Below are 72,089 nucleotides of genomic sequence, written 5' to 3' on the forward strand. Positions count from 1 at the left end.
AAGCAAGAAAACCCAAGCAAAAGGCAATGATAAACCCAGGAAAGGAACAATTTCACTGTAATCTATGTAATAACTGATAACATCTTTGCTTCCCCAGGTAATTGAATTGCCACTTCTGAACCCAGAGCTGTTCCAACGTGTTGGTATCACCCCACCAAAAGGCTGTCTCCTGTATGGACCTCCGGGTACAGGAAAAACTCTACTCGCTCGAGCTGTAGCCAGTCAGTTAGACGCCAACTTTTTAAAGGTAAAAGTCAACAGTACTCAATAAGTATTCAGTTTCACAGTTATGTCTTTTTAATATCAATTCAATTAATTATCATTGACTATTGATTTACCCTGAAGCAATAAGTATCCAAAATCTCAGAATTATGAATACAATTAATGATTGATAATGCACACACAGCTTTTAGACAGGTTACCTGTTTTAGCCTGATGTGAAATTAAAAAAAAATTTACATATACAGTGTACAGTCTGTACAATTAAGTAAATATAAAAGGTTATAATTTTAATTATGTATGAACTATATTATTTTTTATTAATTTACAGGTTGTATCCAGTGCTATTGTTGACAAATATATTGGAGAGAGCGCTCGATTGATTCGAGAGATGTTTGCCTTCGCCAGAGATCACGAACCTTGCATCATATTTATGGACGAAATAGATGCTATTGGTAAAATTATTAAGTTTTTATTAGGTCACCTGAGACGAAGTCTCAAGTGACCTATTCTAATCGCCTTTTGTCCGTCGTCGTGCGTCGTCCGTCTTGCGTCGTCCGTCGTATGTCCGTAAACAATTTACATTTTCGACTTCTTCTCCAAAACTGAAAAATGAGATTTTGCACAAACCTTCTAAGGCATAAGGCCAATCAAAATTGTGAATTATATTGTCCCCACCCCCCAGGGGGCTGTGGGAGGGGCCAAAAGGGGTAAAATTGAGTAAAATTTCAAAAATCTTCTCCTCTACTCACAGATGTGGTAGAATTAAATACTCTTCATAGATAGAAAGGTCTTAAGGTCCTTTACAAAAATTGTGAATTATATGACCCTGGGGTCTCAAGTTTCCCCCTGGGGAGGGGGTTAAGTTTACTATACTTTATATTGAGAAAACACATTTTTGCGCATTATTTGGTCATTTGTAATAGGAAATGAGTCAAATATTGTCAGAATTATCAGTATGAGATGGCCATTTAATCCTATTAACAATTTTTCTATGACTGACCCCCATTGGCCTTAGGGGCGGGGTCAAAAGGGGTCAAAAAGGCTAAAACTTCAAAAATCTTCTTCTGAAATTCTGGAAATGGTAGAATCAAATACTTTTCATAAATAGAAAGGTCTAAAAGTCCTTTACAAAAATTGTGAATTATATGACCCTGGGTCTCAAGTTTCCCCCTGGGGAGGGGGTCAAGTTTACTATAGTTTATATAGGGAAAACACATTTATGAGCATTTTTTGCTCAATTTTCATTGGAAACGAGTCAAACTTGGTTAGAATTATTAGCCTGAGATAGCGAGTCAAACTTGGTTAGAATTATTAGCCTGAGATAGCATTTTAATATCATATCCACATTGGTTCTGGCCGACCCCCTGGGGGCAGAGGGGCGGGGCTAAAAAAGGGTCAAATAGGCTAAAACTTCAAAAATCTTCTTCTGAAATTCTGGAAATGGTAGAAACAAATACTTTTCATAAATAGAAAGGTCTTTAGGTCCTTTACAAAAATTGTGAATTATATGACCCTGGGGTCTCACGTTTCCCCCTGGGGAGGGGGTCAAGTTTACTATAGTTTATATAGGGAAAACATATTTATGAGCATTTTTTGCTCAATTTTCATTGGAAACGAGTCAAACTTAGTAAGAATTATTAGCCTGAGATAGCATTTTAATATCATATCCATATTGGTCCAGGCTGACCCCCTGGGGGCAGAGGGGCGGGGCCAAAAAAGGTCAAATAGGCTAAAACTTCAAAAATATTCTTTTAAAATTCTGGAAATGGTATAATCAAATACACTTTTTAGATGAAAAGGTCTTAAAGTTTGTTTATAAAAATTGTAAATTATATGACCCTGGGATCTCCTGTTTCCCCTTGGGGAGGGGGTCAAGTTTACTATAGTTTATATAGGAAAAACACATTAATGAGCATTTTTTGCTCAATTTTCATAGGAAATGAGTCAAACTTGGTTAGAATTATTAGCCTGAGATAGCATTTTAATATCATATCCACATTGGTCCTGGCCGACCCCCTGGGGGCAGAGGGGCGGGGCTAAAAAAGGGTCAAATAGGCTAAAACTTTAAAAATCTTCTAAAATTCTGGATATAGTAGAATCAAATAATTATAGATGGAAAGGTCTTCAGGGGTTTTATAAAAACTGTGAATTATATGACCTTGGGGTCTCACGTTACCCCCTGTGGAGGGGTCAAGTTTACTTTAGTTTATATAGGAAAAACATATTTGTGAACATTATTTGCCCAATTTTCGTAGGAAATTAGTCAAACTTGATTAGAATTATTAGCCTAAGATATAGCATTTTAACATCCATATCCGTCCTCGATGACCCCCTGGGGGACCAGAGGGGCAGGACCAAACAGGGTCAAATTGATTAAAATTTCAAAAAATACCTAAGTTCACAGGTTTGATGGAAGCAAATACTCTTCATAGTCTATAAAGGTCAAATTTATAAACCACTGACCAACTTCAAGGCCCAGCATAAAGTGTTTATATGTCTTTAATTTGTTTCATTATTTGTTTCATTATATATTCTAAGTCAGGTGACCGTTATGGCCCATGGGCCTCTTGTTAACTTCATTTTGTATAAGATCACTTTAATATTACACATGTATTTAAACCTCCAACATTATAAGGGCTATTGTACATGATGTTGATTGTAGATGAGGACAGACAAGTCTTTTAGTCAATTCATTTTATAATAATTTTGTGAAGGTATTTTATCTGCAAATAACAAAAGAAGATATCATATCTAAGTCTATTTAAATTTTCAAACAAGTGTATTTCAGATAGAGAAATATATTTCATTAATCAATATTAATGTCTTTTGCAAATTCACTACCAATTATTTTTTGAAATTTCTATTCTTTTAAAATCTTTGTACTTTAAATCATTTAAAGTCTTTGATGTTGTATTGATTTAAAAAATGAGTTGATAACATTGTAAATGGCACATTATTTGATACCTATTTCTTTGACAGGTGGGAGAAGATTTTCAGAGGGAACATCCGCAGACAGAGAAATTCAACGAACATTAATGGAGGTTTGTCTATTGGATCAAATTTTACTTTAAATCTAAATATTTACATAATTAGAACATTAAAGTTTAATCCACAGTACAAGGGGAGATAAATCAGGCTTACTCTTAGTTTAATCCACAGTACAAGGGGAGATAAATCAGGCTTACTCTCATGGTTAAACAGTTTAATCCACAGTACAAGGGGAGATAAATCAGGCTTTTATGTTTCTTAACATTAAATATCAAACCATATTTTTGCAGTTGTTGAACCAGATGGATGGGTTTGATGCACTGGGACAGGTGAAAATGATCATGGCAACAAATCGACCAGATACATTAGATCCAGCCTTGTTACGACCAGGACGTTTAGATAGAAAGATTGGTAAGTAGACAAACATATTGGTGTCAAAAGTATTGTACACATATATTGTTTTCCCAAAAAAATCTAGGTGTTTCGGAAGGTGATTTGAGTACAAGATTTTTTTGAGACTATGATATGAAGGTGGAACTAATCATACTCAAATAATATCATTTTACCATCTTAAAAATCTTGTACATGTATATGATTTTACAAAAAAAGGTGAAAACAGAATGTTCTTTTGTTGGTCATTGCCAGTCCGTACAGTATGTTTTGTCTTTTGATATTTATCTCCCTCTCCATTGAAAAAAAGGTTGAAGGATTATTTCCTCTAAAACTCAGTTTGTTTTTTTTTCTTCTGTAAAACCCACATTATATACTAAAATTTGCATAACCCCGTTGTTTTAAGAACTTAAGCAAAAACAAGAGCCTTTTATTATTGTGTTTGGTGTTGTATGCTGTGATGTTCAGCCGAGATCACAAAGTAAAATTACATATTAAATGGTATTTATAAGGAAAAAAAATCAATTAAATTTCAGCACTGTGCAAATATATATTTTGAATAATATGCAATGATGACCAATATTGGGCATTTGAATTAATCGCTAATGAAACACACAGAAAATTTAGCACAATCATATTGCAATACACACTGTACTTTTTTGTGTGAAACAACACAAATTAAGATTTCCTGTTAAAAACATTTGGGATTCACAGAATGTTCTTTTTGCTTATTTCAGAAATCTCATTGCCAAATGAACAGTCAAGATTAGAAATTATGAAAATTCATGCACAACCTATAGCAAAGCATGGAGAAATAGGTAAGTTAAATTTGACCATCATTTTCATCACTAAACATATTGACCATGATCAGAACTTAAAAGAAAATAGAGACATTAGGTGGGGGATGTTTTATTATGTAGACTTAAATTAGTTTTAGCAAGGTGTCAAGGATACGTATTGGTTAAATATTGATGAATCAGGAATAGAGAAGGAAAGGCAGGCGATATTTTTTACCAGTAGTACATTTTTGAAAGTCAGTGGTAAAATCTGATTTGGGGGAAAAAATCTTACTTTTTAATACTGCTCTGTAATTTTTCTCATGCTGGCACAAAACCATTAAGATTTCCAACTAATCAATTTTAACAAAACACAAGTCACATTTCTCAGTAAGATAGTTGGGAGAATGGGTAACGTAATTGTGACACAGTTGGTTTGAATCTATGGTGTTGTGTCCATCCAGGTTTCATGTGATGGCACTGGAATTTCTGGGTAGATATTTTCAGTATAATGTACTTTAATCACAAATAGAATAAACTATAATACCAGGCATTGGTGCAATAGTAAGACTGAGATGTGATTAAGTATGAATGGAAATATTTTCTTATATTTTTAATTTATTCAACTATTTTACACATTCTTTTTGATGCTTTATAGATTGGGAGGCTGTGGTCAAATTGTCTGACGATTTTAACGGAGCTGATTTGAGAAATGTTTGTACAGAAGCAGGTAAGGCCGTTTACCCCCTAAGGACTTTTCTATGTAACCAGCAGTGCTATTGTACTATTCTACATGTTTATGTCCTGTCTTGTCATTTATATCACTGATGTAGTCATTACTTCAGGGCTTTACTGACGTATCTTTGATGTAAAATGGTATTTTGTGCTCAAAGTCTAGATCATTTTGGAATGTCATCTCGAACAAATTTTTCATGGCTGACTGCACAAAATTGAATTAAAAAATCTAAAATGTACTTAATAAGTTCATTCTTGGTTTTTGTAATCGGTCACTACCTAACTTTGTCCATGTTTTATAGGAATGTTTGCCATCCGTTCATTCTTGGTTTTTGTAATCGGTCACTACCTAACTTTGTCCATGTTTTATAGGAATGTTTGCCATCCGTTCATTCTTGGTTTTTGTAATCGGTCACTACCTAACTTTGTCCATGTTTTACAGAAATGTTTGCCATCCGTTCATTCTTGGTTTTTGTAATCGGTCACTACCTAACTTTGTCCAAGTTTTACAGGAATGTTTGCCATCCGTTCATTCTTGGTTTTTGTAATTGGTCACTACCTAATTTTGTCCATGTTTTATAGGAATGTTTGCCATCCGTTCATTCTTGGTTTTTGTAATTGGTCACTACCTAACTTTGTCCATGTTTTATAGGAATGTTTGCCATCCGTTCATTCTTGGTTTTTGTAATTGGTCACTAACTAACTTTGTCCATGTTTTATAGGAATGTTTGCCATCCGTTCATTCTTGGTTTTTGTAATCGGTCACTACCTAACTTTGTCCATGTTTTATAGGAATGTTTGCCATCCGTTCATTCTTGGTTTTTGTAATCGGTCACTACCTAACTTTGTCCATGTTTTACAGGAATGTTTGCCATCCGTTCATTCTTGGTTTTTGTAATCGGTCACTACCTAACTTTGTCCATGTTTTACAGGAATGTTTGCCATCCGTTCATTCTTGGTTTTTGTAATTGGTCACTACCTAATTTTGTCCATGTTTTATAGGAATGTTTGCCATCCGTTCATTCTTGGTTTTTGTAATCGGTCACTACCTAACTTTGTCCATGTTTTATAGGAATGTTTGCCATCCGTTCATTCTTGGTTTTTGTAATTGGTCACTACCTAACTTTGTCCATGTTTTATAGGAATGTTTGCCATCCGTTCATTCTTGGTTTTTGTAATCGGTCATTACCTAACTTTGTCCATGTTTTATAGGAATGTTTGCCATCCGTTCATTCTTGGTTTTTGTAATTGGTCACTAACTAACTTTGTCCATGTTTTATAGGAATGTTTGCCATCCGTTCATTCTTGGTTTTTGTAATTGGTCACTACCTAACTTTGTCCAGGTTTTATAGGAATGTTTGCCATCCGTTCTTTCTTGGTTTTTGTAATCGGTCACTACCTAACTTTGTCCATGTTTTATAGGAATGTTTGCCATCCGTTCATTCTTGGTTTTTGTAATTGGTCACTACCTAACTTTGTCCATGTTTTATAGGAATGTTTGCCATCCGTTCATTCTTGGATTTTGTAATTGGTCACTAACTAACTTTGTCCATATTTTATAGGAATGTTTGCCATCAGAGCTGAGCGTGACTATGTCATAGAGGAGGATTTCATGAAAGCTGTTCGCAAAGTCGGTGACAACAAGAAATTGGAATCTAAATTGGACTACAAACCCATTTAAATTATTATGTGTGTATTAATGGCCTATGGGAGTATCATATATGTCATCTGTGGATGATAGTTATTGACAATATACGTGAAAACCTTCAATACAATGTCATATTGATTTGACACATCTCAGCGTAACACTGTGAAGTTTATGTGATTTACATTTCAAATGTTGCATTAAATTTATACATGTACAAATTTCTGTTTTCCCCAGTTTGTCAATATCTAATGGGTCAAGAAACCTAATATTCGACATGTACCATGCTTAGATAAAGAACTTTCATTTGTATTAAAAAACAACTGACCTCCATTGAAGGCTACAGAGGTCATATAAGGGTAAAATATTTAAACAACTTTAAGTTTACACCAGTCTTTGTCAAAGGTGGAAGAAATATTTACAAAAGATGTACTGTATTCGACCCAATCATTAGTATCCAGGGTGCTTAAAAATCGAACAGAATTTGGACAAGCTGTTCATAAAATTATTGCCTTGCCCAAACTAATCCATAAATCTGTTAATCAATTTGAAAAAGAAATGGGATAGAGAAACCTACCATACACAGATTTTCACATGTTCAGTCCACATTTAATTGGGTAGAATACAGTACTGTTCAGTCCACATTTAATTGGGTAGAATACAGTACTGTTCAGTCCACATTTAATTGGGTAGAATACAGTACTGTTCAGTCCACATTTAATTGGGTAGAATACAGTACTGTTCAGTCCACATTTAATTGGGTAGAATACAGTAATGTTCAGTCCACATTTAATTGGGTAGAATACAGTACTGTTCAGTCCACATTTAATTGGGTAGAATACAGTACTGTTCAGTCCACATTTAATTGGGTAGAATACAGTAATGTTCAGTCCACATTTAATTGGGTAGAATACAGTACTGTTCAGTCCACATTTAATTGGGTAGAATACAGTACTGTTCAGTCCACATTTAATTGGGTAGAATACAGTACTGTTCAGTCCACATTTAATTGGGTAGAATACAGTACTGTTCAGTCCACATTTAATTGGGTAGAATACAGTACTGTTCAGTGAACATTCATTCTTTACAGTGACCTAGTGCTTAAGGTGTTCTCCTACTTAACCCCCCACAGAGGATGACAAGCTTCCAACTACTTATCAAAAGTCTAGGGGTCTCTGGAAATGTAAACTTTGCTCCACGATAACATGTCTTAAAGTGGTCAGGCCTAGAGGAGGCTACTTAAAGCGGTCAGTCCTATAGGAGGCTACTTAAAGCGGTCAGGCCTAGAGGAGGCTACTTAAAGTGGTCAGGCCTAGAGGAGGCTACTTAAAGTGGTCAGGCCTAGAGGAGGCTACTTAAAGAGGTCAGGCCTAGAGGAGGCTACTTAAAGCGGTCAGGCCTAGAGGAGGCTACTTAAAGCGGTCGGGCCTAGAGGAGGCTACTTAAAGTGGTCAGGCCTAGAGGAGGCTACTTAAAGCGGTCAGGCCTAGAGGAGGCTACTTAAAGTGGTCAGGCCTATAGGAAGCTACTTTAAGTGGTCAGGCCTAGAGGAGGCTACTTAAAGCGGTCAGGCCTAGAGGAGGCTACTTAAAGCGGTCGGGCCTAGAGGAGGCTACTTAAAGTGGTCAGGCCTAGAGGAGGCTACTTAAAGTGGTCAGGCCTATAGGAAGCTACTTAAAGCGGTCAGGCATAGAGGAGGCTACTTAAAGCGGTCAGGCCTAGAGGAGGCTACTTAAAGCGGTCAGGTCTAGAGGAGGCTACTTAAAGTGGTCAGGCCTAGAGGAGGCTACTTAAAGTGGTCAGGCCTAGAGGAGGCTACTTAAAGTGGTCAGGCCTAGAGGAGGCTACTTAAAGTGGTCAGGCCTAGAGGAGGCTACTTAAAGCGGTCAGGCATAGAGGAGGCTACTTAAAGTGGTCAGGCCTAGAGGAGGCTACTTAAAGTGGTCAGGCCTAGAGGAGGCTACTTAAAGTGGTCAGGCCTAGAGGAGGCTACTTAAAGTGGTCAGGCCTAGAGGAGGCTACTTAAAGTGGTCAGGCCTAGAGGAGGCTACTTAAAGCGGTCAGGCATAGAGGAGGCTACTTAAAGTGGTCAGGCCTAGAGGAGGCTACTTAAAGTGGTCAGGCCTAGAGGAGGCTACTTAAAGCGGTCAGGCCTAGAGGAGGCTACTTAAAGAGGTCAGGCCTAGAGGAGGCTACTTAAAGCGGTCAGGCCTAGAGGAGGCTACTTAAAGCGGTCAGGCCTAGAGGAGGCTACTTAAAGCGGTCAGGCCTAGAGGAGGCTACTTAAAGCGGTCAGGCATAGAGGAGGCTACTTAAAGCGGTCAGGCCTAGAGGAGGCTACTTAAAGCGGTCAGGCATAGAGGAGGCTACTTAAAGAGGTCAGGCCTAGAGGAGGCTACTTAAAGCGGTCGGGCCTAGAGGAGGCTACTTAAAGTGGTCAGGCCTAGAGGAGGCTACTTAAAGCGGTCAGGCCTACAGGAGGCTACTTAAAGCGGTCAGGCCTAGAGGAGGCTACTTAAAGAGGTCAGGCCTAGAGGAGGCTACTTAAAGCGGTCAGGCCTAGAGGAGGCTACTTAAAGCGGTCAGGCCTAGAGGAGGCTACTTAAAGCGGTCAGGCCTAGAGGAGGCTACTTAAAGCGGTCAGGCCTAGAGGAGGCTACTTAAAGCGGTCAGGCCTATAGGAGGCTACTTAAAGCGGTCAGGCCTAGAGGAGGCTTCTTAAAGAGGTCAGGCCTAGAGGAGGCTACTTAAAGCGGTCAGGCCTAGAGGAGGCTACTTAAAGCGGTCAGGCCTACAGGAGGCTACTTAAAGCGGTCAGGCATAGAGGAGGCTACTTAAAGCGGTCAGGCCTAGAGGAGGCTACTTAAAGCGGTCAGGCCTAGAGGAGGCTACTTAAAGCGGTCAGGCCTAGAGGAGGCTACTTAAAGCGGTCAGGCCTAGAGGAGGCTACTTAAAGCGGTCAGGCATAGAGGAGGCTACTTAAAGCGGTCAGGCCTAGAGGAGGCTACTTAAAGCGGTCAGGCCTAGAGGAGGCTACTTAAAGCGGTCAGGCCTAGAGGAGGCTACTTAAAGCGGTCAGGCCTAGAGGAGGCTACTTAAAGCGGTCAGGCATAGAGGAGGCTACTTAAAGCGGTCAGGCCTAGAGGAGGCTACTTAAAGCGGTCAGGCCTAGAGGAGGCTACTTAAAGCGGTCAGGCCTAGAGGAGGCTACTTAAAGCGGTCAGGCATAGAGGAGGCTACTTAAAGCGGTCAAGCCTATAGGAGGCTACTTAAAGCGGTCAGGCCTAGAGGCTACTTAAAGCGGTCAGGCCTAGAGGAGGCTACTTAAAGCGGTCAGTCCTATAGGAGGCTACTTAAAGCGGTCAGGCCTAGAGGAGGCTACTTAAAGAGGTCGGGCCTAGAGGAGGCTACTTAAAGCGGTCAGGCCTAGAGGAGGCTACTTAAAGCGGTCAGGCCTAGAGGAGGCTACTTAAAGAGGTCAGGCCTAGAGGAGGCTACTTAAAGCGGTCAGGCCTAGAGGAGGCTACTTAAAGCGGTCAGGCCTAGAGGAGGCTACTTAAAGCGGTCAGGCCTAGAGGAGGCTACTTAAAGCGGTCAGGCCTAGAGGAGGCTACTTAAAGTGGTCTGGCCTAGAGGAGGCTACTTAAAGCGGTCAGGCCTAGAGGAGGCTACTTAAAGCGGTCAGGCCTAGAGGAGGCTACTTAAAGCGGTCAGGCCTAGAGGAGGCTACTTAAAGCGGTCAGGCCTAGAGGAGGCTACTTAAAGCGGTCAGGCATAGAGGAGGCTACTTAAAGCGGTCAGGCCTAGAGGAGGCTACTTAAAGCGGTCAGGCCTAGAGGAGGCTACTTAAAGCGGTCAGGCCTAGAGGAGGCTACTTAAAGCGGTCAGGCCTAGAGGAGGCTACTTAAAGCGGTCGGGCCTAGAGGAGGCTACTTAAAGCGGTCAGGCCTAGAGGAGGCCAACATAGTCAAAGGCAAACATCTTGTAATTCTGGCATAGATTTCTGACAGGATATTTTCCCAATATTTTTCATCATAAAATCAGGTTGGAGACATTAAAGATTAAGGAAGCATGAAAATTAATTTTAAACTTTTATTTTCATCTCATCATTATATATATATATGCTAATTTACAAATTTAATCTTTCATTGGATTATGGAATGAAATTTGAAACAAAGACAAAACCCCATACCAAATAAAAGTGTAAATTATATCAATTGTACTGAATTCAGCAAAATCTATTGTACCACCGTAAATGGGGAATGCAAATTTTATGCATATTTTAGTGCTATTTAGCATTGGTTTACACAGAAAGTTTTGCGAGTACAAAAATTCATCATTGTACTTATATATGTTAAAACTATTGAGCACTTAATGCAGTGAGTTTGCAGAATCCCCTTATTTCAATTCAGCATTAATAAAATCGTCCACATGAACCATCATTGGGAAGTTGAAATTTTGTTTACTTTTGAGTGACTAAGTCGTCCAATAGAATTGAGCACTTCATATAAGAAAATCACTGGGTTCTTTATAAAAGTTGAATTAACAAGAAATACAAATGTATACAAAATCTATTGTACAAAATGAAAATAAATAAAAAGATATTTACAATGTTGAGGCAAAACATATTGAAGCTATCGGTAGTTACCGCTCAGATGCATGAAATAAAACTTCTGTACAAATGAATGAAACATGATGTGATATAACAAAATTCATTGTAAATAAAACCTTGTATGACTACTCTACCAACAAAATATCAAAAGACATGCCTCAGGGAAATATCCCCTTATTGAAGACTATTACAGTAGTAAACTAGAAACAAAGATTTTCCTGTCAGGAAATTAGACTTGCTTGTAACAACTATTGATCTCTCTGTGGAAAACAGATTGTAGAAAACAAAGACTGTTCCAAATGAATGATGATGGTATTAAATTATAAATGAAGATTTGTGACCTGGTCAAAGATCAAAACAGATAACAATTTGTTTTTTTTCAGAGAAGATACATAGCATGTACATTGAAACTAAGGGTAGAACATTGCAATGTCTTTTAGAAAATAAATACATACTCAAATCTTTCAATCATACAAAGTACAAAGAATGAGTGTTCCCTAACAGGCTACATTAGCATGTCAAAGCAATAAAATATTGTGGAATACTAGGAGAAAGCTGCCACAACACGGTGTATCAAGCTGATGAGACTTACAGACATGAACTTCAAAGCTGTAAACTGGATATTTCTGCTTAATCAGCTTTATTCACAGAGTGATAGTTTTTGTGTCATGCATCTTAGTCTTATTATTTGCTTTTCAAGATTTGTACTTGCTGATATGTTAGCACCTGAATGTTTTTGTGAAATTTAATGAAAGCAAAAGATTCCATCCCCGAATAATTCCTGTTAATAGTACATGTACATGTATATTTGCTAGGACATATATATGCCATTACCCAGAAAATGCTTGGAAAGAATAAGCTGTGGTTTAAAAATCTTACAATACTAGTCTAGTCTACCAAAGCATACAATCTTCTGTTTAGTAATGGTTAAGGTCGATGTCTATAGGTAAATTATTGCACTTGAAAAAATTTAATAAAAGCAGTTAATGGAATGCTCCACAGATTCAACAACCAACTAACAGGATTGGAAAAGCTCTTAACTTAATATTCAGTTCTTTCTGGTAATATGGTCAATAAGTAATAAAGGATCTATACATGACGCTCGACATTATCTGAATTGTTGATCTCCAGACCGACTCTATATCATAAGAACACTGAGAGTTACTTCCTTAACACAATAAAAACATATAACCAAATTCATACAAGTTATGTTTAAAACAATATTCGTACTGAGCCAAACTCAATTGACTACCAATTGTATAATTGGACAGACTTTGTGATGCATAAATTATTTGTGATATTTCAATGTAAAATATCAAAAATAGATTTAAACATTAGATTGAACCCAATGGTTATTATTACACTGTCAACCGTAATCGTTATTTTACTCAGTGGTAAACAAGTATATAGTATGTATGTTCTCATGCATGGCTTCTATATTAGAAAACATTTACACATCACCTCAGGACTCACGGTATTAATATAAGCCCCCTCTCTTAGAGAGGTGAGCTAAAAAAAAAGAAAGTCAATCTAAGCTGGCATCAATTTCTTACAGAGTTTTCTGGTAAGGCAGATAATTTCTTTTATCTTTATAGTACTTATTGGCATGTTAGAGTTGTCTGCCCTTGCATTTAGGTATTGATCGTCCTGTGTATGTGATCACCATATCTTGTTTTTCAGAGAACATGTCTCCCAAAATAATGGACTCTTATCGATACCTACTAGCAAGGGCAGATAACTAACATGCAAACATGGAATAGGCACATGATATCTAGTACCATAATTTGATACAGTTGGAACTCAAAGACCTCATTTACTTAAAATAATTTGATGGTCTCGACTAAATGTTTACTGCCTGTCTGGTATTTCAAGTTTAGTTAACTTGAGTATTCCGAGTTGATACAAATGGAGCTGAGGAATAGTGATAAACAAATAACATGTTCTTATTGACACACACATAATATTGTTAGTCACACATTTTGCACCACCAAAACTATTCCAAAGGAATTTTAGAGAATATTTCATGTTCTAAATCATGCCTGGCATTGATATAACTTTATCTAATACAATAAAACTGTCTCAATAACAAGCTAAAGCATTCGAGATATTGGCGAAGAGTTTGCTCCGGTGTCACCAGCCCAGAAAACAATAGCATCCTTTAACATCATGAGGCACTGATTGACTTAGTTGTATTTGATGGAGAAGACGAGTTTGGACGGCCGGCGATCAGTGGGGGAGGTTGATGTAATATTGTTCTTTGTGGAGGAAGTAACCTGTAAAATCAAGGTATATAATCATGTCACAGAACAAAGGTATTATACACATGTCATAAAATCAAGGTATTATAAACATGTCATAAAATCAAGGTATATACACATGTCATAAAATCAAGGTATACATGTATACACGTCATAAAATCAAGGTATGTACACATAATACATTTATCATCTTTTACATTTTTTTTTAATATAAATACAACATCATTTATGGTAACAATACTTGAAAATATCAACTGACATATAACCTTTCAAATCTGTTTTCCCCTGACAATAATAATGCTATAACTGACTTTAATACCTTGAGTGTTGAGGTACAGAGGGTACCCGCAGACTAACAGATCCCTGAGCTTGTTTGAGGAGTGGAGGAGGGGCAGTCGACGTGGAGGATGTCCCGTTCTTGTCCTCTGCACTGATACCATTTACTTCTATATCGTTTGTATCTGTCTCCATCTGTAAAAGCAAGTATTTCAATTTGATGAAATCAGCAAACAGTTAACAAGTTTCAAAATTGTAATTTATAATTTTGAACTTTATTTGTACAGATTAACATATTCGACCATATTATGCATAACAAGATTTCTGATAATGATTTTCCTACAATATATTATTTTTGCAGGGATGTTCTTGCTTCAAAGCAAATATACAACACTACATCTTTGGATTGAAAATGTTTTGGCACTATTTATTTGTTTTGTGTAAAATTTTTCACTTTGGTATAGGTAATTCATTTACATAATGTCTTTGTTGTATGTCTGTTGTATGTACCTTTTCATCCTCCTTTGTCTCCTCTTCATCCCTGGTACTTTCTGTCGTTCCATGTTCAGCTTCGTACTCAGCAAGAACTTCATCTAAGTTATATCTTCGTCGGAAGTTTACAAAGAAACTCCTCACATGAGCTTCTGTTTTGTTTCCTATTACTTCAGCTATTGCCTGAAAGTCTTTTCCGTATTTTCTGACACCTGAAGGTCAAAGAAATGGTACAGTAAAAGTATCCTAAACTGCCAACAACCTGAGTTTAAAGATCATCTGCTTCGTGTTTAGAAAGACCAATGTTATGTGGGTGAAAATTGTAGATTTCAATGCAATTTGTGTATAAAGACCATTTTGCTGTCAAAAACATCCTAGACAAATTAGACTGTATTTTATGACTGTGTTCATAATCTTCTGTACCTTTCCTAGAGTAAGAATAAAGGCCTTTAAAGAGTCAATGGAACAGCTACTTTATTCCAATGTTTTGCTTACCTTGAACTCCCAATAATAACTCTTCATTTGTCCATTTAGCATTTATACGTTGATTACTCTGAAACATAAGAATTGCGAGTCTAGCTGTTTGTAATATACGACATTATAAATATATTTTGAAATAGCAGAAAACTGCATTGACCAATTCATAGTTAAATGCTGATGTTATTAGAACAGTTCTCTGTATTATGTTAAAATATCTCCTGTGGATAAAAATGAATACAGACTTTATCATTCGACTTAGTTTAAAACATTTATTATCAATTAAATTTCTTGGAACAAAAAGAGTTATTAGTGCATAATATTTCAATATATTTGAGAGTACAATATTCAACACTATTGAATGTTTACCTCTGGAGGTTTCAGTTCATCTATCCCACAGGTAAGCTTGTGTTTCTGCATGCTGATAATTTGTTTGTTATTCTGTACCTACAAATGAAAACATATGATTCAGAACTACTGTCAACAGTAGGCAAATTAATGTGTTTCAGAACCACTGCCAACAGCTGGCAAATTAATGTGTTTCAGAACTACTGTCAACACGAAACAAATTAAATTGTTTCAGAACCACTGTCAACAGCAGGCAAATTAAAGTGTTTCAGAACCACTGTCAACACGAGGAAAATTAATGTGTTTCAGAACTACTGTCAACACGAGGAAAATTAATGTGTTTCAGAACTACTGTCGACACAAAGCAAATTAATGTGTTTCAGAATTACTGTCAACAGTAGGCAAATTAATGTGTTTCAGAACCACTGCCAACAGCAGGCAAATTAATGTTCAGAACTACTGTCAACACAAAACAAATTAAATTGCTTCAGAACCACTGTCAACAGCAGGCAAATTAAAGTGTTTCAGAACCACTGTCAACACGAGGAAAATTAATGTGTTTCAGAACTACTGTCGACACAAAGCAAATTAATGTGTTTCAGAATTACTGTCAACAGGAGGCTAATTAACTGTTGCTAAACTTTGGTGCAAAAACATAACAGGTGACAGCACAGCCACATTCTCATGAACCACACTTTACACAGCCATATTCTCATGAACCATACTTTATACAGCTAAATCCAGGGTTCATATACATGTAGGGGTGTAACAATACATCAGACTATCGACAAAATTTGATAGCAATTGTCGATAGTATGCCTCGCTATTGATAGTTTCAATAGTGAAGGTATTTTTCTTAACTTTATCAAATAGTACTCACAGAAGTTTTATACCAACATTCATGATGAAATGTCACATTTTCCAAGCTTTTCAATCAAAAACTAACAGCAACATCTCCTACAGATGCTAGCAGGTAAAGGGAACTCAAAACCAACCCCGCACTAGATGTATGACTGGAATTTAATAGGATTCAGCAAGCAATACTATCGCAATACTATTGTAATTGTAGCCTTCAATAGTTGAACTATCGCAATCTATAGATTTTTTCCTGGTAGAAATAGTATTGCAATAGTTAAAATTGTAGGCGATAGTCATCCCTATATACATGTATTGTGATAAGCATCCAATCAAAATGTTACACTATTTAGGAACTTTTATGCGAATAATTTAATTAGAAGTATGACAGCTCAGTCCACATTTGATTTACCTGTCGTTTGATGGAGACAAGTTCTGCATCCAGGGACTTGAGCAAGGCTTCAGCCTGACCAGACAAACCATTTCCAACCAGCTGAAGATCCTCCGTGTTGATGTGCATTCCACGTGGAGGCTTCCGTTTGTGCTTCATAGGATTGTGTCGACTGTGACCATGATCATGTCGTTTTGATCTGATCACGCCTGTTCTCCTGTTAAACCATAACATGAAGACTTTATCATTTTATGTATCATTGACAGGCATCTTGTATTCGAGTTGTTCATTATTACCTCCATGTGAATTGTTAGATGATACGTTTCTTGTAAATTGAAATGATTTGGTTATCTAGGAAACCATATTAATCCCTTTGTATCTTACAATAAAATACTCTGAAATGAAAATAATACTCATGCCGATTTACTAATTTTCTGGTAAAAAAACCCATCAGAAACAGCTTTGCAAGTAAATTCAGTAACATCAAAATGTATATACATACCTTTCATGATAAAATTCTCTGTCTTCTTTCTAAAATTATAAAACATCAAATGTTTACTAAACAGCTCACTGCTCAATTGAATATCAAGTTGATTGTTTCTACTGGTAGATTCAAACCTAATATGACATTATCATAAGGATATATTTTTTCCATCAGTTATATAGAATGATATATTAAGTAAAATTCTCAAGATCTATTTTCCTTTGTGGTCATGTAATTTTTCTCTTCAACGCCACAATAAAATTGTGTGGTCTTCCAAGTTTTTGCTGTTGATGTTCATTGCATTTTTTTACATAAACTATTCTGTATTTGCTTATTACAGAGTTATCTGCCTTTGTGGGTAGGTATTGATTGTGACGTCATGTGTTTGCCAGCATAATGTCATACTTTTTGGAGCGACGACGCAAGTTGCGCTCACAAAATAATGGATACCTACCTGCAATGGAGCGAACTCTGTAATATGCAAAGACAGAATACCCTAATTCAGTGAAGGACGTATCTAGCCCCGCACAAGTATAACAATATGTGTATACATGCCTCTGCCTCTTTGGGCTCTTCTTTTCCATTTTCTGTTGGTTTTTTGGTTTCATCTCCAGATTCTTCATCACTTTAAACAAAGCGAATATGTTTCAAGAAAAGTTCTGTTAAATGTTCTTTTGAAATGGTGGTGTGATATGAACTTTTAAAACCTTTTTTTATAAATTATCATTTATTTTCATTGTGCAACATAGCACAGGAATAATACAGGTTTTGTTTTCAAGTTACAAAACAATTTTCAAATAACATATTTTAACCATCCTATATTTCAGTAGTCTCTAAAATCTGTAAAGAATGATTCACCTATCCAAATCTGGTGTTAATCTGATCCTATATATTATAGAAAATATCCCGTCTGACATTCAGTTGGAACATATGACGTAAGACCAAATTTATTTATTTACCTATCACCAGCTTTACTGAGTTTCTTGGCTTGTCGGTCCATTAGACTCGTTCGTGATCTAGTCTTTTTCCACGAGTAGTAGTACTTGACTAGACTGGCAATAGATTTGTCAGGCAACTGGAACACAACAATTATTATTACGGCTTACATAATGAAATTATTTTCCATCTCTATTCAGTCAATAGACAAGAGTAGATTATCACAATGATATTATTGTATCTCCTTCTCTTTCTTAATACAGTCAAACATCGATGATTCGAACTCCGATGAATCAAATTTCCCGCTGTATCGAACTTTTTGCTTGGTCCCTTATTTCATCACTATATAACATTACTAACAAACCCACGTATGAATCTAAGTTTTATGAATCAAAGTTCTCGATGTATAGAACTTTTTTCATGGGCCATTTTTTATAGAATCATAGGTAACTGACACTCGATGATTCGAATAAAAATTTACCTGTACCGATCAGGTGTTCGCCGATGCCCCGAGGTGTGCTGTCACACCCGGCCGTGTCTCGCGACAGCTCTTCGCCGGACAATAAGGATTATGACAGCTTTTGTTGCTTGCTTGATATCATCAAGATAATTAATATCACTGATCAGGCGGATACCTGGTGCTATGTTTTTATAAGCTACGTTATTAAATCATTAGTACGGCAAAGATTCTGTTAGTCGTTTCTGATGATCGCCGCCGCCATTGGTAGCAGTTTGTAGAATTTACGGAATAGTAAATAGCAAGCTACATAATATAGTAACTCATACTCATATTTGTAACATTCCAAAACTTCGGCATAAATGCTGGAGCAAAGCGATCATTCTAAATCGAAGTACTTTTGTAGGTGTTGTAGCGCTTTTGGTTCCTCCTTTTTAGTTTCGATTTTAAAACGTGTTTTCGTTTTTATTTTCATTCCGTAATATTAACCATCGCTTCAATAGTCACTACATGTATACATGTGCATGGGTTAGAGGCCTAGTACACGTAAGTCTTGTTTATAATATATTGCTAACGATAGCAATACACATGATTAATTGCATACTTCAGTTTTTTTGTTTTGTTTGTGATTAATTGCATACTTCAGTTTTTTTGTTTTGTTTGTGGTAAATACAATGATTATAAACTTTACGGAACGGAGATGACATGTACACAATTACCACAGTTGGTCATGGTAATAATCCAATGGTTTAATTCCAACCATGAATAATTCGAAGTCTCGATGTTTCAAAGTTTTTCTGTCGGTCCCTTGAACTTCCATACATTGAGGTTTGACTGTAATATGAAATTTCTTTGACAATATTTTGCTATTAACTTCTATGATTATATAGCAACTAGGGAAATTTCAGTATTAAGGTGAATTTCATTTAAATCATTAAATATATGTTTCTCAAAAACCTTAAGTAGCTGACACTAATTCCTATGGATATTTTTTTATTCTGAAATACATGCTTTTTCCTAGTAAGTTTTCGTAGGAAATCTTACCATTTGTCTGATGCGATGGAAACTTTTCCCATGAAAGCTGAATGCCTGTTCAAATAACACTTTATCCTCTACAGTCCATTCATCTGGAAATGGTGTAAAGTTGGGTAGGTCTGCCAAGGCCTTTTCTATGTTGTGCTTATGCCAAAATAGCATACCAAGGGCCTGTATGGGAAATATGTAAGAGTTACCTCCCTTATAAGATTTGACAATTCACAACTTCTAAAACTGCAAAATTTGAAATTAAATAAATATACTTTATTTTCAAATAAATCTGGAATATTTACCTGCTCTGTGTTGTAACCATGCTTTTCTTTTGCTATTGTGACATATTCATCCACTGAAAAATAAGAAAGACATTTACTAAATGTCCAGTCATTATAGTGAAAACATTTTTTACAACACCATGAACATTTCTTTCAAGAAAAATATCCAAGACAAGATAAATAGAATTATTTTGCACAATGAAAATAAAAATGAACTACTTACCATTGATATCTGACAGCTCACTTCCGGGAGCCCATACCAAGATAGCTTCATTTCTCTGATCTGGTCTCAGATCTAGGCAGGATATACGAGACAATTAAACTATATTCAGATTTAACAATGTGGTCAAGATTAAAACAAGGTCATTCACTTTTGCTTTTTAAAAAAAAAAGCATTTAATAACTGCATATTAAAACTCTGTACTCTCTAAGTGAAAATTAAAGTAGAATTCCCACTGACTTCCTGTTTTGATACCGAAAATCGATGTTGATACATCATAATCGATTAATCGAAATTGGTTGTCTTTTCGATTAAACATCGATATCAATCAATCAACAGGACAACATTAGTTGCTTTATAGAATTTTAAGGAAATAAATTTCTGTCAAAAGCGACAATTGTGTAAAAACTAGAAATGATATTTTTTCTACATATTTCTAACTTTTGTTTTATTTGGAATTTATGCCTATCACTAACAAGTGTCCATTTGATTTGATAGATTTTTTTCCCTCACTTTTTTTTTTAATAGTTTAATTGGTTTATGAGAAAAAAAGAAAAAAAGAAAGAAATTTATAAGGCTCTTCTCAATCAAAGACTAGTTCAGTTCAATTTGTACATTAAATCTATTCCTATCTTTAAAATTTTTTTTAACCATACAAAATAAATATGGTTTACAACACGTGCACCCAAATATTTTGTATTGGGTCTGTAGTACTTGATAGGGGCAAGAGTTAAAACAGGAAAGACATTATTTTTTTAACATGGCTTAACACTGCAATCATAGCAATCTTAATGTTGATGGATTCCAAAATCTAACATATTTAGTAATACTATCCTGGATCCAGAAAAGGTAAAGTAACCAAGTTGAATAGATTATTGTAAATTTGATTTTCTCCCTGTTCATGAATTATTAATTTCTAAATTATCTCCCCTTAATAATGTAACAACTACTGTATGTAATGATAAGATTTATATGGTAAACAAATTATCAATAAATTATTTAAGCAATGACAACAACACTATTTTTTAACTTCATCGAGGTATGAAAGAAATTTTTTAGCAAACTGTTTCTCACAAAAGTTTGAAAACAAAATTTATTCCATAACATGATGGATTGAAAAAATATTTACCATAATAACATTTCATTTTTAAGAAACTTATTTAAATATATGGTACATCTATGGTAACATGAAATTGATACCTAAGTCCTAATGTTTTAATCTATACAAAAGACCTGATATTCCGAATTTGCATATTACAGAGTTATCTGCCCTTGTGGGTAAGTATTGATTGTGACGTCATGTGTTTGCGAGTGTAACATCATACGTTTCGGAGAAAACGATGTGAATTGCGCTTACAAAATAATGATGTAACAATCGATACCTACCCGCAAGGGCGCTAACTCTGTAATATGCAAAGACGGAATATTGATACGCAATGATGGAATATGGCGATTGCGAATTATTCACAAATATATAAAAATCTAAATTTAGAAAACATGCATATAATATAAACTATCGAACAATATTCTTTTAAGCTACTGAACAATATTCTTTTAACAGTGTTTGATTTTCAAAATGAATAAGATACAAATAAAAATTATCATTAAAAACAGCTGTAAAAAAATACACTTTTCTAAAATATTCTAATAATGTTACATGTGACACCTAATTATTGAATTACTATTATTATTATTTTTCAAATAGTTTTTATAAAACACAAACTTCTTCAAATCAAAAAATAAATTTGTATTTTTACATGGAAAAAAAATACGGCTGCAATGAACCTGTTTTATCCCAACGTGCTCAAAACATACCCACCTGGAGTAAACTCAGGAACTGTTGCTTGGAAATCATGTCCAACTCTCATTCCACCACCCTCTAAAACAGAAAAAATGGTACGATAGTCTTCAGAAAAACAAATAAACAACAATAAAATTTTAACAACTATTAATTAAACAAAATGAACAAATACACTTAATTTTGTGTACCATGTGAAGCTAACGGCGATAACTTACCGTGATCGGAGTCGCCGCTGTCGTCGTCTGAAAAATCATTTGGACTGGCACAGCGAGAACGCCTTCCATTTCTTATATCTACGACATTCCGGTCCGCCATAACCATTATATTCCACAAAAAATATGTTTTTCTTTTTACCTTCAACTTTTGCAAACAGTTTATATCCCCACACGGAACTACGGCCGTCGATATCACAAGCAGCGAGAAATGTAATCACGCCGTTGTTTTCGCTACCATCCTCAATCCTGAATATAGTGCTGATTTCATTTCGTGTTTACGCTACATCTCAGAAGCAATTAATGCTGAAGTACAATTTTCATACATTATAAACAATTTTGGTCTTCCGTGATGTTGGTTACAAGGCCATACAACAATGTATTATATTCTGAAGCGAGAAGTTCCAAGGACGAAAAATATCATTGCGCCGAGCAGGTGTGCTATTTTTGCAAACAACGTACACATATCGAGGCGTTACCCAAAGGCCTCCATAACTCAGGTAAACTATTGTTCGAATTTGAGCACTTTATGGTTGCTAAAAATTCAAAATATTCACAAAATTCCTATTAAATTAATGAATACTATATCTCAGTCATAAATTTTTCCACTATTCTCCTTAATAAAAAAATATGATTTATTGGCAAATATCCCTAATTTGCAGCTTCGTATTTCATCTCTAATGCAAAAACATACTTGTTGGATTGTTATAAACCGCTGGAGATGCGTACTGATCATTCCGAAGTGTCTTGTGAGTCGATTTAGTTTTAGAGGAACACAAAGAAAGTAATATAAGATTTTGGCGTATATGTCTCACCGTACTTTTTACTCCCCGTTCATGCCGAACACAACGTGTCAGAACGGAAAACCACCGATCTGAACATCGTTTGTTCCTATCAATATACAGGTTATACACTATCGAATCCAATACAATATGTTGAAATATCATATGCACGTGAAACGTGGAACCTAAATTCATACTACACACAAGTATGTAATATATTAATTTACCAAAGCTTTTCTTCATTGCGCTATATCGTGCAAGGTGCAGCGATTACGTCACCGTGTCTTTTCAAAACGACGTAAATAGCGTCGTTCAAATATGGCGTCATAATGCTAACTGAATTTTCGAGGAATATCATTTATTGAGATTTCAACCCTCCATATCATTAAACCTTACATTCATGGCATATTCTTTCTGATGGGAGCTAGTTACACGTTTAGACTAAGTTTTAAAAATCAATATTGATCAACGCCAACCGGGCGTTTTATATGGGTTAACCATTCGAGATATATTCATGTAACTGTAACCATTTATATAAGGATAAAAAAACATAAATCAACACCAAACAATTACTAACGTGTCTAAATATAGTTTCGCCTGCGGGACACATATGGCTATGATTGACAGCCGAGTCCGATATCAGACTGCTGTTACTCAGTATAGTGTATGGTGCTTTTATGCCAGAGTTACTGAGTCTTTAAACATTATTGACACACATCCAAGCACTCAAAAGTCAAGGTTGACTCATATTGCTCTTCAGGCACACGATACCTCTTTACTCGTGTGTATAACTAATACACACGAGTTACTGTGACACATATATTATTGCATGATATATATATATGTCCGTATATTTTTAGAGTCAAAAGCCTGTGATCTAAACGCTGAACTGAATTTCGAGTCATTGCGATACATAACACATACATAACTGGTCAGTTCAGCCAAGACATCACAGGCAATAATAACGTCACAATCTTGAAAATACGGCGTCGCATGATTATCCCGATAGAAGGAAACGTCAAATTCCAGTCTGATTTCGACGTTTTTATTCAGAAACGAATTTGAAGATTGTGTCTGTATTTCCATATCTCGTGTCTACGTAATATGAATTTTGTGTCACTCACGTGAAGACTCGATCAAAGCTCGTGGTATATTAAATTATTGAATCCATTAATAGATTTCATGTTAGATCCTCTCTCATACTTCTCTGGTACTAACGTGTTTGTTTGTTTAAGTTTAACGGCCCATCGCCAGTCAGGGTCATATAGGGCCAAAAAGACAATAATTATATAATTTTTATAACAATCATAACAAATTAGAAAAAATAAAAGTACACGCAAAGTCGATGGACGTCTTTTCATTAGAGTGACTATCACCAAAATGTAAAGGTTTGTTGGAGGGGTAAGACAAGGGGAAACTTCTCACCCCATCGTTTTCCGTCAAAGTTCTAAATTCTAAATTCTGCATTTGCAATTGCCTAGTCCATAAACTAATTATTTAAACTTTCAAATTTTTCAAAGACAAACTAATTCAACAGATCCTTATTATCACTCTGTTACTTAGATGTTTAAAACGGAGTGATAGAAGTATGCAGTTTAATTAACCAGACTGTTTCAAATGTCAAGTAGGCTATAGGTCAGTGGTGGTGATCATTACGAATCAAGTAGGCAAGGACTAGGCTAGAACTAAAAGATGCGGCATGGAGTACCAGAGGTTGGGTCGAGGTACTCAGTAAATGGTGTGGTTTAGTGAGCAAAACAGTGGATTCTTGTTAGGCCTATCTGTCAAGTTCTTTATATTAAACGGTTAGGCCTACTAGGCAGTCTAACCCAAGTTAAATTTTCGCGCCATTAACTTGCCTACCTAATCACGTGGTTTGATATTGATTGATCTCATTTGACGTACTGTACAATATATTGTATCTCGAATTGTATAACTTTATCTGATTTACGAGAAATTTAAACATACTGAACCGTAAAAGAGACAAAATATGACATCTACAACATCGGTAATGACAACTTTTGTTTTGAGGCTATCCGTTTGTTTCCGGTTAAATGGCGGCGATGTAGGGCTGAAGGTAAAGTTGATAGCAAACATTTTCTGTAATTGTTTGCAGTCATGATTTATGTTTACAGGGATTTTTCAACGCTTGCAGTTAAAGCTATTTGTTTGTTTATATGTGAACTTACTTTGAAGGCTTAATAAATGTGAATAGCTCAGTTGTCTGCTACACTTTAGTATGGCTTTTAAAATGTGGCAATGCAACTTCATCTCCATCTTCGTCTGTTCATCGACATCATTTTGCTGGAAAGGCCCTGATTAGCATATTTTACCTTTATATCACAGTAAATGCAACAAAGATATGTTGCTCTGAAATTAATAATTATTGGAGAATGAATTTGTTTTTAAAAATAAAAAACTAGACGAATTCATTACTTTTTCATGTTTGTCTATTGCACATTTATTTACCCATAAAACGTAGCACAGATGGAAAACCAAAATGATAACAGAGAGCATCAGCAGAACATGATCCTGCTCATTTTCATGTGATCAATATCAAGTTAAGAAATAATTGAACATTATAAATGATTACTATATCTCAATTTAATCATCTATTTATATCTCTTCCAAACCCAGACGACAAATTTGTTAAGAAACTAAACTCTTTGATAGTCTATATGATTTTCTGTGGAACGGAAAACCAGACAAAATTAAAAGGGAGGTAATTATTCAAAGTTACTGTAATGGTGGTTTGAAAATGGTTAATATTACTGCTTTTATAAATTCTCTGAAGCTGACATGGATAAGAAGGCTTTTCAAAACTAATGAGAAGTGGCAACATATAGTAAAAACTTATGTAGATGAAGACCGTCTTGCCAATTGTGGTTTAGAATATATAAAAGTATGAATCAATAAGTGTACAAATAGTTCCTGGACAGATGTCTTTAACTCATGGTATGATCTGATTGCTAAATACCACGATAAATTTATTAAAAAAAATATACTTAAAGTCCCAATTTGGTACAATAGTAAAATATAGATTGGTGGAAAAGCTATTTTCTGTAAAGGCATTTTACCAGAAAAATGTTTGCATTTTGAATAATATAATAAAAGAAGGCACATGTGAATTCTATTCCTTTGAAGATTTTATTCATAAATATGAGGTAAATACTAATTTCTTACAATACCAAGGCCTTATATCTGCAGTGAAAGTCAAACACTATATTTCAGCATATGATACATCTGTCTGTAAGATTTCCTACCCATATATACTATTAAATCTTCATTTTATTCTTAAACATGAAAAGGGGTCGAAAATCTTCTATAATATTGTAATAAGATCAGATGTGACACCATCAGGTACAAGATTCAGAAAGTGGAATGATATCTTTGAGACTATCGATTAAACAACTTGGAGCAACATTTATAAAATTCCTTTCCATGTAACAAAAAACACAAAACTTCAGTGGTTCCAGTATAGAGTGGTTCATCATATTCTTACTACAAACTCATTTTTATACAAAATTGGAGTAGTTGCCTCCCCTTTATGCATTCTGTGTAACTCTGAACCAGAAACTATAACCCACATTTTTTTGGGATTGTCAAGAAACTAAAAAACTTCTAGATAGTCTCGAAACGTTATTAACGGCACTGTTAATTTCATTCTCGATTAATAAAAAAACATTTCTTTTTGGATTCGTTCATCAGAATAGTTTGCCAAGTAATAGAGTTGATAATGAAATTATTATCATTATCAAACAATACATCTATAGAATGAGATGTTTACATAGTTCACTGAATATTTACTCTCTAATTAACATAATAAAAGATAACTACAAGATACAGAAATACATATCTAATGGTAGAGATGCAAATACTATAAAGAAGTTTGAAATTGAATGGAAGAAATGGGACAAACTGATTCAGCTATAGTTAATTTAAAAAAAAAAGTGTTTTATCATTATTATAATTACATTGGCAATTTATGAATACATTGTATGTAGACATGCAAAATCTCATGTTGAGCAAACAAATTTGACTAATTTAGTGTCATTTGAGATACCCTGGATTATATTTTCCAGAAGAATTATCTCCCTTAAATCCTGTGATACAGCTGATAGCCCTTCACAAAGCCATATATATTTTGCAATACTATTAGAAAAAAACTTATATTTGCAAGTATTCATAGCTCTGCCATCGCACTCCAAATAAACATACTTAACTAATCTACTGTCTCTCTTCTACCAGCTGCTCTCTCTCTGTCTCTTTTTCTGTCTTGTTTTTCTCTTTCTACCAACCTCCTTCTTTCCATAAAGTCAATACATTATATTGGTAACATCAAATTTACTTAATTATAAATGCTTGCATTTGGTATTTGATTTAAATTATTTGTAATAATTGTATGTATTATAGTTTTCACACTTTGAAATCATAATAAAATACATAATCTTTAACTTTAAACTAATATATGCTAATATAAACTAAACGCAATATGCAACCTGTTAGGAATAAATAGTAGATATATATATGTGTTTATGTGTGTTAGTAATGTATTCGATTACCATGTAAAATACTTTTTGAAAGAATATAAAAAATCAATATCTTTAAGTGGGTGCAAATGAATGAAAGATGAGTGCAAGCATTTTCATACATTGTATATTGTACATGTATTGATGAAAAACCTGAATAAAAAGTAAATTATAAAAAATATGAATGATTACTCCAACAATGTTAGAGGAGATATGTTTTCATATATATTATGGAAGTAATTAATGAATAATATACATTACCTATATATATTTGTAGTGTATATATGTAGTTACTACTAGTAACATATTTACATAATTTTACTTAACATTTATATTCTCTCCATTTTAGGAATTTTTTTATTGGGGTAGTAAATTCCCAAATCCACCATGTGGCATGAGGCGAGAAAGCAAGAGAAAAAGATCCGGGGGTTGATGGTAGATTACAAGAAAAGAGCAGAGAGAAGAAGAGAATTTTATGAAAAAATTGTAAGACGATCAATATCACACAAGTTTGATATTGTCTGATATGTACATTGTATATATGTAAAACATCAAGGACGCAGGAATGAAATTGACAAACCATCATTTCACTTTAATCTGTAATTAAGACTTATAATTTAAAAAATGCAACTAATTTTGGTTCATTCATTCATGATTGAATGGATAGAAAAAATACAATGATTTATCATGAACTTGAACATACTTTGTTGGTTATTTTGTATTTCTCAAAATTATAGATTATTGAAATGAAATAATTTTAATGGGCATGTGTACATAATTGTTTTCAATGTTTTTCATTCCCCTAAGGCCTTACATTGATATGATTTAGCAACAAAAAATGCTTTTAATGTTTCAGAAACTAGATCCTACACAGTTTTTGAGAATCTACGGGCGGCCATGCAAGATCAACTTGGACCAAGCAGTGGCCATTGCTGCGGAATCTCCACAAAGCATGTCAGTATTTAGAAAGGAAAATAGCAGGATTAAAGTACTACCTATTATACTATTTCACAGTATCATGGTTTGTTTCTGTTCAAAGCCAGCTTCAACAAAGCACAGCTACTTGTCAAAGACATTGCTTACAATAGAATGGGGCCGTGGTGGCCATGGTCTGAAATTCAGGTCATCAAAATAAGTGCAAAAATAAATAGTTTGTCCACAAGTCCCTGGAAAGAACTAGCATTCTTTCTTTTCTGTATACTTCAATTAAACGCTTTCACAAGATTTTATTAAATGTTATAGAATTAATTTAGACTTATGAAAGATATACAACATTATGTTTCATACCAATCTCCAATAATTATAAATTTTTAAACATTGATTGATTCATGTTGCATGATTATAAGGTAACACTTCTCTTATTTGGTAGAAAGTTTTTAATCTAGCCATCTTACCTTTGTGGATGATAGATGTAATACCCTGATATTCCTTTTCCATAAGTCTTTAGGTGAAGCCAGACAGAGCCTATGAACAGTCTCAGAAGCTCATAACTTATTTGTGTATATTTATATGGTTTATCACACATGTAAATAACTTATTTGTGTATATTTATATGGTTTATCACACATGTAAATAACTTATTTGTGTATATTTATTTGGTTTATCACACAGGATGCCGTGGCAGGGACAGACAGATAACATGATTGACAGATTTGATGTCCGGGCCCATCTCGACTACCTGCCACATTTCAATATAGCTGCCCCTCCCACGTATGTATTCCAGTAGCTCCTGGTATATATTATGTGTTCTGTCAAACCTCCTGGACACTCAGCATGATTATATACTCCCAGGGATCAATCTAGGTTTTGGGGAAACTACCCTTTTTCAAAATAAGGGAAAAATTTCGCGAAATATAGGGGAATTTGAATCTTCTTATCTTGGTCCAAAATTATATTCATTTTGACGAAAAAGTACTTTAAAACAACTAATTTTATGTTTAGATTTAGTAAAGCAAGATTTTTAGCTCAATAATGAAAAATCTTAGTTTATCATAAAATATGCAGTAGCTGTATGACAAATATGAAGAAATTTGCAAACAAAAGTCTAAAAAAAATTAATGAAAAATAAGTCACAGGGGAAATTGTGTTACAAAACCGGTCATTTTTTAGCTTCAAATGGTGAATTTTTTAATCTTTAGGGGAATTTTAGGCCAGAGGAGAATTCATTCCTTGAGGGGAAATTTACCCATAAACAGTAATAAATCAGAGCTATATTGATCCCTGGACTCCAGTTCTCTATATATGATGCTAAATGTAAAGGTTTTTGGCAACTTCATTTCACGTTATTATGCCAAATTACTTACAGAAATTTACAGAAAACTCTAATGTGCTTGTAGTTGAAACCTTTCAGAGATATTTTTTTTTGCAAATTCTAGTGACTCACAAAATTACATTCCACACGAAAAAAAGTTGGTTTGTACCAGTGTTATGTCTGTCTGTCCCCACAAGATCATGATCAATCTTGAGCCGGGGGCTGAGATGTCTTGACATATTACCACAAGCCGTCCACCTCTGGGCGGTGAGTTTGAATCCCAGTTGCAGTTGCCAGGTACTGAGCGGTGGTCGGTGGTTTTTCTCCGGGTACTCCGTTTTTCCTCCATCAACAAACCTGGCACATCCTTACAAAACCATGACTTTTAACAGAATGTTAAACGAATAAACTCTTGAGCCGTATCTCCAAATCTACCACTTGGATAATTATTAAACTTTTCTGGGCTCTATCTTTATAAAAAAAAAAGTTGTGTTTACTTTTAGGCTGACACGGCATGAAGAGGAAGAAGAACGACTCTGTTGTTATGAAAGATACAGAACACTTGTTGAAAATGAATGCTCTGGATGTAAGTTATCAGAAATCAGTTAAAAAGAAAAAAAAAGTAAATTTTTATGTTTAAAGTAGATAAAATCCATAAAATAAATACAAGATTCATGAATCTTTATATAACGTCACATATTACAAACATATAACATTAGTACAGTAGCGCTATTTCTGCGACAAACATGAATTAAATGAATAAAAGTTACAATGTTCTGTACAGATAAATAACAAAAAGACCTCTTTCACGAACAATGGAAATTTGCCCACGAACCAATTTTATTGAAATTAAATGTTATATGTAGCAACATAAATGCAAACCCTTGAAATATGTTAAAAATTTTTAAAGGCTCCAAGGGCCTTTGCTATGGGCAAATTAAAACTGTCCAGTAGAGGTGTATGACAGGGTTCCCTTTTTGATCCAAAAGGGTATCAAAATAATGTTTTATGTCATAAAACTATAATTTTCTGAAGAGTATAAATAATTACATATTATGATCACAAATATGTAGGCAAAATGTGACAAATAAAATTTTGGCTACATTTTAAAGACAGAAAATATCGAAATTTTCGGTGCTATTTTCGGCCTTGTCAATTATTAACAAAGGTGATTCACCCACTTCCAGTTTGAGTGCACCAAAAATATTTTCTAAAAAGTTGGCTTATTACCTGCAAAGTAAATATTGTGAAAATTTCAGAAAAAATTGTGGACCGGTAAATTTGTGCTGCTAAATATTTGTCTATTTTCATTGTCCCATATTACTGTTCGTATCATATTATGTAATCATGTTCGTTTTGTGTCGTGATAGAGGGACAGATTTGATATTTTTTGTCCACACGACTGGAATAACTTCCTTGTCCCATATTCATAGTTTCTGTAGTTAATACACAGTAACATTGAGGTGGTCTGTAATTTTCAGTGATTCACATACAGTGTAACTTCCCAAACCGAACCTTCTCAAAACCGATCATCTCTAGAAACTGAACATGGATGTCATGTACGGAATGAATTCCTCTTTATTAAAAGTAAATAAAACTTCCCAAAACTGATCGCTCCCAACTCCGAACACTGGACCAATTTTGAGATCAGAATAGTTAAATGTAACTAAAATGCACTTCTGAAAACCGGCTTTATTTGAGCGACACCGATAGCTTGCATTTAGGTCTGATCAACAGACCGTGAAATACACGCGTACCTGTATCCATAGTTGTCGCATGCAATGTTAATGTCCTGGGGCATATACACAGGCGTGAAGGCAATACGTATATGTACACGGTAATTATACCAGAGATGGTAGTATAATTATTTAATCATGTCTATTGTTTAGATATTTAACGAAGGTCTACCACGTGCATGCTGTTTGTTTACTGTTGGGAAACAAGCAGAGCTAGTAATAAAGAGAAAGTTTCGTATTCAATTTTGTGAGTCTCAAACGTAAATTCTCTGTATGAAGAAGCAGAAGCCATGTATTGTTTTAGAAAATGACCAAGTCATATATAATGACCGGCATCGACTGATCATCGTGTAATTAGACCATATTTAATTTTATTCTTGACGTAATCGGAAGCGATCGGCCGATGTAGGTTAGTGCAGACGAGATCACGCAACTAACAATTGTTTATAAGCGGTAACAAAGTAAAGATTAATGTAATCCATTCCTTTTAAACGTATGATTCTCTCTTTTGTGATAACATTCACATTAACGATAATATTGGTCAGTTATAACAAACACTAGGCATACAGGCATTACAGTATATGGTGTAGGAAACAACTTCCGATTGATTAAATCCGGATTGTTATGATCATTATTCGGCTCACTTCTCCAAACTGAACCCTCCCTAAACCTGCCGAAATTCTATGCACTGACCATGTTCGGTTTAGGGAAGTTCCACTGGTGGTCTGTAATTTTCAGTGATTCACATAGTTTCTATAGCTAATATACATTGAGGTGGTCTGTAATTTTCAGTGATTCACACAGTTTCTGTAGTTAATATACATTGAAGTGATATGTAATTTTCAGTGACTGAGGAACAGTGTCTACAGCAGATTGCTATTGATGAACAGTTTGGTGCCGCTAACAGAGCATTTCAAATCGAGGAAGAAAAGAAAAAGTGAGTACATAAATATATTTCATATTTAAAAGAAAATTTAAAGCAAAAATTGTGAGATTCTCAGAAATAAACCATATTTCAACTAGAGGTCAACCCATCACCTATGACGTAGCCTTTTACGGCACATAGCATGTTACAACTGAATACAAGTACAGAACCAACTCATTGTTAAGACAACTTTATTTTGGGCTTTTATGCACAACATTTCCACAGCGATTTAATTTTGCTGTTCACAGGTGAATTGCTCTATTGTACTTGCAGTTGAATTTTTTTTATGTCAGTATATTTTTGCAAATTCTACTTATCCACAAAATATGTAAAAATAAATTATATACGAAAATAAGTAGGTTTGGAGTATGGGTATAGTTAGGAATGGATACTGTCTGAGTATTTTAGAATACAAACAAGGAATGGTCTGAAATCCCGAAAAAATTCTGTGGCACTATATCCTGTATAGTGTGAGGTACAGATTGCACATGTGCCAAAGACAAAAAAATTATTTTATGTTATTTTTTGTGTTAATTAGACATATATATATACACAATTAAACACCAAGTATTGTTCAAATGATGAATACCATTTATGCTCTGTCAGCAGTGGAGCATCTTTAAATACATGTAATTTAATCTTAATCCTTCGCAAAGTTCGATTCTAGAACTGGTAAAGATATCTTTAGAGTTAGAGAAAAAAAAATTGTCTTCTGGGGACTGATGCTCTTAGCTTCTGATCATGGGCAAATAAGTACATCTTGCTTCTAAGGTCTAAATTTTATGTGGTTACAATAGAATACATGTATATGGATTGCACACCTCGTTTTTGGTTTCCCTGTAAATCATTGGTACTTGTTGAAGATGAAAAATATATTGTTGTTGAACAGACTTGCTGGAAAGAAGGCAGCTATTGGCTACACATACACAGATAGTACTCCCGCTCCCGAGGAGCCGGAGGAGGAGGAGAACGATAGTGACGACAGCAGTGACACAGACGTCGAAGTGGCCGACTTGGGTAAGAAATGGACAATAATATATAACTAAAGGATGGAAAGTATCAGAATTTAAACAAATAAGTGATATGACCTATCACAAAAATAATGCACATGAAATTCAGAAATAGTCCTATAAAGGTCAAATTAAACGAGAACATTTCCGATGTTCTACCTACGAGGAATAAGACTTCCATTTCTTTGGAATGTTTATGTATTGCTTACTTCCTTTAGATATTACACTCGATGTTGATGCTCTGACGCCGGAACAGTTGACCATGTTAAATCAGTGTGCCCAGCTGTTTGGTATGAAGGAAGAAGATTACACTAGGTAAAAGGCTTTATTGATCAAATAAAATTCTGTTGATATGTAAGATATGATGTCAGAGAGGTAAACTTCATGGAATCTTTAAATATTGGTCTGATAAATCAGTATACCTTTTCGTCAGAGCTAAAACCAAAATTCTGTGGATACCATTATTTTGCAAAATTTTGAAAAGTTCCTGAAATCCTGCAAAATATTATGCTATAATTTGATTTGTTTATATTTCTTAGGCTTTTGTCTAAGGATAAGGAGGAAATTGAGGCATTAAGACAGGCAAAGATGTTGGAGGAAGAAAAAGCTCAATTTGCAGTAAGTTTTCTCATGTAACAACATTTTGCATACTTGCTCTCTAAATTGTCAGTAAAGACAATGGCGAAAAAAAATCATGAGAATTGTATGCATTTGAACCTTTATTTGGGTATTGGACAGATGATACTTTTTGCCAATTTTAAAAAAGTTTTGTTGTACTTCATAAGCAACTAATACATACAATTCTTTTATTTTTAATGAGGTTTTAATCTGCTAACTTTATTGTTGTATAAAAACTTTAATGCTATTTTATCAATAGGGTCGGAAATCAAGGAGAGAGAGAAGGGCCTACAAAGAAAAAAGATTGGCCGGCCGAAAACTCAGTCCCCCGAGGTAAGTATCCTTGAGTAATTTCAACTTCTGAATCAATTTGATTTCTATATCTCATGCCTAGTATTAGAATGGTTTCGAGATTGGGTTTTAATAAAACATAACTTTAAAGATGGACCATATTATCATTATTCTTTATTTTCATTAGTCATCATGACTCAACCGGTAGCTATAAATAACTAGCTCCATTGGTTGATTTAGAAATAAAATGATGACCACAACAGTGTCTGATCTTATTTAATGGATTTTTGTTTTGTTTCAGTTATGCTGCTCGAGACAGTCCAAAGTATGAGCCATACAGAAAAAGGTATTACAACACAAACTCTATTCTGTATTTACATATTACAGAGTTATCTCCCCTTGTGGGTAGGTATTGAGTATGACGTCATGTGTTTGTGAGTGTTACGTCAAAAGAAAACGGCGTGAGTTTCGCTCACAAGATAATGACATCAGAATGGATACCTATCCAAAAGGGAGGTAACTCTGAAATGTGCTAAATGATAAATGTTTTAATTATGATTTAATGATAATTTTTTATTTCAATGATCAGTTTTGCAAACATTGAAATCAAAGCATTTATTTATCTGATCAGGATTTAAAGATTGTTAAAATAAATATATTTTGTATGAAAAGGATACAAGAAACATTGATTTTTTCTCCCAGAGATTCATGACACAGTTAGTTCAAACACAAATATTTAGAAAATGTATTTGTAATATGTAAGATGTTAATAAACACAAGAAAGCTGAAATATATAATAACAATGAAGTTCATTGCAGCTTCTTGCAAACTAAAATAGCTTTTGATTTAAATTTGGGATTTCAAAATTAGAAAGTCTAGGTAGTATTTAATGTACTTTATCTATCTGTAAAGTAGCTCAATATAATTTGGTAAGCTACATGTGAATCTTAAATGAAAAACTTTAATTACTGAGCTACAAATTTAAGATTATGTTTGTCACATAACTTCCACATTACTTTAACAATATAACACTCATTGTCAGACTATATATAAAAACATGGGCATGGCAGAGCTGTGTTATATACTTCCCGCCAAATAATCATCAAGCTGCTGTTATCAAGATCAAGTTGTTTTAGGCTCGTTTAATCTAACAAACTCACCAGTAAGATCCTTTTCCGTCAAAACAAGTTACAAAGATTATTACATCACGTTTTTGACACAACAACAACGTCACATACTGTATGCTTTACAACAGCAGTTTTGACATCCAGCTTGGATCACAACATAGCACTAAATCACTCGATTATTGATGATGTTGACAATGATGACGTGGCACTGAGAAATAAATAGTTTGTTCAAAGTTCACTGTGTCAGCCAATCAGAATGCTTACAGAGTTTACACCATGAATGGTATAAACAAATTGTTAAAATAACAGCTGCATCATTTATTTGATACCCTGAGAGTTGAATAACACCACCTATGGTGGTAGAAGCTGATTTATCCGTACTTATTGTTTCTCAGGTCATCCTCTTCATCCAAGTCACGATCTCGATCACGCTCCAAATCACCAGAGGTTCGAGGGAAGGTGATGTTTATCACAAGTTTTGGTGCCGATAGTGAGGAGGAAGGAGCCTTTCATGGTCCAGCGCTTCCACCTTCAAATAACATCGACAACAACAGCAAACCTGAGACTAAAAAGTCACCTTCATGGTCGGTGTTCTTTTTTGTGCCGCTTTCTTCTCTAGCCTGGATCGGCCCCCTCAAATACAGCTAAAACTTAGACAGGGTAGACTTTATGTTCCATAAAGGGCTATTTTGCACAAGTTGGATACTTCTGAATTTTCATTTAATACCAATTATAAAGAACATTTTCTGTTTTAGCAGTTGTTTGCTTAACATATTTCTCATGTATTCAATCTGTAAGTATAGATATAGATATGGAAAAAATAGTCTGGGTATAATTCCAGTGACTTGATGGAGTACATGTACATGAAAGATGACTTTTTGAACACTTTTTATTTGACTGATTGAAAGTCAAGAAAAAGGAGTTCCTAAGGACTGTTATTTTATGAAAAGCTTCTCAGAATGCCCTTAAAACTTTTATACAGTTTTATAAAAGGCATTTATACAAAATCATAACATGTGCAAAGTATCCCTTTATCTTCATTTTGGTAGGATGAAGATGAAGTTTAAAACAAGAATCTGAAATCAGAAATGTAGTTTTGTTTTCCTCATTCAGACAGTGAGTAACTGATATAGTCATTGATGTTGTGCCAGTTCTAACATTTTGATAATGCTTTAATTGTTTTTCTTTTTAGTGAAAAGAAATCAATACCTAAACTTAGAAAGGACAGGAATCTGAGGTCAAGGTCAAAATCTCCTCGTTCAAGGTCACCACAGAAACATGGTAATCAGAGTTCAAGGACCCCCAGAAAGAGGTCAAGGTCAAGGTCGAGGGACCGAGATAGGGATAGAGATAAGAGATAGAGACAGAGATCGAGACAGAGATCATGACCATCGTAATCAAGGAAGGGACCGTTATGGACCTCCATCTAGGGGTGGGTGGCGTGACAGTCGAGATTATCGTGATGGTCGAGATCGGAGAGATGCCCGAGACTATAGGGATAGAAATCGGGATTATAGAGATAATTCAGATCGTGACCGTGACATGAGAGATCGTGATGGACGTGACAGTCGTGATCACAGGGACAGAGATGGACGTGACTATAGGAATATTCGGGACAGCCGGGATCGGGATGGAAGGGATTACAGGGAAAACCGTGATGGCAGGAGTCGGCGATACTCACCACCCTCTAAAAATTCTTCATCTAAAAGGAGACGGTCAAGTAGTAGTTCCTCTTCGAAGTCTAGGTCACGGAAGTCTAGATCAAGGTCAAAGTCTAGATCAAGGTCACAAAAGTCTAGGACTAGGTCAAGGTCTCGGAACTCTAGGTCGAGATCAAGAAAGTCAATGTCAAGGTCACCAAAGTCTAGGTCATTGTCACGATCCAGGAGGTCCACATCAAGAGGTTCATCAAGGTCATCAAGGTCATCATCGTACTCCAGCAGATCATCTTCATCAAGATCACCTTCATCAAAATCAAGGTATCATTATTATTTCTGCTACAAAATATAACAAATATAAAAGGCAAGAGGGGCCTGTAGCCAAATTTACAAAACACACCGTCTACATGAATTACACATGGATTATGTGTGAAAAGCCCTGCAATAAATGATATTGAAGATATTGCACCACTATGTACTCTTTTTCTCATAAGGATTTCAGTGTACCTTTACGGTATTATATTGATTTACATCTTATATTCATCTGATTCTGTAGGATGTGATTAACACATGATGTACATTTAAGAGGAATGGTGGTTAACCTCTACTATGGCACTACCTACTACAGAAAGTTACATACTACATGTTTGAGACAAAAATGGATGACAGTCTTAGCAGAATTGAATTATTAGATTTTGTAGAAATGACAATCATGAAGTTATGTGGGATGAAATTTCCCGATACGGGTCCATCTTACACAAACTACTAGTGGTGTTCAGATTAATCAAGTTCGTCGAGCATCGTTGGTTTGGGGTGTTTGACCAATTAATCAGTAAGAAATCTGTAATCATTCATTTTCACTTGATTGAATTTTATGTCCACTAGGTCCAAGTCGCCTTCGCCAGCACAGAGTCGACCGGAACCAGTGATAAAGAGATATCGCCGGGAAAGTCTGTCGTCTAAGTCAAGCGACAGTGAATCGGAAAAGGAGAAAGAGAGCAAACCATTAAAACCATCCAAGTAAGAAGACTAATCTTTACACAGAGATTCCTGGCTTTTGGTCGGATGTTTTTTGAGAGCTTGAGAAAAGTCATATTTCACTATGTTAGCAAAAGAATCTTTTTACAAAATCATCTTTAATTAAGTTTCAACTTTCACTTGAACTGGCAGTTTTAATATAGATAATGTTTGTCTTATATCTAGGTGTAGAAGATGTGTTTATATGTGATATTTGTGTTATTTCAGACCCCCGGGTGTATTTGTGTTATTTCAGACCCGGGGTGTAGTTGTGTCTTTTCAGACCCCGGTGTAGAAGATGTGTTTATATATGTGATATTTGTGTTATTTCAGACCCCCAAATGTAGAAGATGTGTTTATATGTGATATTTGTGTTATTTCAGACCCCCGAGTGTAGAAGATGTGTTTATATGTGATATTTGTGTTATTTCAGACCCCGGGTGTAGAAGATGTGTTTATATATGATATTTGTGTCTTATTAGACCACTGAATGTAGAACATGTGTTTGTATGTGATATTTGTGTTATTTCAGACCCCTAGGTGTATTTGTGTTATATCAGACCCCGGGTGTAGAAGATATGTTTATATGTGATATTTGTGTCGTTTCAGAACCCCTGGTGTTGCTCTGGTCGGTAAACTGACATCTCAAGCTCCTCAAGTCAGTAAGAATTGCTTGTCTTGTTTGTGATTTGCCAGTGAAATACTGGCTTATATTACCATTCGGATAAAGAAAATACCCGAAAATGTGGTTATCAATATTTAATACTGATTTTCAGGATTTTGGTCAATTGATATTGAAAATCTTTCGCATTCGTATTATTTTATTTGATAAAGTTTGAGGAAAAAATAATTTTTGTTTGTTATATGGTGAATTCTTTGCTTGAAATTAATTTTCTGTGTTTTTTTTTTTTTTTTTTTTAATTGTTATCCTGTAAATCAGTATCAGATATTCATTGAAGAAAGGTTTTCCTGTCTCTTAAATTTCATCATTTTCTGCTGTAGACTAAATTTATTAAAAAAAAAAAAAAAAAAAACACTCATGAATACATTAATGGAATAAAAACACTGAAAAAAAAACTAATTAAGATTTTGGATTTTGACTACCAATACATGATACATTAAACAATCGCAGTGAAGTTTTTGTTTCCTAACAGTTCTGATTTACATCCTACTTTTATGGTATGGGAACAAAACAATGACTAGCATATATGTATTGTCTCTGTCTGTTAATTGTTTTATGCTTTAGTTGATGTCTGTAATCAATATAGGTGTGAATAAAGAAAACTCAATAGACTACTTCACAGGTTCTACAAATTGAGAAAAAAAGAGCTATGGTTTAAAAGGATCTTTAAATTCTTTTTAAGTCAAAAACAGTTTAAATTTATGTGATCTGTAAAAGAAAATTGGATTCAATTTATGTTTGTTAGTTTAATTTAGAAAAACTGAAAATAATACGTAAATTGAATTAATCGACTCTTGATAAATTTTTAAAATATCAAGGTTTCAAACAAAGTGAAATAGAGTAAATTGATATTGAACTTCTGTATACCTCTAATTTAGAAGGAAAAGTTATGCAATATGTGCTACAGTACATTGTCAATAATGATGATACATTTTGTTTATTATCTTTTATGCACTTAAATTTTCAGGACTGTTTGAGTGTTTAAATTCAAAATATATGTACTGTGTATTTATCAAATAAAAAAAGATCCATCTTTATTTAGAATGACTCATCAAAAGAAGTTTATTACTAGTAAGAACCAAGTTATCTTAACATTTCAAAATTTTTCCCTCCTGCTTTGATTATGAAAATATCCAGCCAAATTTATTCCATTTTCATGCAATAATATCAACTACTACTTAATCCAATAAATACATGGGTACATGTGATTTTAGTGACATTTGATAATTAGTTTGCTTTAATTATCAATTTCTGAAAGGCTTACCCAGTAGCCATGCTTTTCTGTACGATAATTGTGATGAGTATAAACAGATCTACATGATATTTTATATCTAGGTTACATATGCTAATTGCTTGGTTGATTATGTTAATGTTTTCATAATCAACAATCTGTTGTTTATTTTCAATAACTCATTTATATTACCTTCTCATTGATAATAATAACGAAAAAATCCTGAAGGAAAGAACAAAGGAAATAATTTCAATAAAGTTGCCTGTCAGTGTTGCTGTTTTTCATTCCCTGCAATTATGTATGTGCTAAAATATTTGTGTCAAAATATGCATATTACAAAACAGGAAAAGTCAATTAAAATGTGGAATGGAGGAAGAAGATATTTAAAACTTCATAATTCACATTCATACTTAATGGTGAAGTACGGTTTGTAGATAATGTGTAGCCATCTTTGAGGAGGTATGGTTTGTAGACAATGTGTAGCCATCTTTGAGGAGGTATGGTTTGTAAACAATGTGTAGCCATCTTTGAGGAGGTATGGTTTGTAGACAATGTGTAGCCATCTTTGAGGAGGTATGGTTTGTAGACAATGTGTAACCATCTTTGAGGAGGTATGGTTTGTAGACAATGTGTAGCCATCTTTGAGGAGGTATGGTTTGTGGTCAATGTATAGCCATCTTTGAGGAGGTATGGTTTGTAGACAATTTGTAGCCATCTTTGAGGAGGTATGGTTTGTAGACAATGTGTAACCATCTTTGAGGAGGTATGGTTTGTAGACAATGTGTAGCCATCTTTGAGGAGGTATGGTTTGTGGTCAATGTATAGCAATCTTTGAGGAGGTATGGTTTGTAGACAATTTGTAGCCATCTTTGAGGAGGTATGGTTTGTAGACAATGTGTAGCCATCTTTGAGGAGGTATGGTTTGTGGTCAATGTATAGCCATCTTTGAGGAGGTATGGTTTGTGGTCAATGTATAGCCATCTTTGAGGAGGTATGGTTTGTGGTCAATGTATAGCCATCTTTGAGGAGGTATGGTTTGTAGACAATGTGTAGCCATCTTTGAGGAGGTATGGTTTGTGGTCAATGTATAGCCATCTTTGAGGAGGTATGGTTTGTGGTCAGTGTATAGCCATCTTTGAGGAGGAATAGTTTGTGGTCAATGTATAGCCATCTTTGAGGAGGTATGGTTTGTACACAATGTGTATCCATCTTTGAGGAGGTATGGTTGTAGACAATGTATAGCCATCTTTGAGGAGGTATGGTTTGTGGTCAATGTATAGCCATCTTTGAGGAGGTATGGTTTGTGGTCAATGTATAGCCATCTTTGAGGAGGAATGGTTTGAAGGCAATGTGTAATTATCTTTGAGGAGGTATGGTTTGTGGTCAATGTATAACCATCTTTGAGGAGGTATGGTTTGTAGATAATGTGTAGCCATCTTTGAGGAGGTATGGTTTGTAGACAATGTGTAACCATCTTTGAGGAGGTATGGTTTGTGGACAATGTGTAGCGATCTTTGAGGAAGGACGGTTTGTAGACAATGTGTAGCCATCTTTAAAGAGGTATGGTTTGTGGTCAATGTATAGCCATCTTTGAGGAGGAACGGTTTGTAGACAATATATAACCATCTTTGAGGAGGTATGGTTTGTAGACAATGTGTAGCCATCTTTGAGGAGGTATGGTTTGTAGATAATGTGTAAACATCTTTGAGGAGGTATGGTTTGTAGACAATGTGTAACCATCTTTGAGGAGGTATGGTTTGTAAACAATGTGCAGCCATCTTTTGAGAAGGTAAGGTTGTAGACAATGTGTAGCCATCTTTTAGAAGGTATGGTTTGTAGACAATGTGTAACCATCTTTGAGGAGGTACATTTTGTAAACAATGTGTAGCCATCTTTGAGAAGGTAAGGTTGTAGACAATGTGTAACCATCTTTGAGAAGGTATGGATGTAGACAATGTATAGCCATCTTTGAGAAGGTATGGTTGTAGACAATGTGTAGCCATCTTTGAGGAGGTATGGTTTGTAGACAATGTGTAACCATCTTTGAGGAGGTATGGTTTGTAGACAATGTGTAGCCATCTTTGAGGAGGTATGGTTGTAGACAATGTGTAGCCATCTTTGAGGAGGTATGGTTTGTAGACAATGTGTAACCATCTTTGAGGAGGTATGGTTTGTAGACAATGTGTAACTATCTTTGTAGAGGTATGGTTTGTAGACAGTATATAACCATCTTTGAGGAGGTATGGTTTGTTGACAATGTGTAACTATTTTTGTAGAGGTATGGTTTGTAGACAATGTGTAGCCATCTTTGAGGAGGTACAGTTTGAAGACAATGTGTAACCATCTTTGAGGAGGTATGGTTTGTAGACAATGTGTAGCCATCTTTGAGGAGGTACAGTTTGTAGACAATGTGTAACCATCTTTGAGGAGGTACAGTTTGTAGACAATGTGTAGCCATCTTTGAGGAGGTACAGTTTGTAGACAATGTATAGCCATCTTTGAGGAGGTATGGTTTGTAGACAATGTGTAACTATCTTTGTAGAGGTACGGTTTGTAGACAATGTGTAGCCATCTTTGAGGAGGTACAGTTTGTAGACAATGTGTAACCATCTTTGAGGAGCTATGGTTTGTAGACAATGTGTAACCATTTTTTGAGGAGGTACAGTTTGTAGACAATGTGTAACCATCTTTGAGGAGGTATATGGTTTGTATACAATGTGTAGCCATCTTTGTGGAGGTACAGTTTGTAGACAATGTGTAGCCATCTTTGAGGAGGTACGGTTGGTAGACAGTGTGTAGTAATCTTTGAGGAGGTATGGTTTGTAGACAATGTGTAACCATCTTTGAGGAGGTATGGTTTGTAGACAATGTGTAGCCATCTTTGAGGAGGTATGGTTTGTAGACAATGTGTAGCCATCTTTGTGGAGGTACAGTTTGTAGACAATGTGTAACCATCTTTGAGGAGGTATGGTTTGTGGTCAATGTATAGCCATCTTTGAGGAGGTATGGTTTGTGGTCAATGTATAGCCATCTTTGAGGAGGTATGGTTTGTGGTCAATGTATAGCCATCTTTGAGGAGGTATGGTTTGTAGACAATGTGTAGCCATCTTTGAGGAGGTATGGTTTGTGGTCAATGTATAGCCATCTTTGAGGAGGTATGGTTTGTGGTCAGTGTATAGCCATCTTTGAGGAGGAATAGTTTGTGGTCAATGTATAGCCATCTTTGAGGAGGTATGGTTTGTACACAATGTGTAACCATCTTTGAGGAGGTATGGTTTGTAGACAATGTGTAGCCATCTTTGAGGAGGTATGGTTTGTGGTCAATGTATAGCCATCTTTGAGGAGGTATGGTTTGTGGTCAATGTATAGCCATCTTTGAGGAGGAATGGTTTGAAGGCAATGTGTAACCATCTTTGAGGAGGTATGGTTTGTGGTCAATGTATAGCCATCTTTGAGGAGGTATGGTTTGTAGGCAATGTGTAACCATCTTTGAGGAGGTATGGTTTGTAGTCAATGTATAACCATCTTTGAGGAGGTATGATTTGTAGATAATGTGTAGCCATCTTTGAGGAGGTATGGTTTGTAGACAATGTGTAACCATCTTTGAGGAGGTATGGTTTGTGGACAATGTGTAGCGATCTTTGAGGAAGGACGGTTTGTAGACAATGTTTAGCCATCTTTAAAGAGGTATGGTTTGTGGTCAATGTATAGCCATCTTTGAGGAGGAACGGTTTGTAGACAATATATATAACCATCTTTGAGGAGGTATGGTTTGTAGACAATGTGTAGCCATCCTTGAGGAGGTATGGTTTGTAGATAATGTGTAAACATCTTTGAGGAGGTATGGTTTGTAGACAATGTGTAACCATCTTTGAGGAGGTATGGTTTGTAAACAATGTGCAGCCATCTTTTGAGAAGGTAAGGTTGTAGACAATGTGTAGCCATCTTTTAGAAGGTATGGTTTGTAGACAATGTGTAACCATCTTTGAGGAGGTACATTTTGTAAACAATGTGTAGCCATCTTTGAGAAGGTAAGGTTGTAGACAATGTGTAACCATCTTTGAGAAGGTATGGATGTAGACAATGTATAGCCATCTTTGAGAAGGTATGGTTGTAGACAATGTGTAGCCATCTTTGAGGAGGTATGGTTTGTAGACAATATGTAACTATCTTTGAGGAGGTATGGTTTGTAGACAATGTGTAGCCATCTTTGAGGAGGTATGGTTTGTAGACAATGTGTAGCCATCTTTGAGGAGGTATGGTTTGTAGACAATGTGTAACCATCTTTGAGGAGGTATGGTTTGTAGACAATGTGTAACTATCTTTGTAGAGGTATGGTTTGTAGACAATATATAACCATCTTTGAGGAGGTATGGTTTGTAGACAATGTGTAACTATTTTTGTAGAGGTATGGTTTGTAGACAATGTGTAGCCATCTTTGAGGAGGTACAGTTTGTAGATAATGTGTAACCATCTTTGAGGAGGTATGTTTTGTAGACAATGTGTAGCCATCTTTGAGGAGGTACAGTTTGTAGACAATGTGTAACCATCTTTGAGGAGGTACAGTTTGTAGACAATGTGTAGCCATCTTTGAGGAGGTACAGTTTGTAGACAATGTATAGCCATCTTTGAGGAGGTATGGTTTGTAGACAATGTGTAACTATCTTTGTAGAGGTACGGTTTGTAGACAATGTGTAGCCATCTTTGAGGAGGTACAGTTTGTAGACAATGTGTAACCATCTTTGAGGAGCTATGGTTTGTAGACAATGTGTAACCATTTTTTGAGGAGGTACAGTTTGTAGACAATGTGTAACCATCTTTGAGGAGGTATATGGTTTGTATACAATGTGTAGCCATCTTTTTGGAGGTACAGTTTGTAGACAAGTGTAGCCATCTTTGAGGAGGTACGGTTTGTAGACAATGTGTAGTAATCTTTGAGGAGGTATGGTTTGTAGACAATGTGTAACCATCTTTGAGGAGGTATGGTTTGTAGACAATGTGTAGCCATCTTTGAGGAGGTATGGTTTGTAGACAATGTGTAGCCATCTTTGTGGAGGTACAGTTTGTAGACAATGTGTAACCATCTTTGAGGAGGTATGGTTTGTAGACAATGTGTAACCATCTTTGAGGAGGTATGGTTTGTAGACAATGTGTAGCCATCTTTGTGGAGGTACAGTTTGTAGACAATGTGTAGTAATCTTTGAGGAGGTACAGTTTGTAGACAATGTGTAGTAATCTTTGAGGAGGTACAGTTTGTAGACAATGTGTAGTAATCTTTGAGGAGGTACAGTTTGTAGACAATGTGTAACCATCTTTGAGGAGGTACAGTTTGTAGACAATGTGTAACCATCTTTGAGGAGGTATGGTTTGTAGACAATGTGTAGCCATCTTTGTGGAGGTACAGTTTGTAGACAATGTGTAGTAATCTTTGAGGAGGTACAGTTTGTAGACAATGTGTAGTAATCTTTGAGGAGGTACAGTTTGTAGACAATGTGTAACCATCTTTGAGGAGGTACAGTTTGTAGACAATGTGTAGTATTCTTTGAGGAGGTACAGTTTGTAGACAATGTGTAACCATCTTTGAGGAGGTATGGTTTGTAGACAATGTGTAACCATCTTTGAGGAGGTATGGTTTGTAGACAATGTGTAGCCATCTTTGTGGAGGTACAGTTTGTAGACAATGTGTAGTAATCTTTGAGGAGGTACAGTTTGTAGACAATGTGTAGTAATCTTTGAGGAGGTACAGTTTGTAGACAATGTGTAACCATCTTTGAGGAGGTACAGTTTGTAGACAATGTGTAGTAATCTTTGAGGAGGTACAGTTTGTAAACAATGTGTAGCCATCTTTGAGGATGGACGATTTGTAGACAATGTGTAGCCATCTTTGAGGAAGGACGATTTGTAGACAATGTGTAGCCATCTTTGAGGAAGGACAGTTTGTAGACAATGTGTAGCCATCTTTGAGGAGGGACGATTTGTAGACAATGTGTAGCCATCTTTGAAAGTCTTCATAGCCTATTATTAAATAGGTTGTCTACTATAGAGTTAATGATGGAAATAAATACAATTAAATTGATATCTGATTTTGTTCTTATTTTAGTTATCAGCCCGTGAAAAGCTGAAGAGAAAAATGCAGGCAGCTTTAAATCGACAATGTAAGTATTTTATCTTTGAAGGGAATCTAAGTATGAATGTTTAAATGCATTTCCATATAAATATAAACAATATTGCAAATCTTTTGGATGAATTGTTTTCTGAATTTGATGTCGATATAATTCTTAAGATTAAAGATTAATGCTGCTAGTATTCTTCATACATAATATTTTTGAAAATTGAGTATTGTCTTAGAAGAATTGCATATGACCCCACCATAACACTGAATACTTTATTTGATTAAATGATTGATATCAAAAATTGACTGCAAATTATAATAGATATGAAATGTAATTGTAGACAAAGCAGATAAGAAAGCAGAGGTTCAGAGAATGGAGAAAGTGGAACGAGAAAGAGTGGTAAGTACTTCTCTTTCACTAGTGTATGATACAGACTTTATATTAAATGGTGACACTGTTGGATTAAGTTAGGAATTTTGTTAAAAATGGGTGAATATTTTAATGATAATAATTATCTTTAATTTTAGAAGTGACTTCTCTGAATATTTTGATAATAAACAGGTTAAGTATTTTCCTATCACTTGTTCAATTGAGTTTATACTGATTCCATAATATGAATGATTCTATAGGATAGAGAGGAAGAGTTGCGTCTCAGAGCACTGGAGATGCGGCGCAAAGAGAGGGAGCGTCGACATCGTGAGCGGGAGAAGGACAATAGCAGTAGTGATGAAAAACCACAACATTCACCCATATCTAGGAAGCATCAAGGTGGAAGTCGTAGTCCCTCGCCTAAACCAGTCGTCCGACACAGAAAACGCAGGTTAGAACATACTTCTGGTAACTTTAGTTCTGTGGTTTACTTCTTTCCTAAAAAGGTTGTTTTTCTACCAAAAAGGAAATTACTCGCCGAAGTTAATCTATAATAAAACATGATTTTGTACTGAAAAAGAAAGAAAACAATATCTAAGATTAATCTGATGATGAACCATGTAACATTACCTAGATATTAATTTTAACTAATTAATTATTTAATATCTTCCTATTTCAAATAAAAAGACTTTGTGGGTAGTGAAAATTTAGTTTGTTGATTGCTTTTCCCCAATTCTGAATGAGTTACCTCCCTTTGCATGTAAAAAGTGATATATTAAAGGAAATGTCTGAAAAGTGAGGATATTTTTTGTTGTTTTTTTTTGTGTGCAGGATTAATTACTAACTTGTGTTTTTTTCTCCATCTAGGTCAAGATCCCGATCACGGTCGCCACATCGTACCAGCAAACTAGTTTCCTACTGAGGAGGAGACTGTATACTATACAGGACAAGGATTATCTACCGTGTCTGGGCATTGTGTTATATGTACAAGTGGTGATGGGAGGCTCCTCATGTCAACAGTTAATATCTAGGTGACATATATAGACATACTGTTCAGATACAATGTCGCTGATAGTGGCCAAGGTATTCAGGACTCTTTTCCTGATTCATTTCTCTTCTAATGATGTGTTCATTCAACCACTATTTCCAGAGGACTGAGCATCTACACGGACTGTACATGATAGCATGTGTGCTGTTAGATATAAAGTTAACAAGGATCAGACCAAGGTATAGTCACAGCCGGGCAAATTCAGGATACCCAGATATCTTCTGGTATTATAGTGGTTCGGGGCATCAATTCTAATAATGACTTGTGCTGTATATTCTTCAAACCACCCCAGGTTTGAGTGACAGTGATTGGGATAGCGAGGGCCTGACAGATAAAGTAACAAAGTGTATCACTGACCAGAACGTTATGACACAAAGACATGCACAGCACTAAGAGTATGGAAACATCAACATCAAAATACACAGCACTAAGAGTATGGAAACATCAACATCAAACGCCCTGAAATCTGATGTCTGGCTTGTTTTACTATAATCTCAAAAAATAAACTTTCTTTGTAATGATTTTGACAAAATGTACAAAGTTACAATTTCATTATCGATTTTACATTTAGATTAATACACCTGGATAATTAAAATTCTTCACAATCATTATTATGCTGAGAATAATATCAAATAAGATACTGTAAATTTAAGGATTTCTATTGTAGAATAACTATAACTTTCGCGAATTTAAAAATTCAATGCAAATATATTTCGATATAAATGTGTGTAAGTAAATCTCATATGACAGAAAGCTGGCTTACTAATGTGTATTATGTCATCCAATGTAGACGGAGCACAATCCATTCCAAGTCACAAATGAGACACATCTGATTCACAACAGAATACTGCATTAATTTATTGATAACCCAGCTCAGATGTTGATTGTGTCCTCGATTTCTTTACAATACAATGTATTGTTTGTTTATGAATTGCCAGACGAAATGTCAGTATGCAAAGTACAAAAATAATCAAGAATTTGAAGATTATGAGTGAAAATGTGTTACACAATCATGTTGTACATGTGCTTTGATTGTACGTAAACAAAATTGAGAGATAATGATGTAGAATTAAGAATGAAATGAAGTAGAACTGAGCCATATTTATCAAGGAATCCATATGAGTACAAAAACAGTCTTAATTAGAAGATCCCCACTCACACAACAACCCATATAAAGTATTTTTGTTACTTGTACCAAGTTGATAATCGGCAAGCTTAAATGGAGCCGTGTTTTCATACAGCAAATTTCAGCTGATGCTGTACCAATACCTGTGTACGCTATTTTCTTATATATTACTTATATCAGTTAATCTTAATCCCCAAACACAAGTAATATAATCAATTGTGTAGATCATGGATGGACGTTTCTGCTTGGAGTTTATGTTAGCAAAGTGTTTATCGAGCCTTTTAAGGAATTATTGACTATAACTGGATATTTTCGACTAAAGTTTTCAGCACATGATTTGTGTTAATTGGGTGTCTGTTTTGAAAGTTAAATTTAACACATCAATGTAATAATTCTGTTTTATACAACAAATGTTATATTAATTTTACATCTTGTTATCATGTTTAACACCTGGCTACATACTAGATGTTTGTTTCTATAAGTTGAGTGCTAAAGGTCAATAATTGAAGTTTAATCGTCTAATTGACACAAAAATAAAATTATTTTTTTTGCTTTTGTTGTCTGAGCAATCAGTACTTTTATCCATATAGCGCATAGTGTCATGGATTTTTTCAGGATGCAATTTATTATTTATTATTTAAGTAAAATAATTATAAAGGTCAAATTTTTCAATGATGGTAATAGTGTAAAGTTAATAACTTTTGTTATTGAAGAAAAATAATATTTCAATTACTGCCATTTTTGATAGATAAAAACTTCCAGAGATGATGCACTTGATATACAAGTGTTGTGTTGTTAGACCTCGCCTTTCAAAGGAGTATAAAAAGTCAAAGGTCAGATAATGAAGGGTGAAAGGGCAAAGGACAATAAAAATTCAAAGGTCAGATAATGAAAGGTGAAAAGTCAGATGATGAAGGGTGAAAGGGCAAAGGAATATAAAAAATTAAAGGTCAGATTATGAAGGGTCAAAGGTAATAGAGGTAACCATAGCTCTGTTTGTTGATTTTATTTGTTTTATCATCATTGTTATATTGTCATTTTAGTCAATGCCATATGTACATTTTCAGTTCTTTGAGAACTTGTTTTCTGCATTAATTTCTTATTTTATTAATGATCATGTACAGCTATATGATTAAATTGTGATATATCTGTAAAGTTAAAAAGTTTGCCTCTAAATCATTTAACAAGAAAACCCTTGTACAAACACTTGTAACGAAAAAGACACCATTTTACAAGACCCCAAAAAACTCTTATTCCTAGATCTTTTGTTGAGTGTTGGTAAAACTTAACATCTCATCAGTTTAATGAAGAATGTTAATCATTATTATCCTTCCTGCTATGAGATACCTTGTAGCAATGAAATAAATGGGATCAGCTGTGCTTTCTTAATTAGATTTTAGTTTATGTCCATGTGATGAAGCTATATATTGTTCCCTTATACAATTTGTTATTATCAATAACGGAGTTCATATATCTATATGCCTTGAAAAGATCTTGAAATTATGAAAAGGTCTTAGAAGGGCCTAAATTCTCGTCTCTTAAAAGGATGAAAGTCCTTAATTATGACTGAAATCTTCAGTGACTGTTATTGATGCACATTTATGTACATCTGCATTTGTAGGAATAAGATGTTTATTGATAATGTTTTACTGTTCTTTATATAGATTCTTATTAAAAAAAGGTGACAAAATAAAGTGCTGATGTTGTTATATATCCACAACAATATTATGCCTCAATTATACAAAAAAAAAAGGCTGTAAAAGGGGCATAAATGGCCTTTAATTTACTATTTGTAGTAACATTTCTATATGAACCATGGATATTTAGGCCTACACATTTTGAGTTACAGGGAGATTTTAGTGGGATTCACACTGACGATTAGATTCAGCATTTTTTAACAGTTTAGTGAAAGCAGAATTTGTGTATATATATTTGTATATTGGTTCTTGGTGTTGTTTGCAGAAAATGCAGAAAGAAAATGCAGCCCCCCTGATAGTTGAAGCTTTGTGCAGAGATTTAGTTTGCTTGTATTTAATCTACCATGTCTTATTCGTGAATCCAATCTTCTACTTGATTTAAGTGAAAGCTTTTGAGCTGTTGCTATTATGTTTATGGAATAAAACATTTCCAATCTTCTACTTGATTTAAGTGAAAGCTTTTGAGCTGTTGCTATTATGTTTATGGAATAAAACATTTTGTGAAATCTTACTTTTCTTTGCAGAGTTGTATGTTGCTATTGAGTAATGTTGCTTTGTATATTTGATGATGGACTGTTTGTACTACTGCATGTTGCAATTTAAGAATAAAGATGTTTTTCAAATGACTGACCTTGACCCATTTTGAAGGTAACATGTGTCTTGAATGTGGAAATATTGAAAACTCAACTGCTTTATTAGCTTATCTCTGTCCGGCCGTCTATCCTTCCAGCATCAACTTTTTCTTTTAAAAAGATGCTCCAACGCTGACAAATGGTATTTTTTCTCTATCAAATAGAATGTTGTTTTTTTTCAGTTTCAAAATTACTTACTTTACACCATTACCACATTTGAAAAGTTTGAACTTCAATTTTACTGGAAGATAAAAGTATTGAAAATAATTAATTGCATTCCGAAAAAAAATCTGTGGCACTATGTCCTATATGGAATGAAGTAATGATTGTGCATGTACCAAAAGCAAAAGAAATTATTTTATATATAATGTAAACGAAAACACAATTAAACACCAATTATGATGAGTATCGTTTATGGTATGTCGGCAGTGGAGCATCTCTAAACCAAAATTCCTAGATAACTTATATAAGACAGATAGTTGCTTTAGATCAAAGGTTACTAATCTTAAGTTCAAATGAATTACCTTGACCTGTGATCAAATAGGATGAAATATTTAAACGGGGTCTTTTCAATATCTGAGAGGCATAGAAACTTGACATTGGACTTGTAGTATAGGACCTTTGTTCAAATGAATGGTCTTGGTCGGATCCAGATTTTCCAGTCACGTGGTCATAAAAACAATGAAATACATGTGTATTGCTAAAAGTAAGGCTGGAAAATGCTGCATCGAAGAAAGTGTTTTAAATGCCGACATCCATGTATTTCATTGTTGGCCGTTTCATCCATGTCAGAGCGAAACTCAAGATAAAATTGTCGCCTGTCCTCATGTGACCTTGGACTGGTGCCTTCAAGGTCACCCAAACGATATTTTTGTATCAAATACTTCTATTGACCTTTTAGAGTTATGTTAAGATTTTTTTCTTGTATAAATGGCTGACGATTTTATTTTCACACATTTCAATTGATAAAGGACTGTACACGTTTGTGCGCTTCTATCAATTCCACGCTAATGATGGTTCAAGGTTCTACGCATAAATCATTGAGAATTAACCGCTGTAAAACCCATTACAAGGCTTATAGAGGTAGCACAATGTTCTGTAGAGCCCAATTGATATATTTAACATGAACAGAGCCGTTTCATTTCTTGATGGAAAAATAACGAAATGAAAGCAGCATCTAAGTGTGAGATATAGCTGAATTAGTAACCGAAAGAATGGAGCTAGTGAATTTAGTAGATTTCAAAAGTTTATACGCCAACGACAGCCTGACCGAATTCAGCCAGAAATTAATGTTAATTTTGGTGTGGTCTGTCAGTTTTGTTCGCTCATATCTAAATATCGCTGACCGTATAATAAAAAAAATAAGCACATTTCAACTCATTCTGTCTCGAATCTACAAATGTATAACAAGCAAAAAATCAGTAAAACTGAAATTTGTATATATCTTAATTTTAAAATTTAATTTCTAAAAAAAAACAGGCAAACCTAAATTTTAGCGTATTACAATATAGCCCGGTATTGCTAAAATAAGAATTACACAAAATTTGTACCTTTTAAAAACATTATATATCTTTTCATTCTAAAATGAAATTTCCTAAGGATATAAAGATACTTTAATGCTGTTTCAAAACAGGTTTTAAAAAAACGCACACACAAATCAGATATATATAGAACTCTGAAACCGAAACTGAATCGTTTGTTGTAATTGTATAAATCAATTGTTATATGTATAATTACCTCCCTTAATATGACGTCACAATACACAATGACTATACTGTCATGACGTCATTTTATGTTGTTAAGCATCTGAAGAACATGATGAAAGCGCTAATGCTAAACTAACAACGTGTTTCATTTTTTTTATTTTTCTATATATATATAGATATATTGTAATAATTTAGAGTTATATAATTTGAAATGAAAAGCCATTTAAGAGCTTTATGTACCTTTATTAGGAGAAATCATTCCAGAATTTCAAATATCGTTCAATATTAATACATTTTACCCCACTTGTCTTTGATCAAATCGAATGTTAATTGAGTACATTGTGAAGAGTTACAGCTTATGCGTGCGCCGCCAACTTGGTCTGTGTCGTTGAACTTTACAGTATACTAATGTCACCTGTGTTAACCCTGTTGATCGAAATGGTGTTTCTATACCTCGATATATTGAAGCTTCTTATTATTGTTTTTGTTTCCATGGCAACGACGATCACATTTCATCTATCAATGACGTCGATCAAGAAATCAAATATTTCCCATAGTCAATTTTCAATATATTCGCTCAATCAACAGATACGTTTTTTTTATTTAGACACAATATATATAAGAACAAAGACAACATATTTATAACGAAGTGTATTTATTATATTGCTATAGGCAATGTCAAATTGAAGAAAAAAAATATCCTGATGTAGTTAATTAAAAATAGGTAACCGACCTGTTCAGATGTTACACAACCGTAACCTTCATTAGGACTAGTGTTGTGCGGTCGTGACGAAAATTATAATCTTTAAGCTGTTAAATGATTACTTGGACCTCGTTTAGTCTTGCGAGTTAATTTATGCTGAAAGGAAATGATAATAGGTTTTTGTGCCTTTGAAGTGTCCTGATTGATAGGTCTACCTTCACCAGTTTACCTGTGTCAGTGATGAACGATTCAAGGTTATGTTAGTTCATTATAACAAACTATCAAAGTTCTTATGCAATAGATCAACACGTTAAATATCAAATCGTTTGAATGGTTGGGAATTCAAGATAGCAAGTGGAATCAATTCACATTTTTGGCATAGTTTTGAACATTTTGACAATTTTAATTGAAGCAGTGTGAATCTCCCCCAATACCCCTCAGCCCGTGTCCAAAGTCTCCCTGACCTGAGTCTATTCTTTCCTTGACCCTTGTCCAAACTCTCCTTGACCTGAGTCTATTCCTTCCTTGACCCGTGTCCCAACTCTCCTTGATCTGTGTCTATTCCTTCCTTGACCCTTGTCCCAACTCTCCTTGACCTGTGTCTATTCCATCCTTGACCCTTGTCCCAACTCTCCTTGACCTGTGTCTATTCCTTCCTGGACCTTGTCCCAACTCTCCTTGACATGTGTCTATTCCAATCCTTGACCCTTGTCCAAACTCTGACCTGTGTCTATTCCATCCTTGACCCTTGTCCCAACTCTCCTTGACCTGTGTCTATTCCGTCCTTGACCATTTGTCTTTCTTCTTCCCAACTCTCCTTGACATGTGTCTATTCCATCCTTGACCCTTGTCCCAACTCTCCTTGACATGTGTCTATTCCATCCTTGACCCTTGTCCCAACTCTCCTTGACATGTGTCTATTCCTTCCTTGACCCTTGTCCCAACTCTCCTTGACATGTGTCTATTCCATCCTTGACCCTTGTCCCAACTCTCCTTGACCTGTGTCTATTCCTTCCTTGACCCTTGTCCCAACTCTCCTTGACCTGTGTCTATTCCTTCCTTGACCCTTGTCCCAACTCTCCTTGACATGTGTCTATTCCATCCTTGACCCTTGTCCCAACTCTCCTTGATCTGTGTCTATTCCTTCCTTGACCCTTGTCCCAACTCTCCTTGACCTGTGTCTATTCCTTCCTTGACCCTTGTCCCAACTCTCCTTTACCTGTGTCTATTCCTTCCTTGACCCTTGTCCCAACTCTCCTTTACCTGTATCTATTTCTTCCTTGACCCTTGTCCCAACTCTCCTTTGACTATGTCTATTCCATCATTAACCTTGTCCCAACTCTCCTTTCTATTCTATTCATCATTAACCCTTGTCCCAATCTCCTTTACATATGTCTATTCCATCCTTGACCCTTGTCCCAACTTTCCTTGACATTGTCTTTCCTTCCTTGACCCTTGTCCCAACTCTCCTTTATGTATCTATTCCTTCCTTGACCCTTGTCCCAACTCTCCTTTACCTGTATCTATTTCTTCCTTTGTCCCAACTCTCCTTTACATATGTCTATTCCTCCTTGACCTTGTCCCAACTCTCCTTTACATATGTCTATTCCATCATTAACCTTGTCCCAACTCTCCTTTACATATGTCTATTCCATCATTAACCTTGTCCCAACTCTCCTTTACATATGTCTATTCCATCCTTGACCCTTGTCCCAACTTTCCTTGACATATGTCTTTTCCTTCCTTGACCCTTGTCCCAACTCTCCTTTACCTGTATCTATTCCTTCCTTGACCCTTGTCCCAACTCTCCTTTACCTGTATCTATTTCTTCCTTGACCCTTGTCCCAACTCTCCTTGACCTGTGTCTATTCCTTCCTTGACCCTTGTCCCAACTCTCCTTTACCTGTGTCTATTCCTTCCTTGACCCTTGTCCCAACTCTCCTTGACCTGTGTCTATTCCTTCCTTGACCCTTGTCCCAACTCTCCTTGACCTGTGTCTATTCCATCCTTGACCCTTGTCCCAACTCTCCTTGACCTGTGTCTATTCCATCCTTGACCCTTGTCCCAACTCTCCTTGACATGTGTATATTCCATCCTTGACCTTTGTCACAACTCTCCTTGACATATGTCTATTTCTTCCTTGACCCTTGTCCCAACTCTCCTTGATCTGTGTCTATTCCTTCCTTGACCCTTGTCCCAACTCTCCTTGACCTGTGTCTATTCCTTCCTTAGCCTTGTCCCAACTCTCCTTGACCTGTGTCTATTCCTTCCTTGACCCTTGTCCCAACTCTCCTTGACATGTGTCTATTCCTTCCTTGACCCTTGTCCCAACTCTCCTTGACATGTGTCTATTCCATCCTTGACCCTTGTCCCAACTCTCCTTGACATGTGTCTATTCCATCCTTGACCCTTGTCCCAACTTTCCTTGCCTTATGTCTTTTCCTTCCTTGACCCTTGTCCCAACTCTCCTTGACCTGTGTCTATTCCTTCCTTGACCCTTGTCCCAACTCTCCTTGACCTGTGTCTATTCCTTCCTTGACCCTTGTCCCAACTCTCCTTGACTTGTGTCTATTCCTTCATTGACCCTTGTCCCAACTCTCCATGACCTGTGTCTATTCCTTCCTTGACCCGTGTCCCAACTCTCCTTGACCTGTGTCTATTCCTTCATTGACCCTTGTCCCAACTCTCCTTGACCTGTGTTTATTCCTGCCTTGACCCTTGTCCCAACTCTCCTTGACCTGTGTCTTTTTCTTCCTTGACCCTTGTCCCAACTCTCCTTGACCTGTGTCTATTCCATCCTTGACCCTTGTCCCAACTCTCCTTGACCTGTGTCTATTCCTTCCTTAACCTTGTCCCAACTCTCCTTTACATATGTCTATTCCATCCTTAACCTTGTCCCAACTCTCCTTTACATATGTCTATTCCATCCTTGACCCTTGTCCCAACTCTCCTTGACATGTGTCTATTCCATCCTTGACCCTTGTCCCAACTCTCCTTTACATATGTCTATTCCATCCTTGACCCTTGTCCCAACTTTCCTTGACATATGTCTATTCCTTCCTTGACCCTTGTCCCAACTCTCCTTGACCTGTGTCTATTCCTTCCTTGACCCTTGTCCCAACTCTCCTTTACCTGTGTCTATTCCTTCCTTGACCCTTGTCCCAACTCTCCTTGACCTGTGTCTATTCCTTCCTTGACCCTTGTCCCAACTCTCCTTGACCTGTGTCTATTCCATCCTTGACCCTTGTCCCAACTCTCCTTGACCTGTGTCTATTCCATCCTTGACCCTTGTCCCAACTCTCCTTGACCTGTGTCTATTCCTTCCTTGACCCTTGTCCCAACTCTCCTTGACATGTGTCTATTCCTTCCTTGACCCTTGTCCCAACTCTCCTTGACATGTGTCTATTCCTTCCTTGACCCTTGTCCCAACTCTCCTTGACATATGTCTATTCCATCCTTGACCCTTGTCCCAACTCTCCCTGTGTCTATTCCTTTTGACCCGTGTCTATTCCATCCTTGACCCTTGACCTGTCCCAACTCTCCTTGACCTGTGTCTATTCCTTCCTTGACCCTTGTCCCAACTCTCCTTCCTGTGTTATCTTCCTTGTTTTCACTTCCTTCCTTGACCCTTGTCCCAACTCTCCTTTACATGTGTCTATTCCATCCTTACCTTGTCCCAACTCTCCTTACATATGTCTATTCCATTGACCCTTGTCCCAATCTCCTTGACATGTGTCTATTCAATCCTTTACCTTGTCCCTATCTCCTTTACATATGTCTATTCCTTCCTTGACTTGTCCCAACTCTCCTTGACATGTGTCTATTCCATCCTTGACCCATATCCCAACTCTCCTTGACTGTGTTTATTCCATCCTTGACTCTTGTCCCAACTCTCCTTGACTCTGTGTCTATTCATCCTTGACCTTGTCCCAACTCTCCTTATGTGTATATTCCATCCTTGACCCCTTGTCACAACTCTCCTTGATCTGTGTCTATTCTTTCCTTGACCCTTGTCCCAACTCTCCTTGACATGTGTCTATTCCTTCCTTGACCCGTGTCCCAACTCTCCTTGATCTATGTCTAATCCTTCCTTAGCCTTGTCCCAACTCTCCTTGACTTGTGTCTATTCAATCCTTGACCCTTGTCCCAACTCTCCTTGACATGTGTCTATTCCATCCTTGACCCTTGTCCCAACTCTCCTTGACATGTGTCTATTCCTTCCTTGACCCTTGTCCCAACTCTCCTTGACATGTGTCTATTCCATCCTTGACCCTTGTCCCAACTCTCCTTGACATGTGTCTATTCCATCCTTGACCCTTGTCCCAACTCTCCTTGACCTGTGTCTTTTCTTTCTTGACCCTTGTCCCAACTCTCCTTGATCGTGTCTATTCTTCTTCCTTAACCCTTGTCCCTACACTCGTTGACATATTCTCTTTTTGATATTGATATTTGTTCCTAGTCTCCTTGATCTCTGTATCCCATATGCTCCTATGTCATTGACCTCTGTCTCTATTGTCCTTAGCCTTGTCCGCATTCTTCGCCTGCTGACTTTACGAGTCTATTCTAATTCTTAATATTGAGGTGCCCTTGGAGAAACTCCGAGACATGTGTCTATTCCTTCTTGCTTTTCTTCGATGTCTCTACAAACCTCAATATGATAATACTTTGGTGGCTTATTTCGGAGAATGTCGACAGTGTCATGAGTAGAATGGTGAAGCGTAAAATGTGTCATGATGTCGCACTGTCGCATACGGTGTGACAATCGTGCAATGTCTCACTGTCGCATGGCGCATTGTCGCTCTTCACTTGGCGCACTGACGCATTGTTGCACTGTCGCTCTTCGCTTGGCACATTGTCGCACTGTCGCTGTTCGCTTGGCGCATTGTTGCACTGTCGCTTGACGCATTACCGCTCTTCGCTTGGCGCATTGTTGCACTATTGCTCTTCGCTTGGCGCATTGTTGCACTGTCGCTCTTCGCTCGGCGCATTGTCACACTGTTGCTTGACGCATTACCACTCTTCGCTTGGCGTATTGTTGCATTGCGCTCTTCGCTTGGCTCATTGTTGTACTGTCGCTCTTCGCTCGTTGCATTGTTGCACTGTCGCTTGACGCATTGCCGCTCTTCGCTTGGCGCATTTATGCGTTGCCGACATGACCGAAATCAGGCAATATAATGTATTCATGTTTTAAGTACTAACTCATATATTTTCGGATAGTATCTAAAACGGCTCATATACAAAACTTACTGGAAATCTTACAAAATAAGAATAAGAATACTCGCACGTGTATATACCGAAATATAAATGCATTAAAGGGGATCACATGCAAAATTTCTGTAATTAATATAGCGCACGTGCACCGCAGAAGATCGTATATAGCGAAAATGTTTGCGCGAGATCCCATGCATGCGGTGATAAACAATTAATTGGAGTTGATAGCTTGAACTTAGACACGGTAAGAAACACGTTTAATGTGGAAAATGACGTCACACTTTGGAAGTCTGATGGACGTATTATGGTCGGGAACAATAACATAAGCCAGACCATTGGCTCCAGACATTACACGTTTACACATAATATTATGACAATTTTAATAAGATCCTGCCCTTTCCATATATTATCGATAGAGATACACCAGGACAATCAATGTGGTTTTTTCCCTAGAGCCCTCGTAGTTAAAATTATACGCCGATGTGGTCTTAGGCGTCAAAGCGTTTAAATGATTGATCTGGTATGATGAAACGCTTTAATTGTTGCTCGATTTGAAATGTATCCGTGACGAGCTGTCAAAACTACGTCCGCCATTTTCGGTGATGCATGTACAAGAAGGTTAAGCCAGACTAGACCGATTTATCATTGTTATAGGGACAAATGTGCATACATCTAGCCATGCATAATTTAGGCAGGTCAATTAACGATTTTTCCTTATCATATAGACACTTTCTCCTTCACGAAAGCAATGCTGATTAATTAGAGTAATTGATTAACCTTCTAGTTGGGTCTCGACAAATTCTTTTATCCTTATTTTTAAATAATCAATTTGGTGTTGCTAAATGGACCATTATATATCATCCCGTGTGGTGCTCGATCATGATCTATGACTTGCAATCCAGTGCTAACGTTTTACATTGCCAGTTTCACAACGGCCCATTACCTTTCCAGAACAAAACATAAAGGTTTCTTAAATACATTAATAACATCAGAAAATATATATCACTGGCCTAAGATGAGGTTATAACACCAAACATATCCAAGATTTACTGCGTAATATATGATAGCAGTGGAAAGTCATTGCTGTTTTGCCGTCTGGAGCAGTGATAGTCAATTACCGCGGGATTTAGGACGACGGCGGGAAACATAATACGACCCGAGTTATGAAAATTAACATTTTATTTATTTTAATCAAATTGTTTAGAAGGTGATGATAGTGTAGTATTAACGGTAAGTTTATTAATAACTTTTGCAACTACACAAAATTATCGATATCGTTTTACACTCCCATTTTAAAAATTAAAAGCCGTTTCGGAAAGGTAGTAGGCCTTTAATTAGTACTTCTATGAGACAGACATTTTAAGGTATTCGTATCATCATCTTGTTTGTCCTTTGTAAGCCATTCCTTCTTACCTGGTTCTTACCTAAGTTCGATATGAATCTTTTTGAAACTTAGATAATTATGTAACAGCTATTTACGAAGTAGACTACATTCAAACTGCCTATAAGGACCTTCTAAGAGACAAAAAAAAAATAACAGTCTTTTTAGCTAAGTGGGTAAAATGACCATATCAACCAAAGGAAGTGGTCTTACTAAGTAAGCAGTTTTTTTTTTTTTTTTTTTTTAACAAATGTACGATGGTTGATATCAGGACTCACATTATTTTTTAATAATGGTACGACTTGTCTATGTACATTTTTTAAAATTTGTACATTTATTGTACACACTTTTTCTTTTTACATATTTGTGCATGTATATATTTTTGAAATTTGTACATGTACACATTTTATATCCTATATCCATTAACATTCCATTCTCGGTTAAACATGTAGAAATAAGCCCCTTGATATTGACGTAAGGTCACTTGTGTAGTGTAAATTGAGTAGGCACTTGGCTGGTAATTCAATCAAGAGTCCTGACTCTTACAGTTTAACAAATATCAATTAAATATAACAGCAAAACCAGCGTAGAATTTATTATAATAATGCGTATTCTTCTTCTACTTTTATTTTCTTAAGGTTACAACTTCTTGGAATTGTGAGACATAACAAAACACACACACACACACACACACACACACACACACACACACACACACACACACACACACACACGCACACACACACACACATACATATATATACAATAACATAAAAATAAGTACAATATCAAAAACAAGTTACTATTGTAATATACATTAAAAACTTAAATTTATATTTGTGCATCGTCAGAGACTTCTTCTCTGAAATTAAAAATGGTACAAATTAGGGGGCTCACACCCCGCGGCCTAAGGGGCGGGGCTAAAAGGGGTCAATATGGCGACTTTCATATAAAAATGTTCTTCTCTAAAACTTAGCATTGAATAATACTCATAGTCATATGATATTAAATAGCATCGTAATGTGGTTGGAATTCAAAGTTAAACAAATCGTGGAGTCAACTTTGCTATTTTTTGAGTTTTTGTGAAAAAAAAGTGAGCGATACAGGCCCTCTGGGCCTCTTGTGTTATGTACATGACTCTGACCAGACAGTGAACACTGATTTCCTTTTGTTACATCAGAAATCATCTTCGATACTCAAGGGGTTGCGATCACTTACGAAATCTACACCCCTGGAGTATTTCATAGTGAACTGTAGGCAACAGAACAGAACAGGTAATTTAGTCATTCAGTACACTGTGGTTAACTGTGTGCCTTTGAAGTTGGGCGTCGCTCTCTCTGTAGTTTTCAAATGAATTTTTGGCTGGTCGGTGATTGGTTCAGATTTTCCCCATGAGCTGCCTAGTGCAGGGGTTTAGAGATCGTAAGTGATCGGAACCCCTGGAGCACAGTGGATGATCACAAATGAACACTAGATTCCTTGATGTTACGTGCTGTTTTCCATTATGTTATGAGTCGCCTTAGTGTTGTTCTATTAGATGTTTAAGGACGGCCTCCCATATGTCAATGTGAAATGTTGTCTCTCGGCCAGTGGACAGAACCCAAAGTCTAACTAAAGCACAGAAATGGATAATGATTAACTTTATATCCAACATTCCTTAATTTACACGTTACAAAAACTACATATATACGTGTTTCCTTTGTGTTACATATGACAGATACTCTATTTTTCCTGGCTCGTCGGTCGAGTTAAAATTAACTTAGTGTAGGTAAGTAAGTATATACTTATGTTATATATCTTGACATTCCACACTCGTTAACCACGAGCTGCCAGGTCAAATCAAACGTATCATAATATTAGATGAATAGAAAATTATCATAAATTTACATGATTCCATAGCTATTTTACTGTGATATGTTACGTTTGTTATATCGCTGTTGGTGATGAATAAAAACTACAGTGACCCGCAGCTAGGTCGCGTTTTTAAAATCATTAATCGATTCGATTGATTAATCAAGTCCACCGTGGTCCGAGGCCGGTCGGTACGACTTGGGGCAAAAAATTGTAAAATTTATTTTCATCCACACACATCATAACTGTCAAAATATCTATAGAGCTTTTAATGATAAAACATGGCGTCTTCTGATTTAAACTCCACAACAGAGGAACCGATTAATTATCTGTACAATTGAAATACAATTTACTGGATACAAATTTAATATAGGGTCGACTATTACATAGCACGAGGGAAGGCCAGAACTCGGAGAAGATTTATCCTCAATTCTCGCAGGGTTTAGGAAATTAAATTTAACACTCGGTAAAGCTGCATTCATTCTAGTATTCATATCGGAGACTATTTGGTTGATTTACAATGCGGACGGAGTTTATGAGTCCGCAATTATCTTCTGTGTAAACAACGGGCCCTACTCTGTTTCTGCTTCAGCTATTTCCGTTATGAATATTTCGAAAATTGATCTTATTTTTTTCTTCATTTTTTTGTCTTTAAATATTTGTTTCATTTTAATAGATACAGTAAGGGACTTATTGGATATCATGGTAGACACACAGTTGTATGGATGAATAGATGAAGGGAAGATAGAGGAATGGATTAACTAATGAATGAATGTAAAGTAACGAACGCGCAAACGAACGAACGAACTAGCGAACGAAAGAAGAAATGAACGAAAATTCAATGACATTTTAATAAATTGCACTGGCTGAAGTTGGGTTCTAAGTGAACTTTTCGTTCGATGTTAATTTAGTTACCGACATTTTCCTACATGTAGCTACTTAAGCAAATGTTTTAGATTAAGTTTCTATCTGAAGTGAAATTGTACTTGATGTTTTTGTAGTAATTAACACCATACATGTTGGAGTCAAGTCTTAAATTTCCACCCGAGAAAGAACTTATTAGAATTAGGTTCGCAATTACATATTTGATTGACTTTACTAAATCACCATCAGAAAGATAAAACTAAACACAATTACGTGAATGATTGATTTTACAACCGGTTGTGGAATCGTAAATCTGAATTTTCATGAATCGTAAATCTGGATTTCTCGGGATGGGACTTGGTTTCTATCAATTGTCTTTAATTGTGTTTATAATATCGTGTTTCCGGCCGATTCCGAGCCGAAGGTCAGTGTGTGATCTAGTTTATGGTTTCAGCTTCCCTCGTGTATTATACTTTATGTGTTATTTTGTCAGCGTTTCACACAAGGTTTTGTAATAGCTGTAAATGAGGTGTCTCCTTTATATTATATATCAAATGTGAATCAATCGTGGAGACTTTTGTCTATTTAACATTGAATTCGCGAATGAAATATTTCTTGGTTCATTATTCATTGAATTGCGCTTATTTTTCCTTTAATTTCTTATTTTCTTTCTTGTCCGATATTTCTAAGTGACACGGCGAAGTGGCTGATGTTCAAATTTACCATTAACCTTCCATTCCTAGATTATTAGTTGGCCGCTATAGCCCTCCATGTATGAGTTGTGATATTTAGCCCCTCAGTCAGTCTGGCTTTCCACCATCAGATCATGACATACCTAAATGATATTAAACACAAATAAAACGAAAGATCACTATCTAACTGTCTAAAAGTGCTATGTTTCGTTTCTTTAACTTGGTTCATGATCACTCATTCATTTCTTTTTTCCCTTTTTCGCATGGTATTGTCATTTTCTTATTTCCAATTGCTGACTCTATGCATATAACAGTATGAATGCAACATCGCATGCAAACGTAGTTTGGAATTTTAGTGTAAGAGGCATGCATTATTTGATATTCATTTTTCTTTAGTTCTTGTTTGAGATGTTTAATATGTTTTAATTCCACTAAGATATGTTAAAGACAATCTAAAGACATTTTATCAAGAGGAAGAAAACTATCAGACTAGTTGAGACTAAATCACATCCTGTCGCCATACAAAATGAAAAAGACATGCCCGCCATTCTATTTCCCTATAGACACGTTTCCGTTGAATTTGCGTCCAAAGATACAGACAATGAATTTAACTTTTCTTGTAACTGAACAGGTAGAAATTTAAAAAATTGAAATTTCAAAATGTCAAGAAAGTGTTTTGTAACTGACAGGACTGTTCATTTATCAAGTAAATTCGTTTGTAAACATCAGATATGATCCGTCAACACTAATGTAGGATGTTGAAATTTTGTCACGAGGTTGACACCGACTGGTAGCTAACGTCTTCAATCAAACAACAATTGTATTAGCCTACATAATCAATGTAATTTTTGTAGCATAAACCATTATTGCCAATGGCGGTTTGATAGTTTCTTAATTTACTGCCTTAATTATAACGGCGATAGATCCCATAGGGCTTCAGCCAAGTCGTAAAGGGACCAAAACGGACCAAAATTGAGTTAAAGCTGTGATGAAGACTTTGGAGGCCGTCTTACGCCATATTGAACGTTTATAGACCGGACAACGCGTGTTGTAACCGACTGTCGTGCACGTGACTTGAGCCTAACAGACGACACCTGGTGGCCGCGGGAGTATGGGAAATATCATCAATGACCCACAATCCAAAAGCAGACAGACCATAGCGTCAAAAGATATTTGCAAGTGTTTGTCAAGATGTTCAAAAGAAATTTAGAAAATGAACAATAAAAAAGAAAGAGTTTACTGGTTTTTATTTTAATCCAATCTTTCAAAAATAAATATATATATAATTAAGTAATTAAGCAAGTCGATTAATAAAATGTACTCATATTCCTTTATTTTAAAGACGCACAAAAGACATTCAATGAATATTTTGATGTTGTTTATGAATTGTTGAAACTTCCTTACACTAACCATGAGGGTGTGCAAGATTTGGGGGCGTTGTGCAACCTAAAAATGAAGGGATCACATTCACTGAATAATTCAAGTTACCACCACCACCACCACCACCACCACCATCAACAACAACAAAGTAAGAAGAATCGTAGTCAAGGAACAGCATGCTATAATTTCGTCATTTTTAACATTCAATATCAGAATGACACCCGAATGATGACAAATATAATTTGCCGGCGTGGAGAGGGCACTACACCGCACGCCCAACACAACCACCTCGAGAATTACTCAATCTAAAGCTATATTATTTTGTTTTTATAATTGGAGAAGCTTATTTGCGACAGTATAAAATTAGCCCCCTACTTCTTTATACCTTAAATAGATTTCCTTATCGGAAAGACATATAAAAGAAGAAATCATTTGATACATAACATATAATATAGCGGATCTCATTATCGTTTAAAAAAAAATTCAAGCTATTTTAAAACGAGCGTATCGAATGAATTACTACTCAACAGGAATCCATGACAGCGTGAGGACGTAATTGCAACTGAAATGGACGACGGTACCATGACAACGGTTTCACACCGAACCCGATGGCCTGAGTGCAGCCACTGGGGTTTGTGTGGCCCGTAAAGATCTGGTTTTAGTTCTCACGTAACTCACTGGTGTTATCGCATCATGCAACACAATCATGATCCATTTCTGTGATCCCGATTTGACCATAGAAATCAATAAAGACACGCACGCGACGAAGACAGTTTTCACTACACACAACATTTCATTGAAACAAAAGACGAGACGCTATAGTATTACGTGTAAGGTGTCAAGGTTGTGTTTGTCTTCGTAAAATGGCACAAATCATCACATCAGAGATTCACGGCGTGACTTCGTTACAACACTGTTATATAACAAAATCCTGTTCAGTGTGTTAAAATTATTTGTGCTGTGTATATATGTATATAGTCCCATTTTTTCTTTAACAGCGAGTTTTGCGTGCGGCGCGTTCGAATTTACAGCCACATCAGATTATTAATGGTGAGAGCCTTGTGTGAAATAGTCCATCATTGTGGTTGCTTCTCCCGTCCCCCGGGGACAGAAACAGTTACAACTGGCCATTGTTGAGCGATAACTACTATCTGATCAGAGATATAAAACCGCCATATTGAATTATCCACACAGAGAATGTCCAGAGAATCCGATGGCATGACGGCTTTTAAAAAACGGAAATTGGAGAATGGATAATTATGTATAAAATGTTCTAAATGTTTGATATAGAAGCATAGGTTTCTTTATTAAATATACAGGAGTATAATTGTTTTCCCGAATTCCGTGTGTGATGGTATCGGGTACGTCCAGTATGGCGTAGCTTTCAATTCCAACGTATAGGTAATGTTTATGACAAGTAATAGACAGATAATGTTATTTAGCGTTTGTAGCGCGGTGCCAAGACATTCCACCTCGGTAAAGATAAAGTTATATATGTTTCTCATTACAGAGACACGTAAATAAAACTCTTGACCTTAAACTAGCCATTCAATTTCAAACACAAATTTCTGTCATAGGCAGTTAGTAAGAAATGGCTTCCCTGAGGACGAAGAGAAATTTTCTCATCGATTTCATCGTTTTATAATAAAACTATACCAATTTTATTCAAACAATCATTTCTATTGTAACACAATATTTTGCACAATGTGTGCTTTTTCACTCATTTGCCACTTTTAGAATAAAAAAAGAAAGCAAGTTGAGTTTATAACCACGACATGATTTTACAAGACTTAGATCCTGATAGTGTTTGATTTTTGAAGGTATAGCTTTTCTTGTTCAAAGCATTGTTTCTTTTTCTGAATCAACTGTTTTTAGTGTTATATATCTTTTTTCAATTTTGGACTTCGAATAAGAAAATCACTTCTTTTGAAGGTTAAATTATTTAGTATACCCCTGATTTTTAAAGAATATGAATGTTTCCATTATAATCTGATTTCTTATCACTCACATTGTCATAATTATGCGATTATCCATGCAGCCAATGAAATTGGCTTTAGTTTATTGACCGACAGTTTCATCATTTAAAAAAAAAAGATTTTTTTTGTTATTTCGACTTTATGACCCCCACGTACGTAAATAATCGGTTTCAGTAATAAGCAATGAGACAATCAAATTTTTATTTTTTGTTAAAAAAAATTCTTTTTAGATGTTTTTTTTTATCCTACTATTAAATTTTATAAATTCAGCAACTTCGCTAGCCAAGGGTATTAGTCCGATTGAGAATCGGACTAATACCCTTGGCTAGCGAAGTTGTAAATTCAGAAGATTAGAAAAATGATATTAATAATATAAAAAAAAACGCAATGAAATCCTCTATGTAATCATTTTATCAAAAAAAGACACGTGCAAAAAAGCGCACGTGCTTATTTATTATTTTTCTTAGGAAGAGACGAAAACACATTAGCTAACCTAAACGAACCTGGAGCTCGGTGAACGCTAAGTAAAAGACCATTACTACAACACTAGGAATCTCAAAACATAATATATGATCTTCTGTTTTAAGTTCTGACCCCGCCATTAAATAAACTGGTACCCAAGTACGTCACTTGTAATTAAATCGAGAGCTGGCATAAATCCGGGGCCATTCAGTATAACGCTAACGATTAAAAATTCCAGTGTGTGCCCATTCTTCTTATTTTGGTAGACCGCACGTTAATTCTTAAAAGTGCAATTAGGATATATTTGCAGGACGACTTTGATTGGAAATTTAAAATCTGATTTTTGTTACACTTGGAAAAAGTTAAGTGTACTTTTGTCACTGCAGCCTACAAGGCTGTAATTACGCGAGCTTCAGCAAGGCCGGAGAAAGCACAATTAAAGCAAATCACCTAACGCTATGTACAGAGTACACTTACGATAGAAACGTAGTGCAATTTCCTTATATTCAATAATTCTTTTTCTTAAGCTTCACAAAAAAAAAGAAATAAACATAAATTTTTAAATGGGTTTAAAGTAAGAGATTTCCTAGTAAGGAAAGCTTTATTGAAACGCCACACAGGTGCACTTTAAGGCGACACAGGCTCCCTGAAAACCCCGGACGAAAAAGACTTAACTGTCCTTATAAAGCAGTATATTAATTCTGCTCGAACTAGAAAGTCCTAATGATGATAATTATCTTTGTTAAAAACAGATTTCAATTTCAAATCACCGAAATGAAAATGTGTGGAAAGGTTAGATTATAACAGGGTCTTCAGCAGTGTTTATTACTGTACGTGACAAATGAGCATTTCGTGGCGACATCCTGGCGCTGAAAGGCCGTCATCTGAACCGATGGTATTAACAACGAGTTCAGAAGGTGAATATGGAGCCCAATGATATGAACAAGAGTTCAAATGTTCAGAAATCTGAACCAGTTTCGTCGAAATTGTAATGACCAAGCTCGTTGTGTGAATCTCGAGTTCAAAATATGAACTAGATTCAATATTTTTTGTATGATTATGAATTCAAAGTATGGAGACTGTTTTAAAGTTCAGAATGTGAACCAAAGGTATCCTTGTTTGTTGGGATATTGACGAGCAGATCAATCGATGAAGCATACTGCCAAAACTAGTCCTAGAACAAGTACACCGTCGTCAATCTTTGGGGATAATGATCTATTTATGCAAATTTTTACATATAGATATATCTAAAAAACGATAAAAAAAATAGTGATTACATTGCACGATACTCTGATCGAAACTGAACTCAGACCGTGAAACCTGTACAGATACACACAGTCATTTCTGTATATGATTTTGACTGGATTTTGAAGCAAATGTTTGTTTTTAGCTGTGATTTATTTTAACAATGTCATTATCATCCTTTTTATTTTTGTTATCGTTTTGTTGAATATGTCGATGTTTATACACAGTTTCTATATCCTATCTGTTCGTATGTTATCGATATCGTAACTTCTATTTTTATTAATTTACAGCTTTCGTACTTTTGTTTATTACTGAAGTGTTGATTTTAGACCCTAACATTCCTTTCACGTACTCTCACCATCACATCTGTCGACTGTGCTGGATGGTAGAAAGTTTCTTTTTAATTACTTTAGTATACTCTATATAAAACATGTCCCAATGATTGTAAATAGATATGTAACATGTGATATATTAATGTTATATCCACTCTTTTTCCTCTCTCTTTATCTATCTCTCTCTCTCTCTTCTCTGTTAGTTAGTTTGTTAGTTAGAATTAACTAATATGGCAATAAAATGTGTTTATACTAAACCTTTGTAACACAAATTATCACCAAAGAGGGCTTAAACGAGGTTCTAAATCTTATGAAGCAGTTACGTTGAAGGTGTCCTGATCATGTACGCCGTTTCTTGATTCCTTAACTAAAGCCCACATAAACATGTTTTGGTTACATTTATTTGGATGTAATGAACAATGAACATCGATAGCAAGAAAAAAAAAAAAAAAACATTTTCCTTTTTCGCCCTGTGTTAGTCATCGCTGTTGCGGTCACTATCATTTGACCTTCACCTCTGATACGAACAAGAAATGAAGCAATGCGCTTCAAATGACATCAGTTCACCATAATTAACTTACGAGAAACACTCATTACAGGTTTCAACCTTACACCACAGTCGTTAGTCAACTCAAAGTCATGGTTCCTGTTGTAAATAGAAAATATCACATATTTGGAACATCATGTGATTACGTTGCATTATTTGATTGGATAATTCGGTTTTTCTTACAGTACATCTTCCTCGGGGCATTTAGAGCTTTTTTTCTTATCAATGGCGTTCACTAGTATTCGCGCTACATAGATGATACGAATGCTGATTTGAAAATCTGAGCTGACGGAGCAAAAACAGAGTGGGGAATTACTTTCTGAAACTGTAAAATGAGATTATCCCATGATGAAGACTGCAAAATATACCAAAGTACATCTGGTATTAAAGAACGTAGAAACATACCGTGGTATGGTGCATGGAACAATTGTCTTCTGTAACAGTCTAACGCAGGCACTGCCCATCACTATTGTGCAATATACACAAGCTATTTCTCAAAACAAACAACTACTTAACAGGACAATGCTGGGATATTTTCTTTTAGTTTTCTCCGAGGCATATCAAGAAAGGTTTTGCAATGCTATCTGTCTTTCTGCTTGTCTGACAATGATATTATTATATCGTTGTTGTATGACACCTCACCAATACTGTTGTTTCGGTATGATCGTACGTTATCCCGTTGAAGTTTGCTTCGTGTTTTTTTTTTTTTTTTTTTTTTTTAGATTAAAAAAAAATGTCTTGCCATTTTATCAATGAAAATAAATCCACATTTTTGTCATTCACCTTTTGATTCCTCACCTGGTAATGTCGATCATTATTTGTTTTGAAGGTTCTAATTTCATAAATGTGACCTTCCAATACCTCACATCTTATCAATCTACTTTCAAGGTTTGGTATTCTGATTTGCCGTGTTAACTTACCCTTTATATCATGATTTTTGTGGTTACAATTATTTTGTTTACACACTTTTTTTAGATCGGTTTCAATAAACCTAAAAAACCCAACAACCTTTGTTTTGTTACTATGTAAATAGTAATAAATCCACCTGGCCACCTTACCGTAAACGTCCGTATTTTAGCGACAATCATTTTCTGGGCTTTTGCGCTAATTATGGTTGCGTTAATATTATTTGTTTACTTAATACATGCATATCGTTATAATGAAAGGCGATTAGCGCGTAAGTTTTTAATGCGCTTACCTGTCGAATGTCATTTTTATGCTAATATCACTTCAACATAAACAGCATTATCGACAGTATTAAATGTTAATGTTTGCAGTGAATGCCTTTTACTAAAACATTGTAAAACATATGGGCAGTCTGTATATTATGGCAAAGTTCTGAGGTCTCTATCAAATAACAAAGAATAATTACAAAACTCACAAATATCATGTAACTTTATTAAACTACTTGATGCTAGTTAGTTTCACCTTTATGCAGATTATCTTTCCTTGATGACAGATGGCAACCAACTTACCTATTTACCAGTCATAATCCTATGGTATTCGACTCACAAAGCCTATTAAATGCCAGGGACAATGGCAAAACGTTGTGCATAGCCTTGTGAAAGAGATCAACGTGTTCCAATGGAGTAAGCCACCTCAGTTCATAGACGACACGACACGTGACAAAGAAAGAAAGCTGGTCATGTGACAGACGCTAGTGAGAATTTAACAACGATAAGGCTTTCAAGGAAGCAGTTAAGAAGCATGACATTTAATCGTAAAAGAGGGACAATATTTCCAATGGAATCTTGATGTCGACTTCTAAACATCAACCTTCCACATTTAATTTGTGGTGTCGGTTTTTCCATGAGGGTTTGACATCTTTCTAACAGTTGCTGTTTTGTTGTGGTGGCAGCCCGGGGTTTCCATAATTTTACATACAAAGTAATATTACATCAATTGCAATTGACACTTTATAATGCAAATGCAAGCTTGCTGAAATGACTTTGTTATGTGAATGCACTTAATTATTCACTTATTATTGAAAGCATATATTGCACATTAAAGTGAAACATTTTTTTTTACATATTCTTTATTCATGTTTTGTAGTCATACTTACAATAAGACATCTTTAGCGTGTGTGTTTACGTGGACAATTTATCGATTTTTGTATTAAATTTCACATTCAACGCATTTCAGAAGATTGCATGAAACTTCGGAATGAAAAATTTAATTAGAATCTACGTGTTCGAATGCGTTATAGAAATGACCACGCTGGGTTTCACTGGAATCGCTGTCGCCGTTCACAATGCCACTCCCTGGTTTTACGGCTTTATATGCGGTGTGGTTTAATTCTTATTAAACATGTAATAATTAGACCTGCATTAACTGGTATCCTTAACGTCATTTCTCAGGCTATCCTTCGCTCAATAGGAAAGTACGACAGTAATTTAAATTCGGATTGAAAACTGCTCTATATCTCTTAAGGGTTGTTGCATTGAGGGTGTTTCTTTCCGCAAAATGCATTTGGTTACGGTTTAATGTGTCGTTAGCGAGGGAATGTGACAGGTTGTTATGTAATGTAGGCAGTTGCCAAGGATAATTAGCGGACAGAATAAAACCTCGTGCGCCAGGAGTGGCCTCACGCTTCGGTTCTCATGGTAACTGCTGTCGCCAATGGGTACAATTAGGGAAGAGCTTATTACAACGTGGTGAGATGACAATGTGGGGATGCAGGCGAGCAGAAGCATCCACACCGTAGCACCGGGCAGGCAGATAGTGACAAAAGAGGCCAATTTTCTCCTAGATAGTGCTGATTTAAAAAACTTAACTTTGGGGATAAAAGCTGTAAGGAAAACAGCTCATTTTATAAAAAAGACCAAGTCATTTGTGAACTTTCTTTAATGACAAGCAAAAAAAAAAACATATAGAATTTATATGAAAGTTTCAGTTTCAGCGTTCAATGGAAAGAAAATTAGAATTGTGAACTTTTATGTACCCCAACGTAAATGTACTGCTATATGGTTAAGCGTGTTTTGTAATAACGAATTTTTCGACCAAATTGATTACGTA

At 35.6% G+C, this 72,089-nt stretch overlaps 3 protein-coding genes across 3 annotated transcripts in view; 2 read left to right on the top strand and 1 right to left on the bottom strand.

Moving 5' to 3' along the window:
• Nucleotides 1-6,977, top strand: part of LOC138317930 (26S proteasome regulatory subunit 10B) — an 11,359-nt gene extending 4,382 nt beyond the window's left edge. The window contains exons 6-12 of the mRNA XM_069259907.1: nt 98-247; nt 551-674; nt 3,202-3,263; nt 3,501-3,621; nt 4,338-4,418; nt 5,035-5,106; nt 6,674-6,977. Coding sequence (XP_069116008.1) covers nt 98-247; nt 551-674; nt 3,202-3,263; nt 3,501-3,621; nt 4,338-4,418; nt 5,035-5,106; nt 6,674-6,792 — 729 coding nt within the window. The 3' untranslated portion in view covers nt 6,793-6,977. The remainder of the gene's footprint in view (nt 1-97; nt 248-550; nt 675-3,201; nt 3,264-3,500; nt 3,622-4,337; nt 4,419-5,034; nt 5,107-6,673) is intronic.
• A 4,262-nt stretch (nt 6,978-11,239) lies between these two features.
• LOC138317932 (REST corepressor 1-like) lies at nt 11,240-22,113 on the bottom strand. The gene is made up of 14 exons (XM_069259908.1): nt 21,886-22,113; nt 21,689-21,748; nt 19,873-19,944; nt 19,671-19,723; nt 19,387-19,548; nt 17,909-18,024; nt 17,505-17,574; nt 16,968-16,996; nt 16,487-16,682; nt 15,241-15,318; nt 14,890-14,947; nt 14,413-14,606; nt 13,946-14,097; nt 11,240-13,641 (listed from the first exon to the last, which is right to left on the bottom strand). Exons 1-14 carry the CDS (start codon nt 21,989-21,991, stop codon nt 13,533-13,535), a joined length of 1,455 nt encoding a protein of 484 aa, XP_069116009.1. The 5' UTR covers nt 21,992-22,113; the 3' UTR covers nt 11,240-13,532.
• Nucleotides 22,114-24,702: 2,589 nt separating this feature from the next.
• Nucleotides 24,703-50,089, top strand: LOC138317933 (CLK4-associating serine/arginine rich protein-like). The gene is given in 20 exon segments (XM_069259909.1): nt 24,703-24,741; nt 27,543-27,679; nt 28,050-28,147; nt 28,805-28,903; nt 29,948-30,030; nt 32,027-32,117; nt 32,995-33,122; nt 33,334-33,430; nt 33,655-33,733; nt 33,993-34,066; nt 34,326-34,370; nt 35,547-35,735; nt 36,344-36,544; nt 36,816-37,130; nt 37,695-37,829; nt 38,436-38,484; nt 45,840-45,894; nt 46,193-46,251; nt 46,482-46,672; nt 47,089-50,089. Coding segments are annotated over 19 exon segments (2,142 nt in total). The 5' UTR covers nt 24,703-24,741; nt 27,543-27,580; the 3' UTR covers nt 47,144-50,089.
• The last annotated feature ends 22,000 nt before the right edge of the window (nt 50,090-72,089 follow it).

This window comes from Argopecten irradians, chromosome 3 (genome assembly GCF_041381155.1).
Source record: "Argopecten irradians isolate NY chromosome 3, Ai_NY, whole genome shotgun sequence".
Lineage (NCBI taxonomy): Eukaryota > Metazoa > Mollusca > Bivalvia > Pectinida > Pectinidae > Argopecten > Argopecten irradians.

What these genes read in the sequence shown, in the direction of transcription:
- LOC138317932 (XM_069259908.1), bottom strand. Translation starts at nt 21,991, where the DNA reads ATGGTTATGGCGGACCGGAATGTCGTAGATATAAGAAATGGAAGGCGT. An exon ending in TGAGCTGTCAGATATCAATG is followed by an intron (nt 19,724 to 19,872) that starts GTAAGTAGTTCA and finishes CTTATTTTTCAG; the next exon opens with TGGATGAATATGTCACAATA. An exon ending in AGACAAAGGAGGATGAAAAG is followed by an intron (nt 14,098 to 14,412) that starts GTACATACAACA and finishes TTGCTTTTACAG; the next exon opens with ATGGAGACAGATACAAACGA.